Here is a 72,089-nt window from a genome sequence, read left to right on the forward strand (position 1 = left end):
CACTTTGTTGCCCTTGGTAGAATGTTGTGGTGTCATAGCTCACAGCAACCTCAAACTCTTGGGCTCAAGTGACCCTCTTGCCTCAGCCTCCTGAGTAGCTGGGACTACACTCACCTAACACAATGCCCAGCTACTTTTAGAGGTTGGGTCTCACTTTGGCTCAGGCTGGTCTCAAACTCCTGAGCTCAAGCAGTCCACCTGTCTTGGCCTCCCAGAGGGCCAGGATTACAGGCACAAACCATTGTGCCCTGCCCAGGAGAATGGATTTAAGCATAGTCTCAATATGTCAGGTTTAAGAGTAGAGAAGCTGCCCAGAAATTGTAAGCTTGAGGTTCTCTGCATTATAAAGCAGGCCCCAAACACCCACCTGGATTATAAACAAACAAGCATTAGGAGGCTGAGGCGGGTGGATTGCTCAGGCTCGGGAGTTAGAGACCAACCTGAGTTAGAGCTGGACTGTATTCTAAAAATAGCCTGGCATTGTGGCAGGTACGTGTAGTCCCAGCTACTTGAGAGGCTGAGGCAAGAGGATCGCTTGAGCCCAAAGTTTGAGGCTGCTGTGAGCTGTGAGTTGGCACTCTACTGTGGGTAACAAAGTGAGGCTCTGTCTCAAAAAAACAAACAAAACAAAAACAAATAACTGAATGAACAAAAACCAAAATAAATAGATGCTAGCGGCAGAGTTGGTAACCAGTAGTGAAACCTTGAGCTAGGAGGTAAAATCAACTGGATGGCAGTTTACTTATTTGAGATAAGGAGCCTGAACTTTCTCCACTCTCCCTCTCTTTCTTTAAACCTTGCCAACAAATATTTGAGGAAGCTGAGTTGGACTAAATGAACTTTAAGTTTCCTATCTACAGAGATTCTACTAAAAGCTTCATAAGATGGCCATTAACTTTGATTCTTAAAGTCCTTCTTTAGCTTTATTTCTTTAAATGAAAAAAAAAATTAATGGTACATACACATTGTGTTGTCTAGAGAGGTGAAATGTTTACTTCTACGACTACCCAGGTCTCTGTTGGTTCTGAGAATAAACATGTGTGCTGTGATTCTGTCCTGACCTGGTTAAAAACAATTAATTTTGTGACTCAACAGTCAACTCAATTCAAGGTAGAGAATAAAACACAATCTTTCTCTTAGTTTATAGAGTAACTGCTTCCTTGCAGTGAATGTTCTCATACACTGCCAAAGTTGTTTCAAAGATTTGCTAACCCACTAATTGTACATTTCCCCAACATATTAGGATTAAACTCCTTGTGGTCCTGGACAGCGGATTTAAAACAGCTCACTCGGGTTTGCCTCCACAATGTTGTCGAAAGCTTTCTGACAGCAGATGGGTAAATTGAACTCTTTAGAAAAGAGCCTGTTTCTGCAGCTCAGAGGCTAAGCCAAATGAACCTGAGCCTTCCCCTGCTTCCTCTGGGGTCTCTATAACCAGAGCTAATTACTCAAGTAAAAAGGAGGTTAATCTCTGAGTGGTGTTTCTAGATCTCAAGCGAAAAGAAATTCAACTGTAATGGCAGGAATTATAGACCAATATTGCCAAAACTAGGTTCTGCAGAATAATACTGTTAATCCAGATGCTAACCAACCTCCCCACGGAAAGGGTACCATAGTCATTTAAGCCTGGGGATTTCTGTATGGTACAGGCCTCTTTTACAGATTCATACAGCTCATCAGCACATGAAAGTTTTCTGAAAATTTCTGCAGCAAAAAAACCGGATGTACTCAGTGTTTCCTACACATGCCTGAGAATAGAATCCTTTGGTTTCAAGGATGATCTTTCAACACCTTGGAGCACTGATGCAGCAAGCCCTCTCTGTACCAACAGTTCTTCCCTCTTCAAGTTCAAAGCCTGGTATATAGTAGACACCTGAGAAATATTTGCTGAAAGTCAAATGAGAGCATGAATGAATAAAATGATATAAAGTTGGCATATACAGGGTATTCCAGAGGTCACCAGATACAGGGAAAATTAACAAACTCATATCATATTTTATATTTTAATGTTTTAATATTTCTATATCAACACATGGAGAAATATTTACAAGCACAGACTTATCCTGCAAATACTATTTTTTCTATGGGAACACATATAACATTGCCTGAGCCCCATTTATTGAGTGCCTGCTTCTTGAGTGGCTTCCGGGTAGGCATCAAGAAGCTCAGAATCCAGAATAAGATAATGGTAACCCAAGGTCATGTGTGAAAGAGAGATAGCTAAGTATACTGTGCTATGGAATACAGGTGGTTCAGTGGGAGTCAGGGAAGATTTCTGGAGAAGGTAATATTAAGTTGGGCTGAAGATGTAGCTCCACACACAAATATATATCTATGAGGTACCCACACAGGAAAGGCTGCAGATGAACAGCATTGCAATTGTTAAGCATATATAAAGGGATGTGCATGTGTTATGTTTGAAGGTAAAACATTGTGCCAGAAATGCCTTAGTAAGATGAAAGAACTGGTTCTGTATTTCAGGAAACCAGATAACACAAGAACATGTATGAACAAGGCTTGTCCAAATTACATAAAAGGAAAACAAAAAACATGAACCAAAACGGGAAATATAGCACTTAACATTTAAGTTAGTAAGTTAAAAAAATTGTGTACGGGGATCTGTTTGTCCTTGTTATAAGAACTCCAGTGAATTCTTAACCCTTAATTTTTCTTACAACTGAAGAATAGTGGGCGACACCTGTGGCTCAAGGACTAGGGCGCCGGCGCCATATAACGGGTTCAAGAGCGGCCCCGGCCAAAACTGCAAAAAAAGAATAGTCTCCGCTACATAGGTGTTTCTTTCCTATCCTGATGAAACCATCCCTGTCTCTGTCTTCTCTTCGTGTAATATGTAATACGTTTTCCCAGGGGTAAAGGCGTTCTTTGTAAATAAAAAGGTCAGAATTTGACCATGTTATAATTCTCTTGGGCTGTTTCCTAATTTACAATGGGAATTTTATTCCCTTACCATTTATTCTATCCACAAATGTATATTGAACTCACACAATGTACTAAGATCCGGGATTAGATGCCAGTACAATTTCACACAGTTCCCTCCAACATGGAGCTCTATCCACTAATGATAGAGAAAGATATTAAATAAGGAGTCAGGGAGACAAAAATAAAATCTAAGAACTAAGAAATTCTGTAAGATAATATAATAGAGAAACAAAGCTAGTAATGGTAGTCATGGAAGGCTTTCCTGAGGAAGTGATGATCGAACTGAAGCTGAAAGATAGAATAGGAGTTAATGAGACAAAAGTGATAGTGGGAGGGAAGTAGGGTATTAAAGAGCTTCTGGAAATGCCCATGGTTGTTAGAGTGGGAGCATGGCTTTTTAGAGGAACTCAAATGATCCCTTGGATGGGTGATGTGGCTCATACCTATAATTCTACCACTTTGAGAGGGCAAGGCTGGAGGATCACTTGAGTCCAGCAGTTCAAGAGCAGAACTCCTGGGCAACACAGCAAGACCCCATCTCTACAAATAATAGAAAAATTAGCCAGGAGAGGTGGCACACACCTGGAGTCAGTTCCAGTAACTCAGGAGACTGAGGCAGATAATGAAGAGTTTTGTCAAATAGGTACAGGGATGGAGGGGATAGGTGAAAAGTCATTTAAGGTCTATAACAAGATGTGAACAAAGATTAAGGGACAAGTGCAAAGTGTCTTCAAGAGAAAGCCAAACATCTAGTACAATAGGACCACAAAAAATAGTAGGAGTAAAGGACTGCAGAGAGGATATGAAGAGATAACTATAAATCTTGAATGAATGCTTTCTTAAATATTCAATGATTTTATCTTGCTAATCATGAAGTTAAATCTTTGTGTTCAGAGCTGGGGCTCAGAAGAATCGCCTTGACAGAAATATGGGGAATGCATAGGGTACCGCAGACCTGAGGAGCAGAGCAGAGAGGTGGTTAGGAGGTACCGTCAATACATTGTTCCGGTAGAGGATACGGAGTGTCTGGACAATTGGGAGGGATGAATTTGGGTGACGTGACAAGGGTGGGATCAAATGGCTGGAGTGACTAGCTGGTGACGGTCTTCTTGAGCAAAGAAAGCTAAAGATGGGCAGCGCCTGTGGCTCAAAGGAGTAGGGCGCCGGCCCCATATGCCGGAGGTGGCAGGTTCAAACCCAGCCCCAGCCAAAAACTGCAAAAAGAAAGCTAAAGATAATTCTTGGGTAAGGGGCAGGCGGTAATGTCCTGGGGGTGTGAAATAGGAAGCAGACTGGGAAGAAATGTGATGAATGTGGTCAAGGGCCTGGGAGAAGAACCCCAGTTGATTATCACCATGTTCAGACCAAACCACTATTCTGAACATATTGTTGATGTGGGTTTCTCAAGTCCAAGCCATCACAAAGTACCACATTTTATAACAAGTTTAGCATCTTGGGCAAAACCTCCCCATATCCTATAATCTATCAACATAAACTACTTCTTCCTAGTATTTCTCCCAGTTGGATTATGGTGAATCTTCTATGATTCACCTTGGGATTTATTTCTGTAATTATGTCTCGACTCTTGTCGAATACAACTTACACCTTAATTGAAGGTGTTAATTCTGTTCAAAGGACCACATATTAATGAAATCATACCTCTCACTGTACTTACACTATGTCTTTCACCAGAGAAGTCCTTACTTCCCATTCAAATTCGTAGGTTTGTAAAGAATCCTCTCCACTACCACACACTACCTTAAAGCATCCCTTTGTGGAACTAATGTTTATTCCTTCTTGTTGTGTCCCATTCCACTCTTTATACCTCTATTATTCTGTTTCTCATCAAATCTTCGTGTAATTAGTCTATCCCTCCTAATGGTAAGCTCTTTTGAGTATAGAGAAAATGTCTACCTCTTCATTTCTTGCCCTTCACAGGCACTTCATAGACTTCATTAAAACTGATATCTGCTAAACCCATAAATGAAATTCTTATTTAATATAAAATTCCATAGGAGTACAAATATTTGTATGAATAGCTATGTTACAAGTGTTAGAGGTGAACAACAGAACACACTGGGTTAGGGCAAGTGTCTCGAACATTAATGCTCATCAAAGTTACCTGAGATCTTAATAAACAGATGCCCCAGGGATTTTGAATTAGTAGGTCTGGGATGTGGTCATGAACTTGCATTTTTATAACATCCCCAGATGTTGCTGATGCTGCTAGACAGTGGACCAAACACTGAGTAGCATTATCGACCATCGTGATTTACTTCCTTATGACCTTAAGTTTCCACATTTCTTTAAGCTTCAGCATTACTGGCCTTAAAAATGGCAGCACTAATGGAACTTCTCGGGACTGATGCGATAACAAAAAAGGCTGATCTATAAAACATGCTTCTGGAAGTACCTAACCGGTATTATGTGCTCGGAAATTAGGTATCCATGAGAGTAGTAAATAGAATAAATAGATCAACAGATTCCTAACAGACAAGATCATTACACTGATGCCAGCAGGATCGATCTGGCTCATTGACCGTTTTAATGCTTTTTTTATTTTTTAAATAATTAAAAGTTAGCAGAGGAATAAATTTTTGCAATTGAAAATTATATAAAATTCAACTATCAGTGTTATTGGGACACAGCCACACACTTGTCTACATGTTACCTGTGGATGCTGTTGTGCTATGACAGCAGAGTTGAGGATTGATATGGCCAACTGTATAGCCAGCAAAGCCTAAAATGTATGGCATATGGCTTGTTATGCTATAAATTACCTACACTCTAAAATGTATACTAATGGCTTACTATAGATTATCTATACTAGAGATTCCCAAGTGATTTTATCAGTGAATCATTCGGTCTAGATATAACACTTCTCTTATCTACCACAGCATTAATGTCCAGTGGCTATAGTTTTAACATAATGGTACAAAAATAAGGAGGGATTCTTAAATGAAAATAAAAATAGTTCTTAAATAAGATGAATTTAAGGGATGAGTGGTGAAGGGAGGTAATTACTGTCAAAGCTCCTCAAACCAGGAACTGCTGTTAGATGTGCCAACCCACTTTTAAAACATTTATTGTTCTTTTTCTAATTATAAAAACAACACGTTTATATTTGGAAAAAACAAAATTTATACAGAATATAAATTGATGACAATCCCAATATTAGAGTTCATTACATTTAAGTATGTTTTTACAAAGTTGGAATGTTACTGTACAAAATGGTTATTTTTAATATATATTTCTCCAGCATCCCCATATACTGTATTGAGAACATTTGTTCTATGGCTGATGATGTTCCATGGCTTGCATGTACCATAATTCACATCATTATTCTCATTAATCAGCGTTAAGGTTTTGTTATTTGTAAATAATACTATAATAAACTTGCTTGTAATTTTTCTGCATGAGTAATTTCCTTCCTGCTATGATAAATTATAATAAAATTTTTGTCTTAGAAGTTATTATATAAAACTTTTGTCTAAATTTTGTAGAATAAAGTGAAAATCAGAGACAACGGTAGTGAAATTAAGACAGTGTCTCTCCCTCTCTCTCTGTCTTTTCTCTTTTTCTCTCGCCCCTCCTCTCTCTTTCTTCTCTCTGCTTTTCTGGATTTCCAAACCACATCAATTTGGGGGATCTTTACCTAAAGAAAAGTAATATTAAACGATATTATCTTTTACCAACCCTGATTTTTTTTTAAACCCCATCCTTAAATAAATCCATACCATTACAATCAGGAAAAATAAGCTCCCCCTTCCCTTAGGAAAAAAAGGCAATAATCTTATCAAAAATATTTTATTTACAAAAAAATTAATTATACTATACATCCTATACTGGAAATACATGGAATAATTGCTAAAATAAATACAGGCAATTAATTCAACTTTTTATAAGAATGAGAGGATTTGACATTTGAATGTTATCAAAGCTTAACTTAGAACATAAATAGTTAAAAAGGCAAACTCAAGTTTTAGTTTCATTTATTGGCATGGTGTGTTTGAGTTTCAGAATGTTCTAGACCTTTTTGTATTCTGAAGGTAGAATGTGCAGCTTTTTTCTTAGGATCGATGTAACACAGATGACTACACGCAAAAGCAGAAAGGCGGGAAACACGTTCAACACTTCTGCAGGCTGTTGCTTCACCTCAACGCTGTTTATTCCATTCTTCCTCTATTTCGATCGTGTTTTTAACACATGTCTACACAGCACCAGCTACAAGGCAACATCGATTGTGTACAAAGTCAAACCGGATGCCTGAGGCCCTGTAGTAACTAAATTAGCTAAGTTCAGAGTCCCTGGAGCGTCTATTTTTATATGTGCCAATTCTCGATAAACTTATGGAGTCTCAATGGACGTCTTATTTCCACTGTGTAGACGATTTTGTATAGGCCAAGAACAGAATAGATGAAGCCATGATCTGCATAATTCAGAAAAAAAAAATCCTCCCTCCCTAGAAAGTAAAAGAGGACATTTTCAGACTAAATCTGCCAATTTTGAATCTGTATATTTTATACTTAGAATTTTTTTCAACTCACCTGTGTAAACATCATTCAACACGTAAAGTGAAATGGCAAGCTGAAAAATAAGACGGGTGAAATGTGTTCAATATCTAGATAGGATCTGGTAAATTCCGGCCACAGAAAAAAATGTTTGATGAATAGCATGAGACTTGTCCAATTATACAGAAAATTTTTTTGCTTTCTTTCTTGGCCTGGGGAAACACGGTCAGAACCTCCAAAGATTATTCCTTTTTGTTTTCATCCTCATGGCTTCTTCAGTGCTGGGTGCCTACTTTTTGTCTTTCAAGAACTGACATTTCCTTTTGTTTTTAATCTTATGAAAAAATTGCACTTTTCTTCCCTTTTGGCCTTGATTTTCAATGTTTTTTTTTTTTTTTTGTACACATGAAAGTATGTATTTTTACTCCCAAAGTGTGACAGGTGTATTGGCCTTTTCTAACAGAAATAAAAGCAAAAGTTAAACTATTGACAAGTTTAAATAATTTTTCTTCACAGAAATAAACTATTCAATTTTAAAAGGTAGAGAGAGAGACACATTTTATTCTTTCTATCGTGAACATCAGTCAACCAAGTTTCACATTTTGGGCAAGTTTTATAAGGATTAATTTTTTCAGAACTTATTTTATTTTTTTAAAAAAGGAAGAACAGCTGTGTTTTGGCAGAGAAGTAAAATATAGAATATGTAAATTTTTTTTTAAAAAATTGGCATACAAAATTTAAAAACACAGTACAATTATATCAAAATACAGCACAGCCAACGGCCTTTAAAATTTCCTTTGGCATTTCATTTGGTAAAGTTAAAAAGAAAATCCTCCCTAAAAAAGAAACAATTATCAAAACAGTCCATAAGTTAGGTTGTAGAGGTTGAAAGAACATTTCCTTGAGTTTCCAAAACCTTTTTCTTCCATGGTAACCCACATAAAGCACGGCTAGTGAGGTATATAGGACAAAACACTTTCAGGCGGACGTACAGTAAAGAAAAAGTGCATAAACAAAGAATTTATCCCATTTTCATAGAGATAACAGGTTCAATCTGAGATTCTTCTTGTTGATGTTTTACTTTGGCAGAATGAAAATAAACCCATAGAAATGTCTTTGTTCAAGTCCCAGCAGCAGTGATATGTCTCCTTTTGGTGGCATTGACTGATGCCACAATACTGTACGGCCCCTACAGAAACTACGGTGGTGTATGTGACTGCAAATGTCAGACTGTGTTGGATCATACGTCGAGCACCATGTCGTATTGTTGCGCTTTCTTCCGCCTGCCACACTTATTGATTAGAACCACATACAGCGTCAAAAGCATGACCCAGTAGCATGCATACAGCAACGTTCCCACAATGAGGACTGTCTGTTTGGATTCCGAAAATGGCTTTTTAGATTCCTTATAGATGGTGAAAATTACACCCCCCAGGAGGATTGTAAACCAAACTGACACTGGGATGAGTCCTATGAAATTAACCACAATGGTCTTCCTTCCTGATGTGCCCCACCCAGCTTTGTTTATGGTTGCGATGGCAAACATCTTGGCTGGCAGTAAACTGGACATGTATAACACCGAGTAGAGAGACATGAAGACCATGACGATATTTCCTCGAAGGCAGCTGGCAAAGGATGATTTGATGAGACCTACTAGCTGGACCGTTAACAGGAAGAGTAGGATGTTCCAAATTTTACCTCGGTAGAAGAGCTGGATTACTGTAGCAATGAGGAAGAAAGGGAAGAATCCAGTGATAACCGCTTCATAGGTCATCCACAAGTGGTGTTTGTGGAACCACATGGCATTGTACAGCCACTCTCGGAAGTATGACTTGCTCCAGCGTGTCTGCTGGTTGAGCCATCTGAGATATTCTATAGGTGTTTCAGTGAGGCACTTGGATCGAGCTGTGTATTTTGTGGCATAGCCCAGACTCAGCACCCGGTTCGTTAGATGCCTGTCATCACCAAAACTACATTGGTTGCCCATAAATTCCTGATTATACCAATCTTCCACAAACTCATGCAGCAAGGAGTTCCTGTACATCCCCAGAGGTCCGCTAATGCACTGGACACACCCAAAATAAGACTGACAGGCCCTTTCTATGTTGAAAGCCATCCAGTATCTCACACTGCTGAGGAAAGAGATCCAGGAATCATACTTGTTTAAAATCTGCAAGAAGGAAAAAAATACAAGCTTTAGATAAGAATACCAACAAAACCAAAAGTGAGATTAGTTATTTTATCCTATTTATCTTTGATTTTATGTTATTAGATTGATTTGTTAAGATGGTGTGTGCATCTGTGGGATACTTTGATGGTGAATTTTTTTTTTTCTACTTCTATCCTTTTTTTTTTTTTTTTTTTGAGGCAGAGTCTCAAGCTGTCGCCCTGGATAGAGTGCTATGGTGTCACAGCTCACAGCAACCTCAAACTCTTAGGCTTAAGCGATTTTCTTGCCTCAGCCTCCCAAGTAGCTGGAACTACAGGTGCCTGCCACAACACCCAGCTATGTTTTGGTTGTAGTTGTCATTGTTATTTGGCAGTCCTGGGCTGGATTTGAACCTACTAGCTCCAGTGTAATGTGGCTGGCACCCTTGCCAATGAGCTACAGGCACCGAGCCTTTTGCTATTTTTTTTTTTAATTCTTGTTCTTGTTGTGTTACAATATTGATGTTTTTAGGCTTTAGTTCTCAGTTCCCAAATTATTCTCCCAAGCACTCTTTCCTACCATCTAAGATTTCAAAGTTTTTAAGTACTAGTCCCTTCTGTTCTGGTTAATTTCCAACTCATCCAGAAAAACTTAGCTGTTGGTTTTCCTTCTTCTTTCTCCACACATTTTTATAATGCCAGTGATAAAAGAGTCTGTTCCTGCCTCCCAGCAAAACTTGAATCCCAAAATAAGGCTTTGTATAAAGGCTACTAAAAACTTTTTGGTTTTTCTCTTGGAAATATTTCTAAACTCTCTCCTCTATCTCCATCTTGTTCAGTATTTACCTGGATTTTGCATGCCTCCTTTTTTTTGCTTTTATCACCAGGCTATTTCTTTGTCATTTCAAATTCAATTTCTTTACCTTCACTATCAACCTGCATATACAAAATGGGACAAGCAACACCACAATATCTAAAGTTTAAAGTCAATTTTCCATATGCTTCTTACCTTTTGCTAAAATCTAGCCTCATGTTTCAAAGGACTCATTTTAATTTTTACATAATTTGTTTTTCCATTCTGCAAATGACAAACTACATTCACATTTGTACCTTCATATTAATCTAAAATTTAAAAAATAATTGTGCTTCTCTTTTTTTTTTTTTTGAGACAGAGTTTCACTCAGTTGCCCTCCATAGAGTGCTGTGGTGTCACAGCTCACAACAACCTCCAGCTCATGGGCTTAGGCAATTCTCTTGCCTCAGCCTCCCAGCAGCTAGGACTACAGGCACCTGCTACCACGCCTGGCTATTTTTTTTGTTGTTGTTGCAGTTTGGCCAGGGCTGGGTTTGAACCCACCACCCTCAGTATATGGGTCCGGCACCTTACTCACTCAGCCACAAGCACTGCCCAATTTTGTTTCTCTGAATCTTTTTCCATCAACAGCAAATTATGATCATACTGAGAAATCCACTGATATTTGTTATGTTTTTTTTTTCCTTTCTCACCAGTATAAATTTGAGTTGTTGTTTTGCTTTCCTTCCTATTTTCCAGTTTGGATTTTTGACCACCCACATATTAATAAGTATATAAATATACTTTAAATTCTTGTTATTGTTGTGTTATAATATTGTTATAACATATATATATAAATACATAGGTATAACATATGTAATATATTCCCTACTATAGTTCCATTTCTTTACCATTGTAACTAAATAAACACCAACATCAGAATTTAGCAGAATATGAAATGTTATCCAAGAACATATGATAAAAATCATTGCACGTATATGTTGCATATAACTTACCGACCACTACAGACATGGGTTACACCCAGGACTAAAGCAAAGAAACCCTAAATCATTTCAATTTAATAGGAAAAGCAGCAGTAAAGTGGATCCGAGGCAAATTCTAATGTGTGTCTCCAACACCAAGAGTAATACCTGGCACAGAGTCAGTTGATGTTCAAGGCATCAATGAATCAGTGTTGTTAAAAGTGTCTCACAAAAAAGATAAAGCTATACTTACCTGGACATCTCCCCCAACACCTCCAACCATGGGGTCTTCTTCTAAAACTTTTACCATCTCCACAGAGGAGGCAGGGTCAAGCATGGTATCTGAATCACAAACCTGCAAACAAGAAAGTGGAAACTGAGTTACGGGGGTGGTAGAACCATGAGTGCCGACTGACTCCGTATGGTCAAAAGTGGGCCCACATCCTACACCCTCATCTTTATTACCAGGAGGCCTCCATCAACAAGTACAAGAGAGATCACAGAAGGCTCATGATATCACGGCCACTCTGAAAGGCTTATTTTTCGGCAAGCTTAATATTTCAATTAATGACATTTCTGGGTAGAACAGCTAAAGTGATGTGCTAGGTATGACTTATAGGGTGATCAGCCTGCCCCGATTTGCTATGGATGTTGGGGCAATGAAAATCTTGTGTCCCAGGTCGTACCCCTGGCAAACTGGAATGGTCGGTCACTCTAGGTGTCTGCCTTAAATAAGGCAATTGTCTCTCAGATCTAAATGACAAGAAGATCTTATAAAATTATTAAAAGAGAGATTTTATTTAACAGCGGTTTTCCTTCCATTTTCATGTGGTGAATAAAAGACAGAAGAGCAATTCTCCTACAGATGAAGGTTTAGTTCTGAAACAAGATGTATATATGGTCTGGGCTTAGCAAAGGCCTTGATGAAAGCAGCGAGCTTTAAAGACTTTGAAAGATGTTTAAAGGGCTTTAAAACAGCTTTTATTCTAAAGCACTAAGTGTTCACCTAGCACAGCGGTTCTTAACCTGTGGGTCGCGACCCCTTTGGGGGGGTCTCCTGCATATCAGATATTCACATTACGATTCATAACAGTAGCAAAATTACAGTTATGAAGTAGCAACGAAAATAATTTTATGGTTGGGGGTCACCACAACATGAGGACCTGTATTAAAGGGTCGTGGCCCTAGGACGGTTGAGAACCACTGACCTAGTACACGTAAAACATTTCAAGCTATTCTAGAGATGCCAATTATTGCTTTTGAAAACAATCTTTCTATGGGCAAAGAAAAAAAGCAATGCCGAATCCAAACAAACAACAACATCTGGAAAACTGTTGGTGGTAGTTGATGCCTGTGCACCCCTAATAGATATTTCTATTGAGTAGTGCAGGGTTATAATTAGTACTTTTCTTGCCAACCTGATCTCTGAGTCAATTGAAAAATTAAACACAAGAATAAAGCAGATGCAAAACCAAATTATCAAAACCCATAAACTTATAAGCTGATATAGAGAAGAGGGGGTTATACATAGTATCTGGAGAGAAGTGGGCTTCATAATTCTGTTCCCTTGTTTTGGACACCTTACTAAGTCCCAGATAGGCTCTAAGTGCGACTAGCCGCCTCCTAAAGGTACAGTATGTAGTATACCCCCTTTCAATAGGTGTGGCTGCTGCATGCTCCCGGGGGAAAGAGGGAAGGCGCCAGGCTTTCCATTCCTCTTTCCATACTCACTACTCAGATAAGTTACTCCTCTTCTATGAAAAAAAGAAACAATAAGACAGTGAATAAAGACCAGGTGTGTTATACCTGGCATTTCTCCGCATGAGCAGAGAAAAATCAGAAGTAGAAAAGAAATAGGAAAAAATATCCCCATCTCCCTCTCCATACAACATTTTACTAACCTGAATATAGTATACTCTTTTGCTAAATGCAGCACGACCCTAGCAGACATAAACTGATCAGCCATTATTACGCCATCAAGTCTGTCCATGCTGGTTGGATTGAATCAAGAATTAGCCAATTTCTTTATATCAAAAGTAATTTTCTTAAAAGTTCTCCAAACTTCTCTATAAAAATAGGATTTGATGTAACAGTTTTAAATAACAATAATAATAAAAAGAAACAAATCAAATTGCAGAAGCAATAGTATCTCAGTTGAAAGGGACTTCAGCTATTAATTATTAATGACAGAATCTCAACATTTTAGAGAAGTGTCTCAATTTTACTAATAGCATTTTTTCTGAAAAGAATGTTAACAAAGAATTCCTGTAAAAACAGCAATTTAAATGCATTATTAAAACTTAAGACATATAGAATATATAGGGCATCAAATTATAAAAAGTGAAATTAGTCCTTTAGCAAAACTATAGCAACTTTGAGATTAATGTCTGAAATTTTTATTTTGTTTTGCTCATTTTCTAAATAAAAATTTATTTTTTTTTGGTAGTTCCATTCAGTTTCAACATAACCTAACTTATTTTAAGAAAAAAAATTAGGTAGATGCTAGACATTATTTTTTCATTGTACAAAATAGATTGTTACTAACACTTGGGTTTGTATCCAACCATGCCAAGTTTCTGGAGACTAGACACATTCCTCCAAGAGGCATGTTTTGCCTCTGCCATGCCTTCTTTTTTCTGGTTTGTATACGGCTACAAGCTGGGCAGGAGGTCTGTGATGAGGGTAGAGAGAGGTGAAGGCAGAAATCCAACCCACCTTTAGAATCCAGCATCCTAAACTTATGGCCACACCTACCTCTGTTGACTCAAGCTGGAAAAGGTAAAACCAGAAAGCTATAATAAGCCTAAAAACAACAGGAAGGGAGCAACCCAGAGTTAATGTTCAAATAACTCTGCCTGCTTGCAAGCACAAGCAGGCCAGAGGCACTGCCTATTTGAAACTCAACTAAAACCAAATTTCTGAGGTTCTACATATTTAAATTGGTCCTCGCCACTCCCAGCTTCCAGAAGCAAAAAGTGCCAGAAGTTCTCTGAGAGAGATTGTTTGCAGTGAGTTTAACTATGTCAGAAGTGAAAGCTCAGAAATCTCCTGGGAAAGAGTTTGTTACAATGGGATTTAAGAGCTTGAATAGTCACAAACCTATAGGGGTGGTGTCAGGGACATGGGAAATCAAACTATCCCGTCCCTTTTCACCCACCTCCCGCCATTGGTAAGTGACTGTCTAAAAAAAGAAAGACAGAAAATCATCTTCTGGAGGCCGTTTGGTGATAGAATGCCAACTAGAAAACCATGGTCTTTGAGAATCTGTGAAAGCATGTGTATTCACGGACATGATGACATTTACTTATTAGGATGTAAAAAGCGTAGCTTTTGCCCTTCTTCAATTCCAGATGACAGGAACAGGATTTCTGTCTCCTCACTACTTAGTAACAAGTATGTGATTCATGAATGCTGACTATTTATCTCTGGGCTTGAATCTGTGGGAGAGATGCAGAGCTGAACCTCACATAGGGAATAATTGCAGGATACCGTTTGAACACAAGACACAGAACAAACCAAAACACCTTTTTGGTCATGCTGAGTGTACCACTGTCATTTGTTAAAACCACATGGTCACTAGTTATAAGATTTCTCACTACGAGATCTGGAAAGGAGGAAAAGTCACCAACTTTTGAAGAAACAGAATGAAACAGATCAAAATTAAAAGACATCATTGGGAAGAACCAGCCACCTCAGTTTTAACCATAGAATCATCAGTACCCAAGACCATCACTCTTCCTGCCTCCCTACTCTAGCCAGGAGTGAATTCCTTCCCTTCCTTCCCTGTCTAAAACAAGAGTTGGCAAACTGAGACCTCCACGTCAAGTGCAGTCTGCCACTTGTTTCGGTAATGGCTTATGGGCTAAGAATGGTTTTACATTTTTAAATAGTTAAAAAATCAAAAGAAGACTATTTTGTGACACATGGAAATTATATAACATTCAAATCTTACTGCTATAAATAAAATGTTATTGAAATCCAGCCAGGCTCATCCATGTTGTGTTATTCACAGCTGCTTTCACATTACAACAGCAGAGCTGTCTAATATTTGCTAGCTCACCTCTCTTAAGCAAAGTTTGCCAACCCTGGGTTCAAAATAACTGTACACAGGAGGAGAGTTCTGCTTTCAAAAAGACAACCAGAAAGCTGACATTAAATATGTTTGAAGCCACAATTTTAATTTGGTAGATAGTTTTCACCTCTATCATTAAGTTGTGAAAAGCAGAAACTGCATAAAGTGTAGAATATTAATAACCGAGATTTTCTTTAGCCAGGATTTCGCTTATTGTAAGAATAAAGGTGCATCAATTGATCAAGAAGCATCAATTAAAGTCCCGGGTCTTATAACTTACTATTTCTATCACCTTGAACAAGCCATTTGCCACCATCGTGGCACATTAGTGAGACACTGCATGTAAAGTACTTGGTGAGTTACAAAGAACTATATAGAAATATTCCATGAGTAAAAGGTAATAATCTTTAATTTTTTATGTCCACAGTAAACCTACATCTAATTATGGCAATTATTACTACAAATATATGTAGATGGTTCCTTAGAATCACTGAAAGGAACATGAGAATTGATTACAAATAGCACACAGATAAATTCAAATTTGTCCGGAATCATCTATAGCATTTCTGTCCATTTCCACTTATCTTCCTCATTTACCTAACGACAATCTGAATCAAACTTCCCTCTAGAAATACTATTATTACCAAATGCCTTTTATATTCTAAAACCCAAGTCTCAAATACTAAGTCTCCATGTTTTACTTTTTGAAATGTCTTTTCTTTCAGATAGACTGATGGCTGTCCTCCCTACTCTTCATACTAATTCAGAGGGATTGAGAGCCCACAAAGCAAGAGGAAAATCTTAATTGCTCTGGCTTCCTTCAAGGGTGCAACAGGTAGAAAATAAATCCAGACTCCTGTAGCTACTGGCTTTACCTTTTTAGTGTTTATAAGGCTCAACTCTTTCTTAACCTTAAACCCTCCATCTTAACCATGACCTCTCATCTAGAACAGGTGGAATTTGATCTTTGTCCTTGCCACGACTTAATTTAAAAGTAAATAGCATTAGCCCAGGCATGGTAGCATGTCCCTGTTATCCCAGCTACTTGGAAGGCTGAGGCAAGAGGATCGCTTGAGCCTAGGAGTTTGAGGTTGTGGTGAGCTGTGATAATACCACTACCTCTAACTAAGGCAACCGAGCAAGACCCTCCCTTAAAAAAAAAAAAGTAAATGAAAATTTTTCACCCTCTCCTTCAATTTCTGTAATAAAAAGGGGTACGGGCCAGAACAAGAAGTTTCACAGGTAATCATTTACTGGCAAATAATACATGGTGCCATTCTCCCCGAAGTCCTAACAGTGCAGCCCGGGAATAAATACACTACTGAGAGGAAAAGAAAGCATGCTTGGAATCAAGGAGAGTTTCCATTTACCAATTTTGTAAACATGGGCTAGTTTCTTAATAGTGGACTCCTTACCTCACATCCCTATACCTCCACAGCTTAGGTGAAAAGTATGGATAATCATATCTACATCATAGATTTGTTGTAATAGTTGGTTAGCTAATGAGATAATGTACGTAAAGCTTTGAATAGTGGCTACCTCAAAGTAAATGGTCCTTAAGTGAAAGTCATGTATACTAAGTGATAAGCCAAAACCAGAGGCACACATTCAGGACAGTAGTCCAAAGAGAGAAGGCATCCTCCTGGTAATTACCGTATGTAAACCAGGACTCACTCAGAAAGATGGAAACCAATGCCTCATCCAACACTCAAAAATTTAAATGAGCGGAATTCTTGAGCAATGTAAAACTCCTTAGATTGGACTGTTAACTGGGGCAGAGGGGAATAAAATAATTAGAAAGTACTTTGCAGCTGATTATCACTCATTTATGACCTGGAATGTACCCTTGAGTTACAATATGTGAAAGTTCATCCAGTAGCAAAGAGTTGCCCTGGCACCCATTGAAACTTATACTTAAAACAAAGTATTTGTTTTAACCGACTTGGTATCTCTTCACTAACCTTGAACTTGCCCAAAGCAATGCTGCCTACCAAAGGAATACCATCTTTGGTTTCAGAAATATATAAACGTAGATGACAAACTTTTATGTTTTTATATTAAATCCCTGAGAATTTCATTTTTAAATAGTTAAAACTTTTACTATTGGTGAAAAAGAGTACATATGACTGGTAATTTTTTTTTTTTTTTTTTTTCAGTTTCTGGCTGGGGCTGGGTTTGAACCTGCCACCTCTGGCTTATGGGGCCGGCGCCCTACTCCTTTGAGCCACATTTTCTTCTAGTAAATATATAGTTTTAGGTTCCTCCAAGCCTCTGATCACACCATATTTGTCTACTGATCAATACATAATCTTGTTGTGCCTCTGTTTACACAACTTATTTAATATGTATTGTTGTGCCACTAATATTGAACTCCTGTTTAACAGCAAGATATCCCACGCCTGAAGGAAACCATCTCCATAAGAGATGCTCAGCGTCCCTATGATTAAGACACTAAATACCACTTTAGCATTAGACTTAGGGGCAGTTTAAAATAAGTATATCACCAAGAAAAAGCACACAGTGGAGAACATGGCATTAAATAGGCCATGAAGAGAATAATTATTTACAGTATAAAAGCTGAAAGAAGGGAGCAAAGCCTCACCTTGTTCAGCCTCAGCTATAACATGTATTTTATTTTATTTATTTATTTTTTTGGCAGTTTTTGGCCAGAGCCGGGTTTGAACCTGCCACCTCTGGTATATGGGGCCAGCGCCCTACTCCTTTGAGACATAGGCACCGCCCATGTCACATGTATTTTAGATAATTCAAATTTTTTGCCACTGTGAGCATGAACGCAAATGACGACCAAATCACTTTGAGTATTGACTTTGGGGTTACAATTGAATTTTAGTGAGTAGGCAAATTTGCAAATACCGAATCCATGAATAATGAGGGTTAATTCTATTATTATGAATGATATGGCTTTACGTTTTTCCCCAAAGAATTTTGATACCTAGGATATTGCCAGATTAAATTAACAAGAAAACTACCAGCTATTGGGGCAGTACCTGTGGCTCAAAGGGGTGGGGCGCCGGCCCCATATGCCATATGCCAGAAGTGGCGGGTTCAAACCCTGCCCCCAGCCAAAACTGAAAAAAAACAAACAAAAAAAACTACCAGCTATTATCTTCCTGCTTAGAAAACGTGCATGTATTTTTTAAATGTCAGGTCTAGGAAATTCCTAATTCACGTATCCAGGGCTATTGCTCATTTTTTCCTTTATTGCATAGATTGGTAGCCACTTCAATGGTAATATGCACATTCAATGATAAAAGATAGACATAAGGTATATAATCTAGACACAGACATGGGGAAAATAGAACAGTATACATTAGAAAGTGATCTATAGGCTATGAATTTGTTGTAGATAATTTAAATTTTGCTTATTGTGGTCTTTATATTTCTAGAAACATGCTTCTATAAATGTACTACTTTAGTAAGTCAAAAATCCAATATAAACACTATTTTGAAAAGATAAGCTAAAGTTTTACCCTATGTTAAACCATATCCAAAATAGCTCAGAATCTGTCTCTTTGAAAACGTTTCTCTGAAAAATATAGTGATTCTGAATTTTTTAAATCTTCCTCATCATTTTTCTAATTTTTCATTCCCTTTATCTTTTCTCACTTTTTTTCTTCTGGTTTTCTGTCTTCTCTCTCCAATCAGCCATCAGCATCATCAGATAAATTTGCTATTTCACTAACTTCAAGCCTTCAGGTCAAGGCTTTCTCCTTGACTTGAACTTCGCTCAGCGTTCCATGCAAGCATCCATTATTTGAATGGCTATAAGACTGAGACAGGTCAGCTGACAAGACTTGAGATGAAAGCTGAATTAGAGGGGGAAGCCGTAGTAACTAGCAGAGCCTTGTTCCCAAGGAGGCCAGAGGAGGCAGACTCAGAGGTCCCGGAAGTGTAGATTGAAAGCATAACTTTGAGACAGGAGGTGAGGTTGGATATTCTTGAAACAATCTAAGCAGAAGAATGTAAAGATAATCTTGACAGTATTCAAAAACAGTACTTTCAACTTTCTCTTTAATAGGAGGCAAGGTCATGTCTTAGCAGTTAAGCAGGGAAAAGTTTGGATGGGGCTCTGGGAGAGCAGGAAAGATATGAAATAATAGGTTATGAGCGTGTTAATAAGCAAGACTCACAAGCAAGTGAAAAAAGTGCTGATGAGTGTCGAGGATCCAGCTGCAACTGGAAACCAACCCTTTTGGCCATCTCTCTTCGCAGTTAAGCAGAATTCTCCAGCAAGCATGTGAACAGATGGCCATTTTCATCCCTAGCCCCATTTTCTCTTATGTATTTAGCACCTGAATTTTGCTGCTTTCCCTAACCAATCTGCACTCTAAGTTCCCTCACTCATAATGCTTAGTAGCCAACATCCTCAAACTTCTCTCCCCTTTGGCTTTGTGGCTTTTGCTTTGGAATATTCAAACCCTCAGTCAATCAGGGTGAGAGAGTGTTTAGTGTTTAGTTTTGACCTTATGAAATTGCCATTTTTACATGTAATTAAGATGTATTAATTAACAGATGTAATTAACTATCTGGGACTTAATGATGATGGCAGAATAGAATTACCAGTCTCAGAATGCTACAAGATCGTACCCTCATAGGAGTGCTTGGAACTGCTGGTATGTCTCAGAGGCATTGGGACCTAGTTACAGCAGCTTCCAAGCCAGTCTATCTGGAGATTTTCCCCTCTCAGAGTGAAGAAACTGAAGTTCTCAAGCCCAACTATGGCTCTAACAGGAAGGCTACTCTAACATTTCACATTTTGCATTATTTCTTCCCAGACAGGCACAGTGTAAAGTTGTCAAGGATACAAACAAAATTCAAAACAAGAATGATGGGAGAAGAGGGTTTGGGAGAAGCAGATTAAAAAAATTAAGAAAATAAAACAAAACCGTCTACAATGAGGCCTTGATTAGAAATGACAAATGTAGCAGTTGTTCTAACTAAAGACAAATTATCAAAACAGATGTTTTCTTGTGTTAGGACTAGAGTTTCATTTTTTTCATAACCTCTATAATTTCTCCCATTATCCCTGCCTTTAAAAATACTCTAGTATCCTCTTATTTAGACCCAAAGTTGGATTATATAAATTCCAAATGTCCCAGGATAACTGAAACTACCCTAAATGTGAAAGCTCTACTATTGAGAAATTAGGAGAAATTTGGTAAAGAAACTCTCCCAACTCCTTAGAAGTGAGGTTAATAGGCAGATTAGTATAATGAAGAAATACCCTCAAAGTCTTTAGATGTTAACTGAAATTAATCCTATGGTGACAACTGACATATATTATAGTCTTTGAGGAAGGACTAAATGATAATATAATAAATAACAGTGTTAACAGAAAAGGCTTTAATTATATTAACACTAACAATCTAATAAATGACTTTTCCTGAACACTTGGAATACATTATCTGAAATAAATTATCTCAAGCCACTTCTGAGATTGGTTTATTCTATTTAATAAACCAAGGCTCAGAGAGATGTTTATGCTTAAGGTCAACCACCTAGTAGTCCTTGTGATTACAACCTTAGTCAATTGCCCCTACAGCCAATGCCCATTCCAGTCCCATTTCTGGAGAATACTGGGTGTGACTTTGTGGCAATAAAGTCCGCTAAAGCGTAGAATGAGTCTTCTGAAAACTAGACTTTCATTTTTAAGAGGAGATGAAGAGTGTCCCAGTGGATTTAAAAACTCGAACTAAAAAATTCACAAGGACCCTACTAACGTTCTCATTAAGAAAGCTTCGGTGAGAACGAGGGGAGGAAGCCTACAGTGAGCTGCCAGGAATTAATGAGAGACACAGCCTGGCTAATTTTCATGCAAGCAAACACCATCACAAATGCTTTCAAAGGTCAAGTTGCAGTGAATGAGGTAATGCTGTTTGGGAAGTAAAGTAAACATTACTTTTGTTTTGCTCTAATATGTTTTAGTTTTCATTTTTGTTTTCCTTTCCCTTCTCTCTCTCAAATTTTGAACTTTTTTGCTCTTTTAAATCCAAATTGTTCTCACCACCCCATTTTGCCCTGACTCTGCGCGAAACATTTGATAGCCTCCTTTTGGCCTGCAGAGTTTTTCAAGACCCTTCTGCTCAGGCAGACACTCTTTCCTTACTAAGCTGGAGATTTTTAGAGTGTGGAAAATGACGTTGGATTTGACTTGGCAGAACTAAGGGCACAGAGAAGGTAAGGGAGAGAGCGAGGAAAGGAAGGATCTCCTGTCAAAATAATCTTGACTTTTACCCAATCACACAGGGCAAGTTAGGCATTTTCAGAGATAGTCTTAACAGTTTTACTACATTTTTTTTCCTCTCGTTCAAAATGTGTTTTCAACAGTTATGTTGTTTTCAAATGAACTGAAAGAAGTACTGTGGGCAGAAGGGACAAGGATGGGCTACAGCATAGGACTGGAGAGATACAAAAGCTGCTTTATTTAAATGTATGTTTGCCCTGGCAGGAATTTGGAGACCTACCTGTACATAATCCACACTTCGTCCCAGGGCTCTGAAGGCTGTGTACATGACTTCTCTCTTTCCACCCCATTTTTGCATGATGCAAACACTTTTGTTGGACAAGACCAATTGGGTTACATGCTGAGAGCTTTCTTTATGTGACTCGTCCGTCTCCCCAGGACCCTTTTCGTGGAAGTTGTTCTTCCAGATGTAAGTGGCTGATTTGTCCCTGCCCATGACTTCACTGAAGATGTCCATCATGTAAATGTCATCTTCCGAGTTCCCGTCTATGACCATGACAACTTTAATCCCAGGATAGGTTAGCCTTTTCACAGATTGCAAACATTTCCTTAAGTAGTCTGGGTCTTCTTGATATGCAGCGATGCAAAGAGCAACTGTTTTGTTCAACTTAATGGGGGTTTCTAAAGATTTTTTCATTTTTCGATGCTCCAAAAAAGCAAACAGGCTTTGGATGATGAGGTGTGATGCTAGAAAGGCACCATACAGTCCAAAAGAGAAATAATAATTATCCGTTTGGATAAACTGGTAGCCAACAATATAAGCAGCTGTGATTCCGAGGAGGAGAGAGACTCCAAAAAGTGTGGTTCCAATTATTCTCAGGATGCATATAAACCTCTCACAATGCATCTGCAATATAATCAAATGATACTCTTGGTTAACCACCATTGCTGCATGTTTGTTATATACCTGGCATCATGGGGAGAACGCTGGATTAGAAGCATGCCGGAGCTCTAACAGTGACTTTCTCACTTAACTTGCTATGTAACGTCTGCACCTCACTCTGCTCATCTGCAAAATAGGGATAAAGATGCCCTTCCAGCCCTCCGTGGAGGAGTGTTTTAAGAACCAAATGATAGCTAGGAGCTGTGGCCAGTGCCTGTAGTCCCAGCTACTCAGGAGGCTGAGGTGAGAGAATCACTTTAACCCAGGAGTTTGAGGTTGCTGTAAACTATCATGATGCCACAGTGCTCTAGGTACTCTACCCAGGGCAACAAACTGAGACTCAAAAAAAAAAAAAGAACCAAATTAGGTGATGATGCAGGGTACTATTGAAAACCACCGTGTATTAAAGCATTACCTGTATGCATCACTTTTAGTGGGTTACATCATTTGTCTAAGGCTCTGTGTATGTGGTCACAGCGAGGCACGCAACCTGTAAGTTTCCTAACACCCAAAGCAACCATTCTTCCTACACCATGTAGTCATCTCTCCCCCGGATACCGAATTTTGCTAAATTTCTCATGTGTAATTTCATCTCATTTCCAATGTAAATCTGTCGACTTACATTATTTCCGTGCAGCCGGCTGAGAGTAGAAATCAAGATACCTGGATTCTAGTACTATCTCATCAACTAGCTGTCTGACCTTGGATAAATCACTATACCTCTCTGGGCCTCAGGTTTTGTTCTTATTTTAAATCTGTTAAATGAAGGACTTTAGGTTTGATTATTTCCAAAGTCATTATTGACATTTTAAAACTCCTCCATCCCTAGGTATCCTGCACAGGTATCTATCAAAGCCCCTGTAATTCTGAATTGTACTCTTTATACTCCTTGGCTCGGGTATCTTTCTCCTCCATCCATCATCAGCAACAATAGACAGTTAGATCCTGGTGATCAGGAACCTTACTGAAACATAGTAAGCACACAATAAATGTTTGTAGAAATAATGAATAAATGAAAGAAAAAAGAACATTATGCTTCATTTCAGTAGGTGACTTTCCACCCTACGAGAAGCTATAGTACCCTAGACCTGAGAATCATTTCTACTCAACAATATTCAGTCTTGCACTTATCCCGAAATTCTGTATATCCCCAAAGTAAATTATTAGACAACATAAGGACAAGAGGACCACTTTTCTCTATTTCTCAATGCTTTTCCAATGCTGAGTATTGAAGTGGTGCTTGGCAAACCTTTTTCACTTTTCCCTCTGAAGTTTTGTTGTCCTTCTCTTCCAAGAATGAACCAGCATAACAGACATAATTGATATAAATATAGTTATCTCCCTCCTTAGCCATTCAATTTTGGGGGTTTTGTTCTATCTACATATATTTAGTATTCAATCTCTTTCTTTAATTCAACTTACTTTTGAAAGCTGAATTCATTTTAAATGGAAATTTAGGCTAAGCAATTAATCTCTGCAAAACCTCTTGTTTGATAAGCTATTTATATTTTCCTAATCCAGATCCACATAGAATCTAGTCTCATCTTGCCTGTTAAAGGTTGCAAGGGCACCACGTTGCTCAGCTCCAGAGGCACAATTCACAAAGTCACTCGTTATCCCCTATAATTGTATGTTACTCAATGATCCTGAGCAGACACGTGGTACTGCTCGGAAATGTGAGTGTGTCTACTTACCAACTGTGTTACCTCTCCTTCCAGAGCACAGACTGCATGGTGTGGCCACAGCATTCCTACTTTTGGAAATGTGAGCCAGAGCCCAGTAGGGTGTTTTGAGAGGTATGCCTCCTACCATCTCTCTTTCCCTTTGGAAACTTACTACACATAACAAGGTTCTAGGAGATTTCAAAGCCCCCAGATAGACAGAGTTTGGTCCTTGAATTCCCATACAGAAGGGAGCCACCACCAGTAGGGAATACCTGCCTTGGACTCTCACATTGGGAGGAAATAATGTATGGATTTTTCCTTGTTCGTTATGCATTTTAGGTATCAGTTCTCTCAACTATTACAAGCTAGGTGATAGAAAGCAGCCTAGAGATCAGAATCGTAGTATGCAGACCTCATTTTCCTTTATTGAATGGAAATAACAGTACTTGTCAAAAACCCTTCACAGGGCTACGGTGAGAAGCAAAACGAAATAGTGTCTGTGAAAGTGTTTATAAAGCAAGAAACACATTGCAGTTTAATGTATCCATTAACTAGGAAGCTAAAAAAACATACAAAACAAAGAACCAACTTCTCTGTTCTACTTCCAGCAGTCTATTCCTAGGACACTACGGTCTGTAGTAGGCGAGAATGATAAAAATAACCACAAAACAAATGGTAAGTTTACAGGGTTAAAGGATGGTGAAATGCTGAGTTTTCGGAAAAAGGCAAGTAAGCACAGCATCCCTTGTTAATTCACAGAGCTGAGGAGATGCTGAAAACTCCCACACGGTATATTAACCAGTGCCTAAAGGTGCTGGGAGCACCAGACTTGGAACTTGTCATTTCCAAGACGTGAGTCATTCTCACAAGAGTGAAAAATTTCAAGAGGACTAAAACACTTTGCCAGGGAGAAGCTTAAGAGTGTGTTTAGCTTGTGTTTAAAATCACCATAGCCAGCAAAGGACTGCCTGCCATTCCTTCCCATTATTCACATTTTCCTTGCTTTTATCAGTACACGTGGACATAGAGAGTGTTGACATAGCATCTGCTGGCCACAGCTGAAGTGGGAACGCCCTCTTACATCATAGGCGGCTACAGAATGTCCTTTTGAAGCATGGGAAAAGTTTCGAATAAACTGCAACAGCGTGGCTAGAATTGAACCTTTATATTTCTGCAAGGTATCTCACATTGCCTGGTATAATACAGCATCTCAGCACAGGCCAGAGGGCAAAGGATACATTTTAGAGCCAGCTATGCTGACGGAATACATTGATCTCAGGGAGTGACACACAGGATTTGTCTCTTTAAATTTCCCTGGAGCCATTTCATAGTTATGGGCACCATATGTGTTAGACTTTCTGAGATAGCCTCCAGTACAAATACTGTTTCATAAGCAGTGAATCTGAATCTCCTTTTCAGTCAGATGGCTTTATTGTCACACTGGAAAATAGGGGTAGTTCAATCGTATATCGTAAGTGCTTACTGCTAGATAGAAATAGGATTAAGAAATCTATGTTCTATAAACATGTAAAATATAAAACTCAATTTCTTTTTCCCAGGATCAAATGCATTTTGGCTTGTTAATACATCAGTTATTAACTAACTACTATTCTCCCCAAAATTTTAGGCCAAATCAAGTGGTAAGGAATAGTTCAATACACTATAATGTAAGTGCCACAGAGTTAATAACATGTTTTACATGTGTGTGAATGTTTCACGCCCTTGGAGCACGTATATATACATATTTCTGGCTTATAGTTGGTCTTTAATAAATATTTTTGAGTGAATGTAAGTTTATTCATCAACATTACCATGATTCCATCATTATTGTAGGATGGCAGCTAACATTTAATTATTATTTATTAGGTTTCAGGCAGTCAGCAAATTTTGTTGACTTTTTTTAAATAGCATGATCTTGTTTAATCTTAATGACTTTGGGGGTAAATATATTATTAATCTCATTTTACAAATACCATATAAATGATGAGTAAAACAAGACTCTGATTATTTAAATAACTTGTCACAAAGTCACAAAACCAGGAGTTGGATACACATAGTAGCCTAATGCCAGATGATTAGAGTATCCCCAATAAACATCTGCTGAATATAGTTGAATCCTCAAGACAACATATGGGGCATCCTTTTGTTTCTGACTAATAAAACCATGTTGTATAAGGAACAATTGGAGGAAAACTTTGAAAATTGTTCATTGCTGTTATAGACAATGGAGAATTAGCATTTACTCAAGTACATTACAGGCCCATTAGTGGGAAGACTTGTGGACTTAGGTATTTCCCTATGTGGGTATAACCTAAAGGGACACAGAAAAGGGTTGTTTCAAAGGAAGCTGCTAGTTCCACCTGTATTGGGGCAGCAGTTCACCTTGTATTGCTAGCAGCCCAAATCCTATTTTACCATAAAAAAAGCACTACTGTTTCCATTGCTTCCACTAGGAACAGATGAAACAAAACACCTTGCTGTTCACTCACATACCTCAAATGGGACTCTAAGTCATTGGGCATCCAAGCATTTTCCTCCCCTTTGACCTTTTATTAATCAGAGAGGAAAATGTTGCATTAAGAGAGAATAACAGCTGCTCTCACTGCCCTAGAGCAGAGCTGAGAACTGAGTTCCCACAGTTTTCATAAAGTAGTCTTTCTATTTTTGGATCTGGGAGAATCTGAAGTAGATTCAAATGTGCTGAGTCAGCATTTGAGAAAGTCTGAAGAGGTCAGGTCAGATCTCACTCCTTCTGAGCGGTCTTAGCTTGCCACTGTTCTAAAGGGAGCTCCTCCACTCCTGCCCTTCCTTCAGTCCCTGCCATGCCCTCTCCCTTTTCCCCACCAGATTTTCTGCACATATTTATACTCCATAGCTTCAGGAGTTTGTGTGACTCAATGACTGAATGTGTCCCTGGACCAAAAAACAGGGCTTGGCACATAGTAGGTACTCAATGAATACATTATGAATCAAAGGATAAGTCCATTTGGACTCAAGCAGTTAATGCAGACTGATCGACACAGGTCCCACCTTTATCTTTATTGCAGGGGTAGTACACATATGCTGATAGCCAACCAAGCCCTTAAAGGTACCCCTTGACCAGCCATTTTTTCACTTTTAAAAAAATCCATAATTTCTTGACCAGATACCTGAAGTTAAAGGTTGTGAGGAGTCTCAGACCAGTTCTATAAGACTTTTAGATAACAAAATAGACAACATCAGTGGTCCACAAAAGCATTTATAGCAACTGTAAATTGTAATCCAACCTATCTTATAAATTCAGGGTTCAAGTTTGAGGCATCATCTTTGAACAAATTGACCTCTAATACCTTTATAGTATTTATTGGCCATTAATCCATATGCTGCTTTGTATTTGGGCTCTAATGAGTCGTATGCATGCTAATCCAGAGAAATTTCCAGCGAGAGAAATTAGACAGTATTAGTCCCATTAGTAAAAGTCAGATACAACTAGTAGGCAAATCCTATCTACTATCCATTTTAGAAAATTTGGCCTCTGGAACCAGATTGAGTTGGAGTAGAATCCTGGCTCTTCCTTTCAATGGCTAGGTGACCTTTAACAAATTACATATTAATTGCTATCTTCAGTTTTTTCATCTATAAAATGAAGATAATCATATTGACTCATACAAAACATATTATGAGATAAAAAATGGTTTATCTATGTACTTAAAAAAAGATATCATTAACAATTAGATCTCAGTGATACTAGCTTCCTACCAGAAAATACCTAATCAACCTGACTTTCCTTTCCTTTAATCCATTGCATGTCAGTTAGCAAGTAATAACAACCATGGTACAGTTAAAAAAAAAAAAAAAAGACTGTAATCAGAAGAAATGGTTTCAAGTCTAAGTTCTGTCTCTGTTATCTCTCTGACACTTCAGAAAAACCACTTGAGGATTCTGTCAGTAAGATATATGTCCTTGGACAATTCAGTTAATTTCTTTGAACTTCATATTTTTAGGGATATGATTTACAATTCTTTTTAATGATTACAATTCCTAATTTTAATATTGCAACCTCCTATAGCTGGTATCCATAAAAAGGATAACCGTAGGTTTCGTTAAGTGCTCCATTTCCATGGTCTTCATCAGTCACTTAAGAACACAGAGTAAATTCTTATTGGTATCTAATCTCTCAGCTTCATTTCCTCATCTACAACATTGAGATTAATGCCTTTTTTGCAGAGTTACTGTAACTAATTAAAATATCTTATACAGCAGCCTAGTACTTGAAATACGGTATTCACTCAATAATTGTTGCAAGCCAATGTTTTAAGACGAAGGAAGAGTAACTGGAGTTATAAAATGCACTTGTCTCTCTTCCTCATTATATTCTAAAATCCACTGAAAACTACATCAATATCTTTTTAACTTGTAGACAATATTTAAAGACATAAAAAATGAAAAGGTATCGCTTAAGAGCATGTCTAATAAATAGTAGAACTGGTTCTTAAACAAAAGCTTTCTTTATCCATAAACTGATATTGTATGTCAGGAATAGGCTTTACATCATATGTAGAATAATTAGAATTGGGAATACTAATCTTGACTGCTGATATTAGCAAGCAATATGGAAACCTGCTTCTTTGTAACAAGATATATTCGGATGGTAATCAAATAGTGGCTTACGTAGGAATGGTAAGCAAAAGGTTAAAAAGCAGTGGTTCTGGCCAGTGCACTGGCTCACAGCTGTAATGCTAGCACTTTCAGAGTATTTCCTGAGGCCAGGAGTTTGAGATCAGCCTGAGCAAGAGTGAGATTCCCTCTCTACAAAAAAGAGAAAAGAAAAATTAGCCAAGTGTGGTGATGGGCAGCTCCAATCTTAGCTACTAGGGAGGCTGGCGCAAGAGGATCCCTTGGGGCCAAGAGATTGAGGTTGCAGTGAGCTGTGATGAGGCAATTATAGTCCAGCCTGGGTGACAGAATGAGACCCTGCCTCAAAAACAAACAAAAAAGGCAGGGTTTCCAAATTTTGCTATATACCCAAATTACTTGGGGATCTGCAAAAACTGATGTATGGCTCCCACAACATTCTGAGTTAACTGGTATGGGGTATGACCAGGGCATCACAAATTTTTAAAAATCTCTCTAGGTGATTAAAATGTACAACGATGTTTGACAACCACTGGGTTAAAGTTACAGAAGACTTTCATAACCTCATTTGCATTCACAGCCATCCTTTATGTGAATTTCCTCTGCTACAATCCCCAACTAGAAATCTGAAATAAAAGTACGCCAGTGACGTCCCCTGCACCCTCATCTTCCCATCAGAGCACATTACCCTCTGGAACATAGAGAGCATGAAGACTCCCCTCTTCCCTCCGGACCTCCTCTTCCTCTCTGGCTTAGAAGTCTGTCCTTCTGTCTCCAGTTCCACTGGCAAAGATCAAGCTGGCAGGGTTAGAATATAGCTTTATATAGAATATAAAGCCCTTGTCACCTCAGCAGTGTCTGGATCCAGATTTTTTATTTTTCTTCTTTTGCACCATCCATATTAATCAATTATTTCTAGGCTGTCAATTCTTCCAAAAGCTTTATTGGTTCCTAAACTTCATCCTAAACTTAGATTTTCCCACAGCAAAGGGGAAAATAACAAAAAGACTTGACATGGAAGCTCAGTTCTACATACAACTACATTGGCTCTTGGGAATGATCTCTCTAGGTCAAAACTCTATGTTAGTCACATGTAGCACAAATGCCAAATCGCTTCATGAAATCTTTACTGATCTGTCAATAAGATGTTATTTCTACTCAATTTGAGCCATTAGAAAACTAGATTAATTCAGCTGGAACACAGTCCAAAGCCAGGGCATCGTATTCAAGAGTTCTTAAATTTCATCAGCATTCATTACTAAAACTGCAGTTTTGAGTGAGGTGCTTAACTTTTCTTTACACATTAAGATTAGATATAATATATGCAAAATGTCTAATTCAGGGCCTGAAACACACTAGATATGTGATAAACAACAGCTATGGTTACTTACAAGCCAGGTCAGATTTTGCCTTACAGTGTGGTTATTTTAAAACTTCATTAAGTATAATTTGAACTCATTTTTAATTATCTATAGTACAGATGTATTCAGGAAAGGGGTATTCATTAATACATATTTAATTTTAATAATAAAATATTTAACAGTAAGACCTTTTTATGTTTAATTGACTAAAATTAGTAACAGTTTCCTAGATTGCAGGAAAAGCAGTATGTCCATGAACTCCACACAGCTAACATTAAAGATATGCTTAAATAATTTAGGGGTATAAGCGGTGGGATAATAGTTACTCTCCATAGATTACTATGGAGAGGGGACAGGATTAAACCCAGTTGGGGTGGTGGAAATGAGTTTTCTACACAGGGAGCCACAGCCTTCCCAGTTGACATACCAGCTACGGCTGAGTCTGTCCTTGTAGCCTTCAAGGAACACAGCCAGAGTGTGCGTAGATAAAAAGGAGAACCCAGAAAGAGACGTGGGTTTATTCTCTGTTCTCCCGTTACATTACTTCATGGATCACACTTCACGCAAGATCCAGGAAGCTGATAGTAGAACTACTGTTTCTCAGATTTAAAATATAACTGTGTAATACCCGTATAACTCTATCAAAGGTGATGACCACCTTGATCTGTCCCCAATGGCTTTTCCCATAGTGCCAACAGTAGAAAATAAAACAACCAGTGAAAGGTATGTGTTTAAAAATTCAAAAAAAAAAAGTGCTTTAATAGAAGTGTTGGCTGGTAAGAAAGTCATGTGGGAGGGCATTTATGATATTCAATACTGTGGGTGTATATTCCATAGACTTAACACAAATCATTAGATCCAAGCTAACTTAATTTCTAGTAACAGTTTTTGATTTGTACAATAAGATGTTATTTGTACAATTCCTTTTTTCTAGGAAGGCTAATAAAATATCTTTGCTTTCAAGACAGTGACTTTAAGATGTAATGCTAGTCACCGATTTGTCAAGTCTCGGAATTTTTATAAACTGCATGACTTTCTTTGATAAAAGATTCAATTTTAGGTACACTAAAAACAGCTCAGGTAATAATGTATTTGTCAATATATCCACAATGCAGTTTTTTATTCTTCCGACTTAAATATATAAGAAAAAGAAAATAGAAGGGATGTTCTGGTTACATTGCTTTCATCCTGCAGTGTCACCTAGATTCAAAATGATTTGTCCCAGAACTGCAAACAACATAATATATATACCACAATAGTACTTTACAATGTTAAACTTTCATTGAAAACGTGAACAAACTGTCAAACTAAGACAATCCGTGGTGTAGTACGATGGTTATTCACAAAGCAGTACCTCCGCTGGGTGGGTAAATCTTAAGCCTCTAGAAAAATGTAAAGATTAATGTAGTGAGTGAGTCATCTAGCACATATTGGAAGGAAAGGAAGAAAAAGTTCAAAATGTCTGAGTTCTTTTCATCCCAATTGTTTCGTAAAAATTTAAACAAGTAAGTTGACGGGCATAGTTATTTGTTCCAGTCCATTCTATAGAAGTACATATTTTAATTTTAAACCTGGCATCATAATTTCGAATAGGTGTTGACTGTTAAAAATCTTATTCTTAAAATAGCCTTAAAAAAATCAAAATCCAGTTTAACACTTCCAAAGGTCCATTATCCTATGCCTTCACCACAGTGAGAAATCTGAGCCAAAGCTTTGAAATCTACAATGGACAGAGAAGTTCTCTGATCAGCTCTTTCACTTCCTCAGCAAAACTCATCTACCAGCTAAGTTTCCCTAGCTTTATTCTGGCGCTGTGCTGACGGTCTATATATACTCAGGCCGCCAGTTGGGGGAAGCCCTTTGTAGCCAATCAGGGCTTCCCCGATCTATTGCGTCACAACTCCCCCCCTGGGTGTGACGTCAAAGGCAATCCCAGCCCAGCCAAGAGGGCTGGAGAAATGTAGCCTTTCTGAGCAGCTGCTCTGAACACCCGTTAAACAGCAACGGTCCCATAGGGTGGGGAGCTGGGCAGGGAGGGGCCAACAGAGCTTCTTTCTACAGGTTCCCTCAGGGGCGGGACGCAAGCGGCTTGCTGGCCTTAGAGGCGCGCGGTGTCCCTGAGTCCAAGTCTTGAGCGCTGACGTTTCGGGCAAGGAGAGAGAGACGCCGGGGGAAACTGGCACCTACGGCGGTGTAACAGGACCCGGGTCTTGGAAGCCCTCCTCCCCAGGCACCGCCCCTCTGCTCCCTGCGCCTCTTTCCAGAGTTAATTATCCTTTCAGCGCCGCTTCCCCTCGGCTGCGTTTCCGTGGCCAGAGGGAAAAGGCTTTCTCGCCTCCCATTTCTCACCCTCACACAGACCCTCCTTTCAGGTCCGCCCTCCTGTTCACAGGGACCCATTTCGGAGCCCTGGCTCCCGCTGGGCGGGAACCAGCCTGACGAATTCCACCCAAGGTGTTGATTATCCAACCCGACCCAGACTCTGGCTTCCCTCCCGGCTCCTGCCGGCCCCTCGGCCCCTTCCCCCGGCTGGGCGCTCGGGACTGTGCCCCCAGCTGCAGCCGAGGCAAGAAGCGGCGGCGTGCTCGGTGCCACGTCGGAACTGGCTCTCGGGACGTTGCAGCTGCGGCCGCGCCGCGCGCGGTCCCAACACACGCCCTGCCCCCGGGCGGCCGGCGGGCTGGCCGGGCTCGGAGGAGGGATGCGCGCCCTGCTCCCGCCGGTCTCTGCGAGCGCCACCGCCAGTGTCTGGGACCCCTGGCCAAAATAAGGCTTCCGGAGCGCAGCCGAGCCAGGACAGAGCCAGCCTGACACTTTAATGGGGTGCGGGAAGCGCAAAGGAGGGGAGGCCGGGGACGGGGGGAGTGGCCGAGAGGCCGGTAGCCCCGCGGAGGTAACGAAGGACCCTCCTTCTCTGGGGTCCCAGAACCTTGGAGCTGAGAGCCCTGATCGCTTAACCCTTTATATTCCCAGCAAGAAGCGAGTTTCTCACTTAAAACTTACACTCGCTGGGCTGTTCAAGGTTTTCCTCCCCATGTAGCGTGTGTGGGCAAAAAAAAGAAGGGAAAGGGAGGGACGGTTTGGGGAAGCGGGGCGGCCGTGCGGAATGCATTTTCCTTACATAGTGGAAATCCTTGTTACCTAACTCAGGAGCCCCTCTGACTCTCCGGAAGATGCAATGGAAAAGTACCTCTCGGGACGTGCAGTCTTTCCTAGGCAGAGAGGTTACCTGTGTCCCCAGAAAGGCAGCGGATTTCTGGCGAGAGGCGCAGATGCGAGAAAACAGGCAGACGTTGCTCAGCCTGACGGTGAACCGAAATATTCCCTGATTTTCAGTCTGTTCGAAAATTTCAGACCGCCAACTTTTCTGCTAAAACTGACTTAATTTTTTTTAACACTTAACGTCGCTCATTTCTTCCCTCTCCCTGGCCTATTTGAGGACCTTCATCGTTCACCTAAGTGCGCCAGGGTAACGTACCTTGTTCAGCTCTCGGTCATAAAGCCGTCCTCAGCCTGTCTGTGTGGTCCCAGAGGGTCGGTGGCGGGCAGTTTCCAAAATTGAGGTAATAAAAGATCAGATGAATTTGAGACGACCGGCCAGAAAAAATAAGAAATTTAAAAACATCATTTAAAAAGGATGGGGGAGTCTTCAATGTTTGATTCTCCCCCTCTTTAAAGGGAAATTTCACTAATGATTTGTTTTATTTTTCGTTGCACTTCAGTCTTCTAATTTTTAAAATAATTGTCTGTGTTTTAAAAATAAATTAACTTTTTTTTTTCTCCAGTCCCCCTTCCCCCGATAACGGAAAGTCTCTTTTTCGTATAAAAAAAAAAAAAATCCGGGTGAAAACTCAGCAGAACCCAGGAAGCGCAGAATCGGGAGAAAAGCCTTTGGCTGGGGCTGGTTCAAGTCCCTGGTTCAATGGGCTGCTCGGAGCCAGGTCTGGGTAATTCTTTCCAGACGTCTTGACTTCTCCTTCCTCGCAGTTGTTGCCTTTCTGCCTCCTCCAACTTAAGGGGGTCTTAACTAGTGAGCTGGTGGGTGTTATAATAGGGAGAAGGAGGGAGAGAGGGTGAGGGGAGTGGAGAGGGAGGTGTGGACTGGGGAACCCTGATGGGAGGGAACCGGGAGCGCGGGCGGGAGGGCGGGCGGGAGGCGGGGAGGGGGAGAGGGAGAGAGAGAAATTGGCCATTCAAAGCCCTCTCTGAGCTAGAGGCCGGTTCTAAACTCCAATGAATTCAATTAACTTGATTGCTAAAGTGTGCAGAGAAAGGCAGTGCGTACTCGGAGGCCACCACCTGATTCCCAGCTTTGCCGCCGGGGCGGAGGTGGGAGCCCTAGCTTTGTAGATATTCCTGAGTTGCAAGTTCTCACTAAGCGATAAACTCCCCGTTGTGTTTAAGTAATTTGTTTTAAAGCCAAATGGTGCCCTTAGGCTAAATAACCGCCCGGGGAGGAACAGTTGGGAAGGGTGTGTGTAAGCGACTGAGTACCTGGCGTGTCTCAGAAGGCTGGGACTCTAAGGCCACTGGGCTACAACTTGTTAACCCTTTCTTTCCTCCACTCAAACTTCTGAGCAGACATCAACTATCAAGTCTTTACAATCTCCTGTAGGTGGGCGGGGAACAATTGTATTGTTTTGTTCAGTCTGGTCCCCTACCGAAAAAAATACAAAGCAGAATGCATTAAAAATTAAATATAAACTAATAGAATTGTTCTCTGGAGGACTCACGTATAACCATCTCTCAGGAAATAGTTTAAAAGTAGCCTTTCCTCCTTGTGAACCTTCTACAAAGATAAAGGGTCAAAATTTTGTACTCTGGCTTGGAGATGGCTTTTTCTTATCATTCAACAATCCCCAAGCCTGTTCATTTTCTTCATTTCCCCCACCCCCCACTTTCCTTTTTGGTCCTTGCCAGTTAAGTCCGCTGATGACTTAAAGTGGACAGTAGGTGGCACTGTTTAGGAAAAAATGAGAGAGTTTACAAATTAACTACAATAACTTAGTCTTTGGAGATTCTCCTGAAATTGTCGTAGGGTAAAAACGGGTTTCTTTCTGTCTGTCTGTCTTTTTCTTGTTCTTCAAGGATCCGCTGAGGGGTGGACTTCTTTCGAACTCGACCAGATCTTGACGACTAGATTTTTAGTCTTCATCACACATTTGGGCTATAAAGAACAAGTTGAAACAGAAAAGTCAAATAAACTGGAAATGATGCTTTCAACACTTTGTACGGGGTGTGGTGTTGGGGGATGTGTTTAGTGGTCAACAATTTTACCGTAATGGAACCAGCCCATTGTACATCATGATTGTACTATTGTTCACAGCTATGATTTAATAAAAAAAAAAAAGGTAGATAGTTAAAAATGGTAAAAAAAAAAAAAAAAAAAAAAAAAAAAAGAATAAGAAGAATTCCAGCTCCTCGGCGGCCAACCTGCAAAGTGCTTGGCGTTTCCTTCCCCCGCCTCCACCCCACACAGCGGTTTCCCTCTGGGAAGGCCCGAGGACTTCGCCCTGCTCAGTGGAAACCCACTTACTCATTGCCCCCAGCAAATCTTCATGGCTTCAGCCTTTGTTTGAACTCTACCTTAGGTAGTTCACCTTTTGAGAGACTGGCTTAAATTTCAAATAACAATTTCATTCCACTTAATCAGACTCGAGCTTCCTGATGTCTCCTTTTCCAGTAGATTTCAATTGCCAAATTATTATTTTAAATAATATCTTATTTCTATGGTCTGCCACATAACGTGCATTAAACTTATCCTCTAGGTAGGATGCGTATGGTGGGGTGCTAAGTGTCTAGCTGCGAGACCCTAAGGGGACACTTAAACGTTCCAAGCTCTAAACTTCCATGGTTATTATATGCTATGCAAGAATATTGATTATTACTTAGTAATAATTAACTGTTCCTATGCTAATAGTTCAAGCAATGAAAATGTTTAGTAAAACTGGGTTTCTTTATTAAAGAAAAAACGCATTTTCTGTTTCTCCCCTTGTATTTCATGACCTCAGAACAAAAGTAAAATGTTCTCTGACTATGGAGAGATATAATGGCTAATCGTACATCTGTGTCTTTCTCTCATTCCCCACCCCCTCCTAAGGCTATATGGGAAGAGGCTAGCACTATTTAAAGCCAGAAAGTTCCTAGAAGGCAAAGAGAATCCCAGTTAAGACAGGCTGTAAATTCAAATCTTTCGATGTTCACTTTGTCGGATCCTGGAGACATATTTCACCTCACTGACTCTTGTAGATTGAATTATTCTATGTGTCTGCAGATACCTCCCAAACCTTCACATTTAACCCAACTTCTTTCTGAGTTCCAGGCTGAAATTATAGCTACCAGCCATCCAGTTAATTCATAAACACCAAATCAGGATATGTAAAGTTCAGTTTCATCAGTAAATTATGGCACCCACCAACTGAATAATATTAGATAATGAATTTATAATTCAACTGTTCTTCTTTTCTTTTCCTTTTTAATCTCAACTCCTGGGCTCAAGTCTTCCTCTCACCTCAGCCTCCTGAGCAGCTGGGACTACAGATAAGTCCCCTTACATCTGGCTAATTTGTCTTTCTTGTAGAGATAGGGTCTCTTGATCAGGCTGGTCTTAATCTTCTGGCCTGAAGCAATCCTCCCATCTAGGCCTACTTAAAGTTCAAGGATTACTAACATGAGTGGCTGGGCCCAGATAACTTTCTTTCTTAAAGGTGAGCATTTATTCCATCAGAAGATAAGATCCTTTGATCCATCTCATTCTAAGCATACCTTCTCCAACCCATACCCATTATTGTTTAGCTGTACAAGACAATAGAGCAAACAACTTTAGACACAGAAGGTTTTACTCCAGTAGATAAGAGTTACAATATATTATTGCTGATCTTCCTCCCACAACACTAAATAAATGTTCATGTGTCTAAGAGACAAAGTATCCCTTGGTAGCCCTTGGTGCCCTAAATGTTAAACAATCAGTGACATGAGGCAAATTGATTAATTGGGCAAAAGGCATACAAATTTATTTAACATGTATACACGGAGCCTTCAGAATGAAGTCGCAGAGTTACAGGGAAAATTGGGCATGTTTTATGCTCAAGTTCAACAAAGTATGGAGAACTACGTGGAAACATGTCTGGACCATAAGAGTATGATCTAATGTCAATAGATTGAGTGGGGAACCACAGCAAGGCTTGTCTGTCTAGATTCTTCTTGGGGTCTCTGAGTGTGCATCCTTTTGGGTGTGGGGCAGGACCCTTACTGGAATAGAGGTCTCACGACATACAAACAATGTAAGTCAGATAACTTCTTTATGGCCAATTTTTATAAAGAATGATTTTAGGTTTTGTGGCTTTGGGGGAAAAGAGATTCTGGATTTTATGACCTGAGGGATTCTACCCTCAGGAAAGAATGAGACTGAGAGGTAGGAGGACATGAGAAGATCAGAGAAAAACTTTTGCCTCTGAGGCCTTCATCTTAGGCTACTATATTCTGAGCCCCAACACTAATTTTGAAAGTGTGGAGAGATCTTCAACTTGCCTGCTTTTGGCTGGGAAGAATCAACATCATCAAAATGTCTAGTCTCTCCAAAGCAATCTACAGATTCAATGCAATCCCCATTAAAATACCAACATCATATTTTGAAGAACTGAAAAAAATAGTACTTCATTTTGTTGGAACCAGAAAAAAAAACCGCATAGCTAAGGCTATTTTTAGTAATAAAAACAAAGTCAGAGGCATCAGACTTCAGGCTATATTACAAGTTCACAGTAATCAAAACAGCATGGTCTTGGTATAAAAAGCCAGACATAGACATATGGAACAGAATACAAAACCAGGAGATGAAACCAGTCTCTACTTGCCATCTAATCTTTGATAAATCAAACAAAAGCATACAGTAGGGAAAAGAATTCGTATTCAATGAATGGTGCTGGGAAAACTGGATAACCACATTTAAGAGACTGAAACTCAACCCACACATTTCACCCCTTACAAAAATTGACACAAAATGGATAAAAGATTTAAATCTAAGATACAAAATGATAAAAATCTTAGAAGAAAGTATGGAGAAAACTCTTGATGATGTTGGATTGGAGAAAGATTTTATGACAAAGACTTCAGCAGCCATCACAACAACAACAGAAATTAACAAATGGGACTTATTTAAGCCAAAAAGCTTCTGCACAGCTAAGGAAATGCAACAAGTAAAGCAAAAAGACAACCTTCAGAATGGGAAAAGATATTTGCAGGGTATCAATCTGACAAAGGGTTGATAACTAGAATGTACAGAGAACTCAAATTAATCAACAGAAAAAGAATGAACAATCCCATCTATCTCTGGGCAAGAGATATGAACAGAACCTTCTCTGACAAAGACAGATGAATGGCTAACAAACATTTGAAAAATTGCTCATGGTCCCTAATCATCAGAGAAATGCAAATCAAAACCGCCCTGTGATATCAGCTAACCCCAGGGAGAACAGCCCATATCACAAAGTCTCAAAGCTGCAGATGCTAGCATGGAGGTGGAGAGAAGGGAACACTTTTATACTTCTGGTGGGACTGCAAACTACTAAATATAACCTTTTTGGCAGGAAGTGAGGAGAACCCTCAAAGAACTCAAGAAATCCATTTGATCCTACAACCCCATTACAAGGCATCTACCCAGAAGAAAAAAAAATGCTTTACCATAAGGACATTTGCCCTAACACTGTTTATTGCAGTTCAATTTACAATCTCCAAAATGTGGAAACAGTCTAAATGCCCACCAAACCAGGAATGGGCTAACAAGCTGTGGTATATATATACCATGGAATAATATTTGGCCATTAAAAAAGATGGAGACCTTACATCTTTTGTATTAACCTGTATGTAGGTAGAACAATTCTTCTTAGTAAAGCATCACAAGAATGGAGAAGAAAGAATCCAATGTGCTCAATTCAAATATGAGGTAGTAGATGGTCTAATACGAGGAGTAGAGTATGGGGACGAGGGATATGGGCAGGGGAGGAGGAGGGAGATTGGGGAGGGTCACAGTGTATGGCACATTCCTTGGGGGTAGGGCACAAGTACAAGAGGGACTTTACCTAACAACCACAGTCAGTGTACCTAATTCTTTGTACCCTCAGTGAATCCCAAACAATAAAAAAAGTAAACATTTAAAATAAAGGATAAACATGAAAAAAAAAAAAGAATAAAAAAGAGATTATATACTAAAATAGCACCCACTTTCATAAAGACATGATCTTGGTCTCTTTTAGGTTTCTTCGTCTGGTGCAGTAGTTCTCAAACTTGACTGTACACTTGAATCACCCATGGAATTTAAAAATTAGGATTTATTCTCTGGGCATTTGAAACTCTTTACTGGGGAGATTTATTATGCAAGCAAATCCAATATCTACTGCAAAGCAAAAGGACTCTGATCCATTTCTGGTTTTAAAAAAATAAGAATAAAAAAAGAAATTGTGAAGAGATCTAAACATTTATCAGACACCCAAGAAATTAGAATGAATAGACTGAAAGAGATCAAAATATTTGTTGATCCATTAACAGATTATTTCTAATCATAGTTTTTGAATATTTTACTGTATTTGAAGTAGCTTTTTATCAGTCTTTGATCATTTCAAATTAGACTCTGAATATTTTTTTGAGCTATTTTTTAAACATTACCAAAAAGAAAGGAAAGGGGACAAAAATCAAAAGTCATCAAAAACTCTTTACAATCATCTCTCAATTGCTCTTTCCCCAAATGAGGGAATCCATTACATTGCCCTTTCCCCAGGTATTAACACCTGATTTCATATTTTTAGGAAGACAAGGAAAATCCAAATTTCCCTCAATTGCCCTTTCCCCAGATGAGGAAGCTAGCTTTAAAATATTACATGACTTAGGCTAAAAATTGAAAGGTAAGTACTCAAAAATTTCTGAGGTCAATGATTGTGAATTGATTAACAATAAAATCCGAAAATGCTACCTGGAGCATTAATATTACAATGAAAAGAACACCCTGTAATTTGGAGCTTAACCTTAAATCACTGATTAATTATGTGCGAGCTTTACTTTCATATTATTGAACTACTTAAATTTTAAGAATTAGCTCCAGATACATGTATGTTTCAGACTGGAGGGAGCAACATTTTACAAAGCCTAAATAACATGTTTGTCACTTGTATTTTTCAGACCCAGACTATAGAAAAGGACAAAACTATCCTTGATTTTTAAATGCTAACAACTTCCGTCAACAAGGGTTTATTTATGCTTTACATGACAAATCAACAAAAACAGAAAGCGCTACTGGGGAAGGAGGACTGTAATCTAAATGTCCCTTGATATTTTTAATGTTCTTAATTATAATGGCTAATATATAGTGGCTTACAAGATTTTAAAATGTATTTGTATGTCCACAAGCAATTGCTAATAGTCTTGACTGGGGAAGTGGGCTAAGTATCTACATTACATAATTATTTTCTTTAAAAATTATATGGCATCTCATTTCATTCCTGAAAAGTTATCCTACATTTTAAAACTTTAAGAAGATATACTAGACTTCTAGAAACTGATTTATTTCTTATTAGGGTGTATTTGTTACATTTTTCTAGATAAAGGGACATTTTTCTGATAATTTGGGATTAAAAAATGACTCTGGCTCTAGGATAATGAATATGCATTTAAAACATTCCTCACAATTTCAGGGGGTTCGCAGACTGCTTTTCCTCAAATCTGTCATGGGCAGATGAAAAATTCTCTTGTCCATTAGAAGTATCATGCATTCTTTGGGAAGACTATGAAATCCCACATCTTTTTAATTAAATAGAAACCATACCATATACTTAACAGTTTAAAAAGAAGACAAAGGGAAGAATAAACTAAGTCAAACATTACTTTTTCTAATGATACACACTCATTTTCTTTGAATGCATCAATGTGAGAGAATGAATCTTAAATTAAGAAAATATTTGTCATTTGGGGAAAGGGTAAGAAAGCTAAGTCATTTGAGAATACATAATATAAAATTTTTCAAGAATCCATTACATTGTCCTTTCCCCAGGTATTAACACCTGATTTCATATTTTTTGGAAGACAAAAAGAATCCAAATTCTATTTCAAGTTATCAAATTAAGAAGCTGCCTTCAAATAGAGGTGGCTAAAACCCTTGGGGTGAAAACCTAAATCAATTCAGTTAAAGTGCCTTACCTTTATCCAAGGGAGGTGTTAGCTCCAAGACCCAATTAGTTGAATTACCATTCCAATGGCAGCTGAGGACTGGTACTGCCACCATCTCATTGTCCTAAAAGTGCCAGTAAGAACTGTGACTTACAAGCATTAGTCACATCCTGCCTCCCTTGAAAGCCATAGGAGGATAACTTGAAGATGAAAGCAAGTGAGATGCTTATCAAAAGAATTGTATTTTTCTAAAGTATAGGCATATTTTCTCCCATAGCATTTTTGAAGGTTCATGCTTCAACCAACATCAGTGTGGGTTTCACAACTTAGTATGCAACAGATCCAACTCTTACATTATCTTAATCAAAGATACAGGACATATTAACCTATTTTGATTTTCCTCCGGACTCAACCCTTGTAAACAGCACCTGTTGTTTGTTCACACCAAATTTGTCAGGCTTCTAATTAGGCAATTTGGGAAGTAGATTCATTGTTTGTTTTGAAAAGCCAGCTGGCTTCAAGAATAAGAGGTGAAAATAAATGTACAGCCAGTTTCTCAAAGTGATCTGGGGCAGGCGGGCGGGTGGGGGGGGCTCCATTGCCATCACCTAGCTGGTTTTATAAATACAGATTCAAACCCTAGACCTATCAGATTAGAATTTATAATGGTTGTCCCTAGGAATATGCCTACCTTGAATGTTTACCAACATGGTTTTTATATACTCTGAAGTTTGGGAACTTTTGCTTTAGGAATGTTACAGATGAAAATATATCTTTCCTAAGCTTTTTATACATAACTCTTTAAAACTGTATTTTTGTCCCCAATTCTAATTGGATAACAAAGGAGTAACAATGACTGCCTTTTTGCAAAATATGATTTGAATTCCAAAGAGTTTCTGTTCAATGACGGTATGTTGTCTTGAACACAAAAAGCTTATGTAACCGTTAGGTTATGGGCTAGCACATTATTCTAGTGATTTTTAGCACAGGTGAGGGCTCTAGACTTGAACTACCTATTTTGGGTAATCCTACACAAGAACCTTAGTGTTCTTGGGAAAATTGCATAATCTCTGTAAGCCTTAGTTTTATTCTATGAAAAATTGGTGTGGTGGTAAAACCTTAATTAGAAGTTTATTATAGGAGTAAAAAAAATTATCTTTTTAAACCTCTGATAAGTATGAAATAAACAGACTGTAATTATGCGTGTTACTATAAACACTGTTAGGTTGAAAGGTGACAAGTACGTTCATCCCTAAGGCCTGGCTCCTTGGTTGCAATAGAGATGTTTGAGTTCTCCTGACCTAGTAAGCTTCCTGCTTTTATATATTTCAGGATGATGCTCAGAATTCCAAAATTTAAAGAGCTAGTCAAGTGTTCTTGAAAAGCAAATAAAGTTACCATTTTGATTTTTTTAAGTCCTTAAGAAAATCCCTTTAAAATCCTCATTAAGTATTAGCAGTAAGTATGGAATTCAGAAATATTTAGCTACATGATTAATCACCATGTCTACCTGAATTATATGAACCACTATGTAAAAAAAGATTTAAAAGCCAAGTTAAAAATACTGTTTTAGAGACTGAATGGCTTTTTCTTCCCTACTGTATTTACTCAGAGAAACTAACTTAAGAGGGATCATCTGGTTTTCAGCACACCCTTGCTTTACCCCCCCGTTTCCTGCGGAACGGTCTGAGGTGCATGCAGGTCAAGCGGCTCGCCCAGGTCATGCTCAGTGAGTCAGTGATTCAGGCCAGATCGCATCAAGGAGCTTTGTGTCTGGGCTTCAGGCAAGTTTCTAAGAGCATCCAAGAATAAATAGTTAACTGAAAATAAGTCTTTACACCTCCATTTTTAGAGCAAAGAGAACAGATCTTTGCTATTATTGATGTTTTTATTCAGTTTACATTTCTAAATAAAATGAAAGATAATTCTAAATATAATAACTCAAATAAGACTTGTAACCTCTCTTTCAAATAACTGAAGTTATGCTGTTATTAAATTTGACCCCTAGCAGAAGGAGGTCAAGTTTGCCTCTTGAAAATTCTGGGCAATTTGGCTTACTCTATGTCATCTCTCCACATTTTGAGCCAACGTATTCACCATATATTCAGTCACCAAATGATTACAGAGCATATACTGTGACCCAGGCACAAGTCTTGCCATTAACATTTGCGACACTCAGCACAAGAGTATTAACACATTCTTGACAGGTTACAAGTTAACTTGTGTTTTCATTCCCCAACACTGTTGACCAATCACAAGTTAACTCTTGTTTGCACTTGCATTAGCTATTGCAATTTTTAAATTACAGGATAATGTGATTAGTAAATGCTTTCATTGACTGCATCAAGAGAATAATAGCTGGTGATGTGGGATAGCTTCTGTGTCAAATTACTGGTGAATAATGTGTTGGTATGCCTTATTTCTAAACGCCTGACATTTATAAATCAAGCTGGCAATGTATTTGATAAAATTAGTCCTTCTTACCTCTAAGAGAAAGAAAGGAAAGGAGAGGAGAGGAGGGAAGGGGAGGGGAGGGGAGGGGAGGAAAGGAGAGGAGAGGAGAGGAGGGAAGGGGAGGGGAGGGGAGGGGAGGGGAGGGGAGGGGAGGAGAGGAGAGGAGAGGAGAGGAGAGGAGAGGAGAGGAGAGGAGAGGAGAGGAGAGGAGAGGAGAGGAGAGGAGAGGAGAGGAGAGGAGAGGAGAGGAGAGGAGAAAAGAAAAGAAAGCTGGCCAGCAGCCCCCAGGTATTAGTCTCCTGCCTCTGGTCCTCAGCACATCACTCTTTTCTCCCATCCCAGGCTACATCCCGTCACATGATGGGCCTCGCACACATTCATTGAGTACTCTCACAGGCACATTGAAGTTCGTCCTCAACTCCAACCATCAGGCACCACCGCCCCATTCTTTGGACTCTGTCCTCCAAACTCTGGAGTAACAGCTTGTTCTGGCTCTGGCAATGTGCTCATATCTGGGCCATTCATCCCTGGGACTAAGAGCTGTACCGCCAGCTCTCATACTCAGGCATCCACAGAAGGCTAACTTGCTTCACTGTGCAATCTGACTATATTGTTCTCCCCTTCCAAAAACATCAATCATTTTTCATTGTCAGCTCAGAAAAGACTCAACTCCTTAGTCTGATCTGACCTAAACATTCCAACTCAATTGAAAAATTTTCATCACTCTTTCTGAGCTCTGACACTCCAGGTCTATCTTTCCCATCACACTTACTTATCCCTTACTAACTTGCATAGTTATGTTTTATACATGCCATTTCTCCCAGCTGGGGTTGTGAAATCTTTGAAGACTAGGCCTGTGCTAGTCATTTCCTTGCAAATCTTTGAAAATAGCTTTATTGTTTTTCCATTCTTGAGATACTTCACTTAGCTTAGTGGTCTCCAGTTTTATCTAAGTTGCTACAGAAAACATTATTTTATTCCTTTTTATGGGGAAGTAGTACTCCACAGTATTGTAAGGGTGAGGGGAAATTTGCCCTTTCCCCCTGGAAGTTTGCTGAAAGACCAACTCACAGTGAAGCAGATTAATAAGAAGAAGGAATTCTTGTCCATGCTCATGGGAGAAATCACACAGTGATAACCCAGTTTTCCAAGAAGTTCAGATACCTTCAGGTCTTTTAGTGGGGAGGGGAAATTTGACTAGCATAGGACATAAACAATTGCGAGGGAGGTTACTAGGGAGGAGGAATGAATGGGGGGAGGGGAATAGATTGACTTGTACATTAACCTGGGAGACAGGTAATTATGACCCAAATTATTTGGGCCAGGTCCCCCTATATTCCTGACCCTTCATTATTAAAGTATTTTGAGATAACAGGCAGAGGGGAAGGGAGTCAATTGTTCCCTTTGATCCTTAACCAGGGCAGTCCAGTTTAGGTTGATAGAGGAAAGTCCTCCTCCGGTGTTTCTTCACCTTGAATGGCCTTCAATTAAAACCACTCTTTATATCAGGGATTCATATTTTGGTATGAAATTTCCTTACCTCCTTCAGCATATATACACCACACTTTCTTTATCCATTCATTAGTTGATGAGCATTTAATTGATTCCATAGCTCTGCAATTATGAATTGTGCTGCAGTAAACATTTAGGTACGGGGTGTTTTTTTGATTCATGTTCTAACTTGTAAGTGGGAGGTAAATGAAGGGTATATATGATCACAAAGTGGTGTAGTAAAAACCAAGGAGAGAGGCCTGGAAGGATGTGAGGAATAAACAAATTACCTATCAGGTGCAATGTGCACTATGCTGATGGGTACACTAACAGCTTGACTTCAGCTTTATGTAATTCATCCAGGTAACAAAAAATGCTTATCCTTTAAATCTACTAAAACAAACAAAAAAAAATAGCTTTATTGTTTTTTTTAAATTCATGCTTATTCGTTGTGAACGAGTCATATCACAGGAGTATATAAAAACAAAGTAAAAATGCAGCGATGCTGCCAGTTTTTTCATACAGACCCATGATCGATGTACAGACATTGTACAAAGAGGAACATTACATTTTTGTTACCTTTTTCTTCATTTATTTTTTCTACATTTTCAATACAAAGGGTTATAGAAATCTACATAGTCTTTTGAGGTTTTTTTTAATTTTTTAAATTTTTTTTGATTTTTATATATGCATGTGTTTATTAGGTTTCCATTTTTTTGCCTATTCTTTTTACATAGTCTTTTTGAATAACCATATATGTGTATTATTCTCGCTGGCAATATTTTAGAATTTACTTAGCCAATATCCCTTGACTGATATGTTTTTATTTATTTATTTATTTTTATTTATTTATTTTTTTTTAGAGACAGAGTCTCAGTTTGTCACCCTTGGTAGAGTGCCACGGCATCACAGCTCACAGCAACCTCCAGCTCTTGGGTTTAAACGATTCTCTTGCCTCAGCCTCCCAAGTAGCTGAGACCACAGGCACCTGCCACAAGGCCTGGCTATGATATGTTTTTATTGAATGTTGTTCCTTGTTATCTATTATAAAGATTTTATAAGACATATTCTTTTTTTTTTTTTTTTTTTTTAGTGGTAAGATAGCATTTCATTAGACAGAAAGGAATACAGAAAGACCAAAAAAAGAACCAGAGCTTCTGGCAAAAGGGAAAACCCAAGTTGGAAGTCTCTCTATAAGGTATATTCTTTATGCAAAATCTTTTCAAGAATGTACAGTTAAGGCCAGGCGCAGTGGCTCACATCTATAATCCTAGCACTCTGGGAGTTAGAGGTGGGTGGATTGCCTCAGCTCACAAGTCTGAAACCAGCCTGAGCCAGAGCAGAACCTTATCTCTAAAAATAGCTCAGTGTTGTGGTCGGCACCTGTAAGTCTCAGCTACTTGAGAGACTGAGTCAAGACAATCGCTTCAGCCCAAGAGTTTGAGGTTACTGTGAGCTGTGACGCCATAGCACTCGACTGAGGGAGACAAAATGAGACTATCTCAGAAAAAAAGAAAAAAAAATGTACAATTAAATTGGGATACATGTATTAAACTAGGGTTTCTATAATGTCAAAGGGAACTGTGCCATTCACTTTTGGGTCTGCTGGGGCACCTGATACAAAGCCTTCAAAGTAATATATAGTTAATAAACACAGGTTGAGTAAATAATGGGTAAATTAGTGAGTGATTATTTAACATCTGTTTACATAAATGACCTAATGTGTGCTGCCATTGGGTGTTCTGGGAGAAGCCAGACCAGATTTATGCTACTTCTTCTCATAGAACAGCAATAAAATAAAACACAGGGGAAAAACAAAGTAATAGGGCTTGAAATAAGCGGAATAAGAGGCATTTGAGTGAATGTTGCCTCCTGTGTTTATTTGATTCTTCTAACATTGCTATGTGAAGATAAAGCTGATATTCATTATGTGCATTTTGCACGTGAAGAATCTTGAACTTGGATGGAACAAATTACTTGTCCACGGCCAACAGAGCCTCCCACAGTCTTTCCACAAATCCAGTGTTTTCTCAAACATACCGCTCTGCCTTTTAACCGAATATAGTTTGTTCACCCACTTCATTATAATAAAGAACTCTGTTGTAGGAACTGGCTTCTTAGAATAGCTGCATGTTCAACAAGTCTCTTCTTTTACGGGAGTAAAAACACAAATTGGAGAATAAGACTAAACATTTTTTATTTTTTCAGTGGCCTCTATCTGACCAGCAACACCTCAGAGTGACTGGACATTTACTTAGTAACCTGTCTTGCTTTTTTTCCAGTAAGTGAAGATTGATGTTTGTTGAAAATCGTATGACTTGTTTGGGTGAGGAAGGAGTGTGTCCTACTTACTAAGCACGTGTATTAATAGTTCCCTAAGAACAGGCAGAGATTCTGTCCCACTGTTTGATTCGTCCCTAGAACTTGAACGCCGTCTTGTACTAGTTAAAGTATAAAATAATATGTATTTATATTAAAAAGTGAAGGAGGAAGGAAGAAAATGAGTTTGATATTGATATCTATTATAAAATAGTGTGCTTTAACGATCACTGCCATTGACCTATTTTTATTTTGATAAATAATTCTAATTTTCTCAAAACCTCCTCAATAACTGACCCAATTAAGATTAGATCAGTCTTCCAAGACTTTTTATTACTTATTCTCTCTTTTTTAGTGTAGTTTTATTAATATTCCTGTTCTTTACACAGATAAGTATAAAATGTTTCTATTGTTGTAACAAGTAATATTAAGTTGAAATAATTGTGTGTTCACCCTCCTGTCCACACTCATACAAACACACTTTAAGTAAATTGAGCACTTAGCCAGGATTTACTAGGTAGAACCAATTTCAAATATTTAAAACCTTTGTTCACTTACTATGCCATCATCCCTTCATATCTCTGGGTTCTGTATCTGTGCATTAAACCAACAGTAGATAGAAAATATTCAAAAGAAAAATGAATGCTAGCACCTGTACTGAACATGTACAGACATTTTTCTAATTATTTCTTAAACACTACAATATAACAACTACCTACACAGTATTCACATTAGATCAGGTATTATAGGTAATCTAGAGATGATTTATAGTAGAGGGGAGGATTTGCATAGATTATACACAAATATAATTTTGTTAATATATAAGAACTTGAGCAACTGTGGATTTTGGTATCCAAAAGGTCCTGGAACCAATCCCAAATGGATACCAAGGGATGACTGTGTAATGAACAATCTATTCAATCCTTGTATTTAGAAGAAAAAGTGGTGTCAATACCTATGCAGCTCATAAACAAGAATGTGCTCTGATAGGCTGGTAAGAAGAGTTATCAGTCTGTGTAAGTCAGCTAAGTCTTATTTATGCTACAATACACACACAAAAAAGGCGTCCTAGATCATAGTCATTTATGAAAGCAAAAGTTTATTTCTCACTGTGTACCACATGGTTGACTAAGACCGCTCATCACTCTTTATGGGGACGTCCATGCTGACAGACCAGCTTCTGTCTGGGAGACATGGGTTATCTCAGGTCAAAGGAGAAGGAAAAGATGGTAGACCAGACTGGAGTCGTGAAGCTTCTGCTCAGAAGTGAGCACGTATCTGCTCATAGGTTATTTGCTGCAAAGAACATAATAGTGCTTGTGAAACCCCAAAATTTTTAGGTTAAAGCCTAATGTTCAATGTGGTAATTTCAAGAGACATGAATTTAGGTGATGAAGCCCTCAGGAATGGGATTGGTTTCCTTATAAAAGAGGCCCGTGGAGCTCATCTGCTCCTTCCAGCATGAGAGGATGCTACAAGCAGGTGCCCTCTGTGAAGCCCTCATCTGGCACTGAGTGGCCTTGAGCCTTAGTCTTGGTTTTTTTAGCCTCCGGAACTGTAAGAAATAAATTTCTACTGTTCATAAATTACCCAGTCTAAAGTATTTTGTTATGATGTTCCTAATGAATTTAGATAAAATGCAAACATCTCTTCATGACCCTGATTTCAGCCCGGGTGCAGTGGCTCATGCTTATAATCCTAGCACTCTGGGAGGCCCAAGTGGGTGGATTGCTTGAGCTAAGGAGTTGAAGACCAGCCTGAGAAAGAGCCACGTCCCGTCTCTAAAAATAGCTGAGCATTGTGGTGGGCACCTGTATTCCAAGCTACTTGGAAGGCTGAGGCAAGAGAATCACTTGAGCCCAAGATTTGAGGTTGCTATAAACTCTGACACCACAGCACTCTACCCAGGGTGACAAAGTGAGACTCTGTTGCCCGCCCCCCCCCAAAAAAATCCTGATTTCAATCCTTTTGGATAAATACCCCCAAATAGGATTGCTGGATTAGATAATAAACTCAGTTTTACTTTTTTTTTTTTCGTGAAATCTTCCATAGCATAGTGGCTACACCATTTTTTTACTTCCCAACAACAGTGGGCAACATTTCCAATTTCTCCATATCCTTGCCAATACTTATCGCTTTTTTTGGTTTTTTAATAATAGCGATTCTGACAGGCATAAGGTAATAGCTGTGCCTTTAATTTTAATTTCTTTGATAATTAATTCTAATGATATTGAGCATTTTTTTTTTTTGCAGTTTTTTTGACCAGGGCTGGGTCTGAACTTGCTGCCACCTCTGGCATATGGGGCCAGTGCCCTGCCCCTTTGAGCCGCAGGCGCCGCAAGCATTTTTTTTTATATAGCTTTTGGCCATTTGTATGTCTTCTTTGGAGAAATGTTTATTCAAGTCCTTAGCTCATATTTTAATTGGGATTTTATGGAGCTTTTGAGGGGAGGTGGGTTTTAGTTTTGTTCTACTGAGTTATAGGAGTTTCTTATAAACTTTGGAGTTTAACCCCTTTTCAGATATATTGTTTGCAAGTTTCTCTTCCATTCCTTATTTTACTTTTTCACTGTGTTGATTGTTTATTTTGAAGTTCTTAGCTTTTTAGTTTTTGTAATCCCACTTGTTTATGTTTATTTTTTTTGCCTGTCTTTTTTGGTGCTATATTCACGAAATCACCATAAAAGCCAATGTCATGAAGCTTTTTTTTCTGTTGTTTTCCTAGTTTTACAGTTTTGGGGTCTTACATTTAAATCTTTCATTCATTTTGAATTGATCATTGTATATGGCATAAGAGTCCAATTTTATTCTTTGTCATGTGGGTATATAGTCTCCCCCAACACCTTTGGTTGAAGAGACTATACTTCCCCCATTGTATATTCTTTTTCTTTCTTTCTTTTTTTTTTTTTTTTTTGAGACAGAGTCTTACTGTGTCACCCTTGGTAGAGTGCTATGGCATCACAGCTCATAGCAACCTCAAACTCTTGGGCTTAAGTCAGTAGTTCTCAACCTTCCTAATGCCATAACCCTTTACTACAGTTCCTCATCTTGTGGTGACCCCCAACCACAAAATTATTTTTGTTGCTACTTCATAACTGTAATTTTCTTAATGTTATGAATCGTAATATAAATATCTGATATGCAGGATGGTCTTAAGTGACCCCTGTGAAAGGGTCGTTCTACCCCCAAAGGGGTCACGATCCGCTGACCAGTTCTCAACCCGCTGGTTTAAGTGATTCTCTTGCCTCAGCCTTCTAAGTAGCTAGGACTACAGGTGCCTGCCACAACACCCAGCTATTTTTTTGTTGTAGTTGTCATTGTTGTTTAGCAGGCCCGGGCCGGGTTTGAATTGTCAGTCACAGTGTATGTGGCTGGTGTCCTAACTACTGAGCTATGGGTGCCAAGCCCTCATTGTGTATTTCTTAACACCTTTGTTGAGAATCAGTTGACTGTGTATGTGTGGATTTTTTTCAGGCTCTCTATTCTGTTTCATTGTTCTATATGCCTCTCTTTATGCCAGTATCAGCAAATAAGTTTGCTCATTACACTTCCTGAGTACACTTCCATAGTTTGCTCTGGAAGTGTAATGATCCAGATTTGTTCTCTCTCAAGATTGATTTGGCTCTTTGTGGTCTTTTGTGGTTCCATAGGAACAGAACCATCTAGGATTCACTTTTTCACTTTTTGTAAAAGCTGCTATTGGAATTTTAATAGGGATTGCACTGAATCTGTAGACTACTTTGAGTAGTATGGGCACTTTAACTATACTGTAGTAAGTCTTCCATTCCAAAAACAGGAGATACCTTTCCATTTATATGTTGTTTAATTTCATTGTTACATCAATGCTTTGTAGTTTTCAATGTTCATGTCTTTCATCTCCTTGGTTAAGTGTATTACTAGGTATTTTATTTTTTTGGTATGATCTTAAAAGAAATTATTGCCCTAATTGCTGCCTTTTCAAACAAGGCATTGTTAGTGTATAGAAACACAATTGATTTTTGAATGCTGATTTTGTGGTTTTTGTATCTGCAGTCGTACTGGATTTATATTATATTAGTTTTAGGAGTTAGTTGTTTTTTTTTCTGATAGAAACTGAAGTTTTCTTTTTATAATTTTTCTTTTTCTTTTTTACAAATAAGAGCATGCCATCTGAAACAGGAACAATTTTACTCTTTCCCTTTCCATTTGTATGTCTTCTTATTCCCTTTTCGTAAATGTTGTAAAGGTTAGTAGCCCCGGAGTGATAGTCTGTACTACATGGCTCTGGGATATATTAGACTATATCATTTAGGTTTGTTTAAGTAAACTCTGTGACATTCAGATAACAAAATTGCCAATCGATGTATTTTTCAGAACATATTCCTGGTAAGTGATATGTGACTGTAGTCTCTAGTGATAATTTTTATTTCTGTGGCATCATTGTAATGTTTCTTCTTTCATTTCTAACTTTATTCATTCAAATATTCTCTTTTTCTTTTTTTAGTGTAGCTAACGGTTTATTTTATCTTTAAAAAACTCTCAGTACTATTGATTTTTAGCACTAAGACTTAGTTTAATCTTTAAGATTATTTTTCTGTTTTCTATTATGTTTATTTCTTCTCTAATCTTTGTTTTTCCTCCCTTCTGCTGACTTTGGGATTAGTTTGTTCTAACTTTTCTAGTGCCCTAATATGTAAAGTTAAGTTGTTTATTTGACATCTTTCTTCCTTTTCAATGTAGGCGTTCCTTACTATGAATTACCTTGTTGTACGGCTTTTGCTGCATCCCATAAATTTTGGCATGGTGTATTTCATTTTTTATTAATCTCAAGGTATCTTCTAATTTCTTTTCTGATTTCTTCTTTGACTCAATAATTGTTCAAGAGTGTGTTGCTCAATTTACCAATATTTGAGAGTTTTTCCAGTTTTTTTCTTCTATTGATTCTAGTTTCACTCTTATAAAAGATGCTTTGTTTAATTTTAGTCTTATTAAATTTTTCAGTATTTCTTTTGTACCTCTAATGTGATATATCCTGGAAAAAGATTCTCACACACTTGAGAAGAATGTGAATTCTGATTCTATTGAGTGGAATATTCTGTAAAATGTCTTTTTGGGTCCATTTGGTCTGTAGTGTTATTTTAAGACCTCTGTTCCTTTATTGATGTTCTGTTGGGATATTCTGTTCATTATCAAAAATGAGGTATTGAAACCTACTATAATTAATGCATATAGCTTCTATTTCTTTGCCTAGTTTTTTAATTTCCTTCCCGAGACTTTGTATTTTTCATATGTTTGTGAGTGTTCATAATTGCTCATTTTTATGCTAATTAGAAAAAAACTGAAGCATTTTTTTCTAATAATTGTTTAAAATCATTGTGAGACAATTCAATGTATCTGTCATCTTGGTATTGGCATCAATAGAATTTTTTGGTTGTCAGTTTGAGATCCTCCTCATTTGTAATATGTTAAATGAGTTTCTGTTGAAACTCGTACACTTGGGATATTTTTCTTGACATCACTCTGGGAAGTAAAAAGTTATGGTAGAAGTCCAGGTTCTCCATGTGGCTATCTTTGGCACCTGAGGGGGTATCTCATTGTTGTTTGGTGCAGGTAGGAGTTCAGCTACCCAAGAGACTCCACAGATGCATTCCTGGCTGGGAGAGGTACTGAGTGTGTTACTCTTCTTAGTATGTCCTTCACTGACACCATGGGTGGGGGAAGGGCATAGTTCCCTGATCACTGGGCATTGGTAAAAGCACTTTACCTCCGCTGGGCCTCACTAGCATCATCGCTTGCATGGATTAAGAATGGTTCTTCATTAGTGTCAAGTGGAATCAATGCTCCATGTTCCCCAAATCATCTCCACTGATACCTCGGGGAAGGGAGTCCTCATTACCACCAGACAGGTGGGCAGTATGATTTTCTCCTCAGCATTTGACAGCCCCCTAGCAGGGTTAATGTGAGGATTGGGGTATTTTGCTACAGCCTGGTAAGAGCTGAAATCTAGGCTCCATGGTCATCCTTTGGTGGCACAGACTTTTCTGCAGTATTTTGCTGGAGTAAAGCAGTATTTGTCTTGGTCTCACTGGTTTGCTTCTTTCCTGCTCTTCTGGATAGACAAAGAGGGCTTAGATGGGATGTTTTTTGTTTTGTCTGCACTTGTTGGCATTTGTGGGTGGTCAGCTTCTTTTGTTCCATAACCGAAATTTAGGAGTCAAGAAAAAAATCCCAGGAAACTCACCATTGTCTCATTCATTAGATTCCAAGAACTCTTCTAAGTCTGCCTTTTTTACTCCATCTTGTAATGTCTTAGACATTATGTAATTTGCACAGTTTTTAGTTAAACTTAGTGGGAGAAATAGGGAAAATATGTCTACTTCATCTTCTCAGAAGCCTTTCATTATTTCTTTGAAAGTTATTATGATTACCTACTTTAGTAAATTATACATATATTAACAAAAGTTAATGTGCGGGAAAATTAATGGATCAATAAAATCTAACTTTACTTGAAATAATTTGTATCAAATTAGACATGAATCAGAAAATAAAAAATATTCAAGGTTTCTGCACTGAAATTGTAATATTTCTAGATTTTCAGTACACTCGCAGGGGTCCTCAAACTTTTTAAACAGGGGGCCAGTTCACTGTCCCTTAGACCTTTGGAGGGACGGACTATAGTTTAAAAAAAAAACTATGAACAAATTCCTATGCACACTGCACATATCTTATTTTGAAGTAAGAAAACAAAATGGGAACAAATACAATCACACCGCCTCATGTGGCCCTCAGGTTTGAGGACCCCTGAAAGAAACAAAAACTAGAAATCATGAAAGTTGCATTACTGATATGGCTTGTAAAAGACAGATGGCACAAGTCCGTGAACCTGTGCCTCCATCCCTCTCCCTCTAATGCCATAGCCTGAACATCAAAAGACAGACAAATTAATGCACATTCATATATAAAGTTAAAATTAAAATATAATACTTATCGTTATGTTTATACCCTAATACAACTTTAAAAAATCTTGACTGGCAAAGAGAAGAGAGAAATTCATGTTCTCTATGCTGCTTGACTCTGATTTCCCACTTTTTTTTTTTTACGGATTTCTTTCAATTGGCTGAACTAGAAAAGTCAAGCTGTCCCTTAGAAAGTTTTGATTTTGGCCAGACACAGTGGCTCGCGCTTATAATCCTAGCATTCTGGGAGGGCAAGGCAGGTGGATTGCTTCAGCTGAGGACTGTGAGACCAGCCTAAGCAAGAGCAAGATCTGTTTCTCTTAAAAATAATAATAATAAAAAAACTTGATGAGCATGGTGGCACTTGCCAGCAGTCTCAGCTACTTTAGAGGCTAAGGCAAGAGGATTGCTTGAGCCCAAGAGTTTGAGGTTGTTGTGAGCTGTGATGTACCCAGGGCAACATAATGAGACCATCTTAAAAATAAATTAGTTCTATGTCAATATGTTGGCAAGTTACCTTTGACTTATGCATTGTATAAGACCTAGTCCTTGTATTGCCCATATATACATACATACTGGTGCATGTGCACATGCCCACACATGAATAGACTTTATAAAACAAAACTTACTCTATCTTTGCACCTGCAACTTCTGGGTGGCAATGACTTGACATTAAAACCCATAAGATGAAGAGGTTAATTTTCTACTTTCTTTGGACACTGGAACAGATGCTGTCTTAAACTTCAAAGGGACTTGACTACTTTTGGAGTTTCATTAATGAACAACAACTTTTCACAGCCTGGTTGAAAAAAAAATACAACTAACAAAACATACAAAGAAAAAAGAGCAATGAGAAATTCATTAGCCTTTTCTTTCTGAAAAGATTTTAGGGATGGAAAGGAAGTCAAACTCAAAACATTTTATCTTTCCCAGGAAACGGGACTGTACTGTATTTGTTGTTTTTTAAACCTGATAGTCCATCCTGTGGCCTCACATCATGACAAGGAGCTCGATTGCCTCATGAGAAGATAGGCTTTGAAAGCTAATTCGTTAAGATACTTTATATTATGAAAAGAGAAAACCAAATTTATAATAAACACTTCCATTTTTTGTGCGTTACTAGTATGAACTAAAAATAAAATCCTCAGCCTTCCACTAACTGAATGGACCCTCTTGGCTAAGGAGATGCCAGAAACACCTTAAAACTGATTTTCTAGCCATGACATGACGGGAGGGATAAAGCACAATTAAAAATTGAGAATTTTCCTCTATAAATATTCATGACTCTTCATATAGCTTGCAGAATATATGTATTTGACCACTAAGCTCAATATAAATCCTGTTCCATTTGATGTCTTCTTTGAAGCATATGTGTATAACTTCTGGCCAGGACTCTGCTTCCCAACCTGCTGGAATGCTCAGCCAATATGTTGTGACCCTTTGTGAGAAATAAAGCTCTCCCATTTCCAAAGTACAAACCTCATTAAGGTTTTCTTTAGTTAACACATTCCGGCTTATCCAATTCTGACTGTTGAGTTTAGCTCAGAGCATTGAAGTTTGAAGAATATGGTCAAAGAAAAGAATAAGGACTCAATAGTTTTGAATATTCTGATAGAACTGGTAGGTTCTGAATAGAAGAAAGTAGATCAAATAATATTCTATCCCACCAAATTAAAAAGCTTTTCTGTTAGAAAAATTTACGTGCCCATAATGTTGACTGATATATATATTACAAGAGATTTTTAAAAGATCAAGATTATGTATTTGTTAATATTATACCAACAATTGCAAATATCTTCTAGAGAAACAAAGGTTTGGATTGTATGTCTGGTAGACGTGGATTGCAATAACAGCTTCACTATTTTAGCCATGTCATTTTGAGAAACTAACTTATTTTTTAGCTTTTGGTTTCTGTTTTCATAAAATGATGTGGTAATAATGATCTTTAATGCTTTAAGCAAAGGTTCAGGGATCCAGATGTGTTTTAAAACTTGGAAGAAAAACTTCTTTTTAATGTATAAACTTACCTTGAGGAAATAGTTCAACATAACTGAGATACTCATTAAACCCTGGTTTAAACATTTTTTATGCCCTGTGAGTAATGAGAAAATAAATACAAACTATTTTTGTTATCTAGGGACTTGCTAGATTCAGATGAGTGAAATTGATTATTGAGTTTTATGATGGAGACATAAAATTCCATGAAATCTCAGAGAGAGAGAGAAGATAGATTTTGGTGAAGCAGGATAAGTTGGAAAAATTTATAACACAGATGGTATTTGGGCTTATTTCTTATTTCTTCAACTTCATTAATTTTTCACTTTCCTTTCACTATTCTTCTTGGTAATTTTTTTTTCATTTCTTCTTTTATTTGAGAAAATCATAGCAGTACTTCCCTATATATCCTTACAAATTTAAACCCTATATAGATAGCACTCATGTACCTGTGGCAGCTGAACCCTGCTTTCGTTTAAAATATCAAACATCACAGTTAGTGGTGACATTAAATTTGAAAGGTTACAGGTATACCTGTATTAACTTTATTATTTCTAATAATTATATATTTTAATGATCTTTTGAAGATAGGTTTATTAAGGTAAAATTTGCATGCCATAAAGTTAGCTTGTTTTAAGTGTGCTTTTATTTCCAGTAAATTTTCAGAATTATACAGCTATCACCACAACCCAGTTATAAGATATTTCTGACATACAAAAAAGAGAATTTAGAAGTTTGGAATACCTAGAAGATCAATGCAGTGTAATCCCTATATGTTATATAACAACCTAATAATGCATATTGGTATTCCCTGGGGATTTGGGACAGTGCTCCATGAAAGTCATTAATATTTCTGTAATAAATCAGATATTCACTTTACTATTCACTTTAAATGAAGTAAGAGTTCAAGTCATCCAAAAAATTATGACACCTTTAATGTCCAGAACATCTTTGATTTTAAGATTGCCAGTAAGGTATTGTAGACCTATAGTACTCACCTTATAGGATCTTCGTGAGAATTGAAGAGTAAGGTGCTTACCATGGTACTGAAGACATCATGGACTCAGTCTCTCTGAATAAGTAAATGATGATAATTCAGTAAACCACAATTATTAGAGACAGGTGGTTCTCTCTTTTTAAAAAGCCCTTTCTATGTGGCCAGGAAACTTGCTTCCAGGACCTTCTGTCTGGTTAACTGGTAGGCTATATTGGGACATCATGGGAGCTGACATTTAATGCCTATGAATAAGGCACTGTTTGTAGCCCTTTGCACAAATTAATTATTTTAATCTATATGTCAACGTTATGACATAGACACACATTACCGTTCCTATTTTTGTTTTATTTTATTTTGACACAGAGTCTCAAGCTCTGGGTAGAGTGCCATGGCGTTGCAGCTCACAGCAACCTCAAACTCTTGGACTCAAGAGATTCTCTTGCCTCAGCCTCCCGAGTAGCTGGGACTACAGGCACCTGTCACAACTCCCGGCTATTTTTTTTGTTGTTGCAGTTGTCATTGTTGTTTTAGCTGGCCCAGGCACCGCCCTATCATTCCCATTTTATTAATAATGAAACAGAGTCACATGCAGTTTAAACAACTTGCCTGGATCATAAAGCAATCAAGCAGTAGAGGCAGGATTCTCATCCACGTATTCCGACCCCAAAGCCCACTCTCTGAAACACCAGGCTTTGTTTTCTAAATAACTTTAATAATGCTAAAACCCTCTGAGTACTGGTTTTCTAATTTTTAAAATAAAAGGAGAATTTTTTTTTTTTTTTTTGCCATAGAGTCTCGTTCATTGCTCCTGGTTAGAATACTGTAGTATCATAGCTCACAGCAACCTCAAACTCTTGTACTTAAGCCATCTTCCTGCTTCAGCCCCCCAAGCAACAGGGACTACAGGTGCTCACCACCATGCCTGGCTACTTTTTCTATTTCTATTTTTATTTTTTTAGTACAATCAGGATCTCACTCTTGCTAAGGCTAGTCTGAAACTCCTGAGCTCAAGCAATCCACTAGCCTCGGGATCCAGACTGCTAAAATTTCAGTGAGCCACTGTGGCCGGGCCAAAACTGCATATTTTAGTTCACTCGATGTTACACATTCATGGTATTTGGGAACTGAAAGGGATCTTGGTATATATATTATCCCAATTAACATTTTGGACTAAGGAAACTAAGGTCCAGACATTTAGCAAAATACTTGAGGTCATACAGTTAGTGATGGACTAAAGTCTGTCAAAACTACCCCGTTCCCCGAAAATAAGACATCCTCCGAAAATAAGACCTACTTACAGGAAAGATAAGACGTCCCCTGAAAATAAGACCTAGCACATCTTTGGGAGCACACCTTAAAATAAGACACTGTCTTATTTTCCTGGAAACGGGGTAATAGAATGATTTAATCAGCTGGAGTTTCAGAAACATAAAGATTTTTATTTGCTTTAGGTGCCCAATTTCCTGGCTGTCAATAGTTAGAAGACACTTTAAATTCTTTCAGCTTTCTTGAAAGAATTTATCAGTTTTCTCTATAAAAAAGGACAGGGCCCATTTCTTATCTTTATAACACCATGGCCTAGTACAATGCCTAGAATAGAGTAGAAAATTAATATACATGGTTTTAACAAGAAAAAGAAATATTTATGGGGCATTTGCAGGCATTTAATGTGCTGCATTTTATATTTTAATCCTCACATTAGCACTTTAGGCGAGGTACCAAGATTAGCCCGGAGAATAGGAAGCTTAGAAAGACTAAGACCGTGTCTGGATGTATGACCCTGAGTAATCTGCTTTATTTCTAAACCTCCCAAAATATACAAACTTAGGCAGTCCATCCCGTGGCATTCAAAAGTATAATGAATTCATTTACAAGTATTTTTTTTTTTTTTTTTTTTTTTGTGGAGACAAGAGTCTCACTTTATGGCCCTTGGTAGAGTGCCATGGCGTCACACAGCTCACAGCAACCTCCAACTCCTGGGCTTAAGCGATTCTCTTGCCTCAGCCTCCCGAGTAGCTGGGACTACAGGCGCCCGCCACAACGCCCAGCTATTTTTTTTTTTTTTTTTGGTTGCAGTTCAGCCGGGGCTGGGTTTGAACCTGCCACCCTCGGTATATGGGGCCGGCACCTTACCAACTGAGCCACAGGCGCCGCCCCATTTACAAGTATTTGTACAACGTTAAGGTGACTCACAATTTTTTCAATGTGAATGTATTTTAGGTGAATTGATATATAATTTCAAAATACTACTTTGTATGGAATGGGAAAGAGCACTCACTTTAAAGACTATTAAAAATCTAAACGTAGGGCGGGGCCTGTGACTCAGTGAGTAGGACGCCAGCCTCATATACCGAGGGTGGCGGGTTCGAACCCAGCCCCGGCCAAACTGCAACAACAACAAAAAAAAATAGCCTGGCTTTGTGGTGGGCCCCTGTAGTCCCAGCTACTTGGGAGGCTAAGGCAAGAGAATTGCCTAAGCCCAAGAGCTGGAGGTTGCTGTGAGCTGTGACCCCACAGGACTCTACCAAGGATGACAAAGTGAGACTCTGTCTCTAAAAAAAAAATCTAAATGGAAATAATGACCACAATTTATTGCACTGGTCCTGGGGTCGAACTTATTCAGATAGACTTAAAGTTATACTGTGAACAATATGCAGCCCAGTTAATAAAAGAGAACAAGGGGCACATTCAATACAATAACAAAGAAAGGTGTCTGAGAATCTTGTGCTTCCCATCCCAACCAGGGAAACTTTTATCCCTTCTCTATATACAGTTCTGCAGTCCACTGATCCAGCTTGAGTTGGCTGCTTTTTTTCAGGGAGATAAGGCTAGGTGAAGGAATGATGTAATCCAGACAATCTGACTGCTGTAGGGGTGGTCTCCCAATTAACAGCTGGTCTGGTAGGTTTAGGACTGCCTGACCTTCACCCACTGTCTCCCATTCTTATTGTTTTATAAATTTAGCTCCCACCCTAAAGATGCCTATCTTGAGTGGTGGATTGATTCAGGAGATTAACTTCTGAATTGTAATGTTGTATCTGGTTATGAGTAAACTGATTAGCTGTTTATTATGGGTCCTAGGTTCTGCCAATTATTATTTGAGATAAGGTTAACATGGTCTTCCCTTGGAACTTAAATGTATAAAACTGTAATTCTGGAAATGGAAGAACCGAACAGTCTTGGAGAGACTATTCTCACTGTTATCGAGAATCCCAGCCTTCTGACAAATAAAGTTTGGTGGACTTAAAAAAAGGAAATCTAAATTTCAATGAAAATCAAGTTGGGGGAGGTGTGAAGTCACAGCTATTGGTTACAGTGCATGCTATCTGAGTGAAGGGCACACTTACTTGTACACTTTGATGCAATCTCTTCAAAAATAAAGTATGTAAACAAAAATGTGCACCTCCGAATATTCTGAAACTAAAATAATAATTCTTTAATAAAGAAAAAAAGACCCTTACACCAAAATTTTTATATATGTATATTCTATACACAATAAAATACATACTATTCAGAAAAATCGAGAAGAGTTCAATATGCTTTTAAAAATTTAAAATATAATGCCAATCTGCATAGAGATTTTTTAATGTGCACATATACTTTAGAAATACAATATATTCTAAAGTACTTATAACTTTGACTCAAACTACATAAAAGCATTAATGCAACTGAAACATTTGCACCCCTGTAATATTCTGAATAAAAAAAAGATCAAAAAAACACAAGACAGAGATCTTTTCTCTTAAGATTTTTGTTGATCATTAAACATGTTCTGTTAAGCGTTGTTTTTACAAAAACCAGTTATAGTATGAAAAGTTTTTAAAAGCCCTTTAAAAACTTTTAAATGCACATAAACTCAAGTACATGTGAACAATGCAGCCTTGTTTTTATTCAGCCTGCTTTCAAATCCAAACCTATGGAAAAGGCTAGGCTCTCCCAGAAGATCCTTTCAGAATTAAAGATGTCTCTAGAATTAGAGGAGTTCATACATATTCCAGTCAGCTTGATTACACCAACACTTGTGCTCAGTTCATCAGGCTTACACCAAAAAAAAGGATAAAAACTTTACAGAACTCTGAGAATAAGGTGAAGTGGACTCTTGGTTCTGATCTGCCTGCCTCTACAATACTTCTTTTATCTCTTGTAATCACTTTTAAGGCAGTCCCCCCCCCACCCCCTTCCTGTTGAAATTATGGCTTTCAAGAAATTAAACTGACAATACAATTCCAGTAAGAAGTAATTAGCGTAAATTGTCAAATTAACAAGGCAGTGAGAGGCAGCAAAGGCAAATGATTTCACAAACTGCTGTCAGTTCCAACTAAATCTATCCAATGTATTCAATGGAATGGAACGGAGTCCTGTGGTGTTCTTTAGTCTGAGAGATAAACAATGCTGATGACTGGCTGGCAAGACAGACGTCCCTAATCTAATAGAGATAAGTCATAGAAGCCAGCCAAGCAATTACTGTATATTTAGTGCTGCTGGGAGGCATGAACAGGTTGCCATGGAGTGACAGAAGTTGGGAGATGAGTCATTGCTTGTATTTAGAAGGAAGGAAGCCGTGGGAGGCAGGTGGCTAAAGAATCCAGGAAGACATGGCAGCGTCTTTGTATTCAGTTCACACCCTGAAAAGAGCACAGGGTCTCCAAAGGTTGAGAAGAAAATGGCGTTAAAAATGAAATAGCTGGCGCAGTGGCTCACGCCTGTAATCCTAACACTTTGGGAGGCCTTGGTGGGTGGATTGCCTGAGCTCAGGAGTTCAAGACTAACCTGAGCAAGAGTGAGACCCTGTCTCTAAAAAAATTGCTGGACATTGTGGTAGGTGCTGTAGTCCCAGCTACTCAGGAGGATGAGGCAAGAGGATCACTTGAGCCCAAGTGGTTGAAGTTCTGTGAGCACGCTGCCACAGCACTGTACCAAGAGCAGTAAAGTGAGACTCTGTCTCAAAAAAAAAAGAGAGGGAGAGAGAGAAAGAAAGTATGCATACAAAGTCACTGTTGTTATAACATGAGAAAATGTAGTTTGGGGAGCACCCTGAGGGCCTCGGCTAGCTGCTCATCTAACCCTTCATCTAAATGGTAAATGATACCAAATTATCAGGGCGTGTTCTGTGGATTGTTTTATCATCATGTGATAGTTTAATAGTTATTAAGGTAGAACTGTTGACAAATATGTAAAATTTACTGGCCATTTATTATATGCTTAGCATTTTACATTTTATCTTGTTAAGAAAACAACATTTCAACAAATTTAGTTTGAAAATGTAATTCAATGTTGTTGATGCTACCTGATTGATTCATCTATAGAGGTATACATAAGGCACTCCAACAGGTCAGTTTTCATAAGGTAGCTTGAGCGGAAACCAGGAAACAACATGGTAGAAATAGCCTGGCCCTGCTTAACATCAAGTGCCTGCAGGTTACTTTCTTTGTTAGGGTTAAAGCAGAAGGATTTCCTTATTTCCTGGGTAAAATTGGCCTGTTTGGGAATCGGCTATAGGATCTGTCTCCCGATTTCTTGGACAGTAAGATGAACAACTTAGTTCTGGAACGAGTGCGAAAGCTCAGTCTGAAACTGTGGCCTTTCAGAATTCCATTTAACAATCCTCAACACAAGACTGAGGAAAGTTCCACTGTTATCTTTGTTTCCAGATAAGGAAATTGAGCTAGAAAAAGCTAAGTCGCTTGTCTGAAATCCACAGGCAGCAAGAAGATTTCCGATTCGAAGGCTCCGTGCCTCTCTAAGGCCCCATGCCTAACTCCTCTTGACACATATGGAGAGCCCACTATCCCCGCAGGCTCTTCCTTCAGCACTAGAGTTAAGGTAGACGACTCAGACTGACACAGTCTGTCTTCTTCGTGTTTACCAAAAGATTTCAGCAGTTTAGTTTAGATGGAGCAAGAAAGATGGTAACAAAAAGCCAGTTTTAAAAGTTTCCTTACTTTTTGTTCCCATTACATGTAGTTAAGTGGTTAAAACAACTGATAGGACTGTAGCGTTTGTGACGGGACATCCTGGAGGATAAAGAATCACCATATATAGTAAACACCTGATGTGTTGAAACCACGTGTTTTAACAGGTTATTAGTCCATGTACTTCTCACAGCAAACAAAGAACATACCCATGGAATAGGCACAATGATCTGATTTTACAAATGTGAAAAATATAAGATTTGACTGGTGATTTGGGACTACGTTATGTAAAACAATGAAGTCTGACGTGACCATGCCTTTGGTCTTCCTTTAACCTGTAACCTCTCAGTTCAAACATTCTACTGCAGAGTAGAAATGTGTATTAGAAACCATGGCAACCCCAGCAACATTTAGAGCACAACAAATGTATGTGGGATGCATGTTTATCCAAGAACACAGTGTAATTCAGGACAAAAAAAGTTTGAGGGACACTTCCTTGGAGGATCCAAGAGCTTAAGCGAGGGCTTTAGTATGAACTCCCAGGTGGACAAGCTAAGATTTCTTTATGAACAGAAAAAAGGTTTCTCTGCAAAGCCTGGCAATCTGTAGAGAGAGGATTCAATGAGTTGCCCTCTCAACTTCAATTTGGCAATTGGCCTTTTGATATCTAAAAATGACAATGATAATGATTACTATTTATTGAGCACAAACAGTGTCAAACAGTATTTTTAGTTCATCTGGAATTCTTTCATCAATCCCGCAAGGTGAGAATTATCTTCTGTTTTATAGATGAAAAAGCTGTGGCACAGAGAGTTAAGTGACTTGTCCAATTCACTGAAGGTTAATGGCACCAGGATTAAACTCATATTTTTCCCATTAGTCCATTTTGCAGGCACCAGACTCTTATTTCATTTTACCATGAGAAACTAGTGGACCACACCGAGCTGATGTAATTCCAGTCAAGAGCAAATAAATTATGTTTCGGTTGGCATGCAGCCTCCCTTCAGCTAAAGTGGCAAGAAACAGTTGAGTTTACTCAGATGCTGAAATTGGTTTTAGATCCCTATTCTACTTCTCCATTTGTAAACAAATCACAACAATGTAGTGAGACTGGATTTTAAACCTCTGCACTTCACTCTCTCTGTCTTGGTTTAATTATCTGAAACACAGAGTTTTGAATTTGAAGTCTAAGGTCTATCTCAGCTCAGCAATGCTTTGATTCTTAGCTTTCATCTCCCATTTCCTATAGGACTAGACACCCCAACAGGTTAGGTATTATGGGATTTAGGTCTTAGGCTGATAATTACTAGAAATTTACCTAGAAAAAGGAGCATCTCTTTTTTTTTAAAGACAGCTTGTCTCCTTTCTCTTTCAAGATACTGTGCTTAGAGGGTTCCTCAGGCTGAAATGAATGAAAAACTTCTAATTGTCTCTAGTTAGATACTTCTAAGTATCTAACTTTGTGTGCTTATCAGTTCATACTCTGTGATAGTTCTACCATTCTAAATAGTAAGTTAGACCTTGTGGCTTCCTCACAAATCATCACATGTAAAAACTGGAAATATAACAGAGAAAATTATCTCTCATTCCCAAGAGATAAAGAAGCTTCTTAAGAAGCTCCTTTGTTGAAGAGCACTTAGGAACACACATGTTAGGAGTCCTCGGAAATCCGCTTTCTGACATAACTTTCCGTATCTCCAAGGCAGGATCTGCTTTCTCTCCTCCACACTCAGCTGATAATACAGAAAGGCCAGAGGTGAAGCAGCTGGTAGCATGCCTCTATCAAGCTGTCTCAGAATTGGAAAGTAGGAAGAGGCATTTTAGGGAGTCAAGATATGATCTAGATTTAAGAGGGTCCAGGTCTCCTGCAGATCCAGGCTCAGTCACTATCTGGACACGGCTGCCAACTTTCCATTGGATTTCCCATAATTAACACACCCATACAGACAGTCATTTCTTAGCAACAGAATATAGAAGCAAACAGGCAAGTAACTAGTTTTTAGAATACGGGTTTCCTTTCTGGCCAAATCAGCGGTCATTCAATGGAGGCATTCTTTCTGTGTATAATCTTCAAGCAGCTAGAGCAAATGGTAGGAAATAAGGGAAGGTATGTGCAGGGCTGTTGTTAAATTTCCCCTGGTTGTCAGAACTTGTCTTTGTTTGGCCTTTAGACTCTCATAAGTAGCAGTTGCCATGTTCAACTTTAGATAACCCCACAAATCCGGAAATAGTGAATGTGATTCATCTGGGAATCAGGTATTGTAATGACCTGTGTCCAAATGTTGGTTTTACAGTCATACCCATTCTGAGAGCCATGTTCTCTAAAAGGATGGCAAGTCATGGCCTGTCACCATGAGTCACTGTTCCTATCTATGTAAAGTCCCTGATCTGGCCTGATTTTGAAGTTAGTTGGCTTGTCTTTAAGGCTGGAGGCTAAATTGAGACTACCGGGTTCGGATTAGGTGAGAGTGCAAGGCAGGGGGTAATTCTGCTCATTGAGATGAATAAAAAGTATATCAGCCATTAGAAATCAGGCATTTTAATGGCTACAAGGCTACGAATGTTTCAAGGAATTATTTACGCAAGCAAGCTGTCTTTGTGATATAAACCTGGAGGCATTTTTCCCTCTAAAGAAAAGACAATGAAAGCTTTTAAGAAAGCCACTGCACCTTCTCAACTACCTCTTCAAAAACTTCATCATGTCACCTCAATTCACCAAAAACGAACTGAGGACCTGCTATGTGAAAAGCTCCCCTCCGGGGGTTTCAAATTTGCAGAGAGCAGAGTGCCTGCTAGCCCGGCGGTGCTGTCGGGAAGACAGACAGGTAAACCCATAATTCTAAATCGGGGAAAGCTAGAAGCGGGCATGAATCATTTTCTCTTGGAGTTTTTTTCTGGCTTCCACATGTGGATTTCTGAGCCCTCATCAGAATACCCATAATGGACATCTGCGCCCAAGAATGCCCACGACCAGCCGATATCCTTTCTTCCCTTCTTTTTAGTAAAAGAAGCCCAATTTTATTTGGGAAAACACTACGTACACAATAAGAATGCATTTCCCATTATCCTTTACAAATAAGGGTGGGCATGGGACTAATTTCTGGGCAATAATGCAAGTTAATGCATTATCACGCAGAAGCTGCTAAAAGGTCGCTGACTCAGCAGAGAGGAGCTCCCGTTTTTCTCCTCATGTGGTCCTCCTGCAGGTGGCCTGGGATGCTGATGTGTAGGCCAGGTGTCCCTGAGCTAGCTCAGACCATGAGATGACCCTGAAAACAGAAGTCATGTGCTGGGAGAACACCAGAGCAGAAAAGTAGGAGCCCAGATCCCTGGGAACTTAGTGGAGATGCCCTATCAGACCCGAACTATTCTACTGCGAGGTATTTTTTACACATGAGAGAAATAAATTTATGTCTTTTAAAAGATATTCTGGGTTTTCTCTTCAATGCAGCCAAACCTCATTACAAGTGATACATATGACATCAAACTTAACACAGTGCATTAACTTAGTTTTCTGATTCTCCACACGTACTGACTATAATCTTCTTAAAGTATTGCTGCCCAACAGGATTCATTGCCTTCTGCCCAAAAGGAAACCAAGACACGGAGAGACAGGGGTGTTACAGAAGGGAAAAGTTTAATTCTGCAGAATGCTAAGTGGGGAGAAATTAGGAAGTCCTCAAATCCTCCTCCTCAAGAATTTTAGGAGATGAAGAATAAGGTTTTCAAAGAGAGTTTGGTGAGCAAAGGATTAGGCAATTGGGGCAAAATCTTGTGTTGAATGTGTTCCTGGTTTGGGGGTCACAATTTCAGTGAGGTCAGTTCCTTGGTATGAGCTGCCAGTCCGGGTGAGTCAGCCAATCCACTGGAATGCAGCACCAGGAAGATATCTCAGAAACTACCTTTAGTTTTCAAAAGGATATTATTACCTATAGAGAAAGTTAAGAATCTTTGTGACTACCAACGATGTGACCCCAGAGTAGCAGCTATGGAGAGTGACTAATTGATATCATTATTTTTTAGCTAGGCCTGTTACTTCACAGAGCTGTGGAGCCCTGTGTCAGTCTTCACCTTGTTTCTCTTTATTGATTTTCGTAAAGGTAGGTTTCAATTCCCCACCCCCACCTACCCCCCGCCTTTGACCCAGTCTCATTCCTGAGGTGTGGGCAAATGAGAAGGGAAAGGTCAAATAACCACTTTGGCTTCTTCTGGCTTGAAAGGGGCATAGTTGAGGCTGTGCCCAGGGTAAAAGGAGCAAAACTGTTTTGTACCCTGTTTCCCCAAAAATAAGACATCCTCCAAAAATAAGACCTACTTACAGGAAAGATAAGACGTCCCCTGAAAATAAGACCTAGCGCATCTTTGGGACCACACCTTAAAATAAGACACTGTCTTATTTTCGGGGAAACAGGGTAGTAATCTAAAATTGTTTATGGGACCAGGCATGGTGGTTCACGCCTAATCCTAGCACTCTGAGAGGCAGGTGGATTGCCTGAGCTCACGGGTTTGAGACCAGCCTGAGCAAGAGTAAGACCCTGTCTCTAAAAATAGCCGAGCACTGTGGCAGGTGCCTGTAGTCCCACCTTCTTGGAGCCTGAGGCAAGATAATTGCTTGAGCCCATGAGTTTGAGGTTTCTGTGAGTGGTGATGCCACGACACTCAACCGAGGAGACAAAGTAAGATTCTGTCTCAAAACAAAAACCTTTTCACCATTAACTAAGATAGACTCTCATTGGATTAAAGATTTAAACTTAAGACATGAAACTATAAAAATACTAGAGGAGAATGCAGGGAAAACCCTTGAAGAAATTGGTCTGGGTGAGTATTTCATGAGGAGAACCCCCCGGGCAATTGAAGCAGCTTCAAAAATACACTACTGCGACTTGATCAAACTAAAAAGCTTCTGCACAGCTAAGAACACTGTAAGCAAAGCTTAACAAACAGCCCTCAGAATGGGAGAAGATATTTGCAGGGTATATCTCTGACAAAGGTTTAATAACCAGAATCCACAGAGAACTCAAATGCATCAGTAAGAAAAAAACAAGGGATCCCATCGCAGGCTGGGCAAGGGATTTGAAGAGAAACTTCTCTGAAGAAGACAGGCACACGGCCTTCAGACATATGAAAAAATGCTCATCATCTTTAATCATCAGAGAAATGCAAATCAAAACTACTTTGAGATATCATCTAACTCCAGTGAGACTAGCCTATATCACAATCTCAAGTCCAGAGATGTTGGCGTGGATGTGGAGAAAAGGGAACACTTCTGCACTGCTGGTGGGAATGCAAATTAATACATTCCTTTTGGAAAGATATATGGAGAACACTCAGAGATCTAAAAATAGATCTGCCATTCAATCCTGTAATTCCTCTGCTGGGCATATACCCAGAAGACCAAAAATCACAACATAACAAAGATATTTGTACCAGAATGTTTATTGCAGCCCAATTCATAATTGCTAAGTCATGGAAAAAGCCCAAGTGCCCATTGATCCACGAATGGATTAATCAATTGTGGTATATGTACACCATGGAATATTATGCAGCCTTAAAGAAAGATGGAGACTTTACCTCTTTCATGTTTACATGGATGGAGCTGGAACATATTCTTCTTAGTAAAGTATCTCAAGAATGGAAGAAAAAGTACCCAATGTACTCAGCCCTACTATGAAACTAATTTTGGGCTCTCACATGAAAGCTATAACCCAGTTACAACCTAACAATAGGGGGAAGTGGGAAAAGGGGGGGTGGGTAGAGGGAGGGGGATCGGTGGGATCACACCTGTGGTGCATCTTACAGGGGTATTTGTGAAACTTGGTAAATGTAGAATGTAAATGTTTTGGCACAGTAACTGAGATAACACCGGAAAGGCTATGTTAACCATTGTGATAAAAATGTGTCAAATGGTCTATGAAGTGAGTGTATGATGCTCCATGATCATATCAATGTATACAGTTATGATTTAATAAAAAAAATATTTCTAAGTTCTGGGTTTTGGACACCAGGTTTGCATGATGCAAACATTAGTACCCTCATTTATATCCTTAGCACAGTACTCAAGTGAACAGTGGACCATGAGACAGATGATGAGTCCTGGAATGAAAAGTGAGAATCCTTAACTTCAAGAGCCTGTTTAGAACTGATCTGAAGTTTTAGGGAATCCAAGTAAATATTACCAAAAACCAATCAGGTATGGGGTCAGCAGGATCCATACAGTTTGATGGGAAAGGCTTTTTCCAGTTGAGTTTCTGCTTCTTCTGAGGTATACCAGGCAGTAATACTGCACAGACTCCTCCTTGTCTAGCCTACAAGAAATCCAGCACTGCCTGGGTATCAAAGACCATCTGGCCTGGCAAGTTTAGGAGTCTGTTGAGCCCTTTTTTAGTTCTTCTACCATCAGTCCTAGAGTTGCAGACAGATTTTGAATCATGTATCTGTTGGCATATAGTCTGTAGATAGGGATTAGTATTTCTGGCAGACTTTGCTATCAAATGTCCTGTTATCATCTTTTTAGAAACCTATCTTAGGAGATCTATGGGGAATGTTATCTGGAAACTTGCAGTAAGGAAAAAATTCTGGATTCATTCCAAATTATAGGCAAAGATCAACAACCCCCCCCCCAAAAAAAAAAAAGCAGACAAGACTAGAAACTAACAACAGGTGAAGTATAGTATTTTTATTTCTGAACCATATTTTTCTTTCTCTAGTTTTCCATTTTTACTAAAGATGAATCAAAACAGGGTCAATTTACTTGTAACAGTAAACTTTACTCTCATTATACTTGGCCTCATTATTTGCATAAATAATATTCTTGCATAAGAATAATATTAGCCATATAGGCTTTTATTTTTTAAAAATTGGCTTTGCCAAAACATTTTCATAAGAAATGAAAGAGACTTGAAAGAGATTTGAAAGTCTCTCAAGTAAAGACAAGAATTTATCTATGTCATTAGATACCTGTATGAATTGGATAAATTCCTCTTTAGCCAGAGCCCCAAAATAACTTGGGATTCCTGGACCTGCCAGACAGTGACATTTTTTATTCACTACAGATCAGGAACTGTTATTGATAAGGTACCTGGCTAGTTTTTCCAAAGGGCTTTTTATCTGCCCTATAAAGCCAACCTTAATTCTTTAATGGAGTCTGGGTATCTCTGAAACTATGCCAATCAAAGCCTTAGTAAATTAACCTATTACAGACGAAAACAGATTCTTATTGAACTTATGCAAATAACAATAATGCCACACACCAAGAATAATCACAAATAACTTTCAAAGAGCATATCAAGTACAGAGAAAAGTAAATGCTTCAAATTTTGCTTAAAAGTATACTTGTTGGAAGCTGTAAATAGCTCAGAAAAGGGGAGATATTTTCTTGACTTCTGAAAAACAAAAGACAAAAAGAATAAGCAAAATTTCAAACAAAAAGTAACAAAAAATTAGTTCAGTCCCACATAATTAATTCCTGTTCTGTTTGAGATTAAGTTAGCAATACTCATGAAAACATCAGCTTTTTCTATTGGGAGTTTGCTTTGTTTTAAGCTCAATGTTTTATAATCTCCAAAGTTGGGAGAAATCTGCATTCAAGAGAACTTGCCCTTTCCTTGATGTTCCTTGAAGAAGCAACTTTGGACTGTAGACAGTTTAAATTAAGAAAAAAAAAAAACCTTTTGAGGATAATCAAAGTAAAATAATAATTGTCTGTGTGTAACAAAAGTCTTAGAACAGCCTTGGGTAGAGAGACAACTGACAAACAAATTTGGTTATTTTTGTGATATACAACAATTTAACATAATAACATAATCATTACTGATAACACGCACCAACAAATATCAATATTGTACAATATTGGAACATACATTAATAACATGTTTATACAAAAATTATCCAAAGCAAGTGAAATACCTTTTCACATTTGACAGTAACTCCAGTCTAGTTTTCATGTATCAGACAAGCCTCCTTTTAAAAGTGGCTATCTTTTAAAAAGCTAGTTTCAGGTCATAAAAGGCTGGATTTAGAATTTTAATTTTGCAAAGTATGTCAAATATCAAAGACTTAAAACATTTTCAAATAGAATCATAAGTCACTATAAAATAATGGCCATTTATTTACCAAGAGTGATTGATAGTCATCAAAAGACTCCAACAGCGAAACAGGAAGTTATATGAGTATTAACCTTAATGCTTTCAAAGCTTAAATTTTTTAGTTAATCAAAAACCTAATAAAGACAACGCAGGGATTATCTTGACAAAGCATAAAATCTTTATTTCTTTAGGCCAGTTATTGAAAAGGTAAAGACAAACCTTCTACAGTGTGATTTGTCTTTTAATTAAAAAATGAAATGGGATATGAATTAAAATTAATGTATCATGTAATTTCATTAAGAACAAATTCTTAATATTTTCTTAATATTTTAAGAAAACTTTATTGTTTTAACCAAAATTTTTAATTATAGACAACAAGATCATATGCAGAATTTTTTTATAAATTCCCATTTATGAACTTTATGCCAACTTGCACTGGTCGTCTACGACACACTGTACGCTTTCTGTTTTTGTCCCAAATTTCCATTTTCTTAAATAATCAGTTTTTTTAGAA

At 38.4% G+C, this 72,089-nt stretch overlaps 1 protein-coding gene across 1 annotated transcript; it reads right to left on the reverse strand.

Moving 5' to 3' along the window:
* Positions 1-6,731: 6,731 nt before the first annotated feature.
* HAS2 (hyaluronan synthase 2) lies at positions 6,732-34,231 on the reverse strand. The gene is made up of 4 exons (XM_053558942.1): positions 33,713-34,231; positions 21,933-22,559; positions 11,629-11,730; positions 6,732-9,621 (listed from the first exon to the last, which is right to left on the reverse strand). The coding sequence occupies exons 2-4, from the start codon at positions 22,557-22,559 to the stop codon at positions 8,692-8,694; spliced, it is 1,659 nt and encodes a 552-aa protein (XP_053414917.1). The 5' UTR covers positions 33,713-34,231; the 3' UTR covers positions 6,732-8,691.
* Positions 34,232-72,089: the final 37,858 nt, after the last annotated feature.

Source organism: Nycticebus coucang, chromosome 13 (assembly GCF_027406575.1).
Source record: "Nycticebus coucang isolate mNycCou1 chromosome 13, mNycCou1.pri, whole genome shotgun sequence".
Taxonomy (NCBI): Eukaryota; Metazoa; Chordata; class Mammalia; order Primates; family Lorisidae; genus Nycticebus; species Nycticebus coucang.

Bases quoted from the DNA above. Each gene is read 5' to 3' on its own strand.
- HAS2 (XM_053558942.1), bottom strand. From the start codon at position 22,559: ATGCATTGTGAGAGGTTTATATGCATCCTGAGAATAATTGGAACCACA. The intron at 11,731-21,932 runs GTAGGTCTCCAA...TCTTGTTTGCAG, and splicing joins GAAGTGTGGATTATGTACAG to GTTTGTGATTCAGATACCAT. The intron at 9,622-11,628 runs GTAAGTATAGCT...TCCTTCTTGCAG, and splicing joins GTGTTGGGGGAGATGTCCAG to ATTTTAAACAAGTATGATTC.